General features: G+C 44.7%; 1 protein-coding gene and 1 long non-coding RNA gene across 3 annotated transcripts; one reads left to right on the forward strand and one right to left on the reverse strand.

The window, feature by feature from the left end:
* Positions 1-14,073: 14,073 nt before the first annotated feature.
* Positions 14,074-31,574, reverse strand: slitrk4 (SLIT and NTRK-like family, member 4). 2 transcript variants are annotated; one of them, XM_088991105.1, is made up of 3 exons: positions 30,546-31,574; positions 15,886-18,411; positions 14,074-15,616 (listed from the first exon to the last, which is right to left on the reverse strand). In XM_088991105.1, exons 2-3 carry the CDS (start codon positions 18,365-18,367, stop codon positions 15,537-15,539), a joined length of 2,562 nt encoding a protein of 853 aa, XP_088847231.1. In that variant the 5' UTR covers positions 18,368-18,411; positions 30,546-31,574; the 3' UTR covers positions 14,074-15,536. The 2 variants fall into 2 exon arrangements, with proteins under 2 accessions (XP_088847231.1, XP_088847230.1); XM_088991104.1 differs by having other exon boundaries at positions 14,074-15,620.
* LOC148902504 (uncharacterized) lies at positions 21,476-26,827 on the forward strand. Its single transcript, XR_016118040.1, has 3 exons — positions 21,476-21,727; positions 22,597-25,221; positions 25,741-26,827. It is a non-coding gene; the product is annotated as an uncharacterized LOC148902504 (long non-coding RNA).
* Positions 31,575-72,089: the final 40,515 nt, after the last annotated feature.

Raw genomic sequence — 72,089 nt, forward strand, 5'->3', positions numbered from 1 at the left:
AAATACATTGTGTGTCGCTTTCTCGGTCAGGGGCGGTCCAAACGTGACGTCACATGGGGATCGTCATCAACTCGAAAACAAGACTTCATGAATATTCAGCGCAAGTCTTAAAACATAAACTATAGCTATATGCTGTGGAATCTTTGTAAAATACGCTCAGTCAAAGTCATTTGAAGTGATTTTATAAATTATGGACATAACTTCGGAGGCGTCGGTTGTCCTTTAATGCTTTAGGTTTAGTATTTCCGGCCCAAACACTGCCTCCAAATGCTCCTGGCCCTTCTGTCAAATTTTACAACCCAATGCGGCCCGCGAGTCAAAAAGTTTGCCCACCCCTGTCTTAGATCATTACCACAGAGGCTTAGTAATGCTGATGCTAGGGCAATATATATATATATATATATATATATATATATATATATATATATATATATATATATATATATATATATATATATATATATATATATATATATAGGGCCAGAGCTACCAGAAAAATTTTAGTTGGCTGTCAAAGCTTTTCGGATGAGAAAAGAAACGTCTGACACCTTGAAAGAAGCCCGGATGACGGCTGAAGAAACCTTTTCATCGATGTTTGGTAGTGAATGAGTGAAGGAATAGCAAAGCCAGAACTGTACAAGGTAAATGTCCTGGACTCCAGATAAGACCAACTAAATTGTAAAAGAATGATGGGGAGAGAAATCCACAGATTTAAAAAAAAGCAACAGCTTGTGTATTAGCTGCTTTGCTGTGAACGGGACGGCATCGCTGGCGTTAATTGATGATGTGGCTGCTGATGCAAGCCTGGAAAAGCAACTCCAGGGAGAAGATGAAAAATGGATCATGCGGCAAGTACGTATCACAGTAAAAAAAAGTTAATTCCCAAATCAGCCCTCTCTGTCTGATGTTATTTAAGACCATTGCCCTCTGCACTCTGCCATTTGTACAGCAAACCACAACTTTAAAGGACAACCAACACTATTTTTTGTTTCCTGACATCAGAAAAACGTTTTATAGCATCTAAAATACCCAAAACACACAGACTGATATTTTTAGTCAAATACAAAACATCAATAAAAATAACTTCAAGTGTCCCAAATCTGCCGCAAAATTAGCTCAGAACTGGGCAGATTCAGAAGGTCCCGCCCGCTGTTCGTGACCTCACGTCAGGAAACTTCTTCACAAACTGCCTTGGTCCAGAATCAAAACAATGGCTTCAGACGAAGATTTGGAAAAAAACAGCCTTTCTTGTTACTCACCCAGTTATGAATATGATTCAAATAGTCTGAAGAGGAAAGTATAAATGTTTCCAATCGATTCAAGAAGTCCTTCTGTATCAATTCGAGATGTCTGGACTCCGTTGCAGGGCCCAGAAAATGCAAAAGATGGCGCACAAGCGCCGTTGGAAATGGGTTGATTTGTCCGATGTGAATTTGATGTGAAGTGGCCCCTTCTTGATGCGTGTTACCGCAATTGGCTATATATATATATATATGTATATATATATATATATATATATATATATATATATATATATATATATATATATATATATATATATATATATATATATATATATATATATATATATATATATATATATATATATATATATATATATATATATATATATATATATATATTGGATTGGATTGGATTGGATTTGCCTATTATTACTCTCGCAGTGGAGAAATTTACATTTCACAGCAGCAAAGTTATGAAAGAAATGAAAGTAGAAAAGCAAAACATAGGCGCTGCTGGAAAGGCAGCCACTCTCGCGGCGCCGTCTTGAAGTCAAAAGAACAAAAAAAACTAAATAACAAATAACATGACAACACAAAGACACAGAGAGACATTCATTCTTAAGCACTTTCTGTGCCCTCTTTGTTACATAAAGCACTTCCAGATGAAAGAGGAGAGGATCAAAGCGTCTCTTCACCAGTGGATCAGGGACATCATGGTGGAACGTGCACGTCGACTACAAGCTAAATGTTGAAATGTTGAAAGCATATATATATATATATAAGGCATCGGTTTGGCATGTGGGAGGCGAGGGTTCGCTTGGGGCAGAGAAAAATGAGCATAAAAACATCATCCAGTCTGGGTCCTTGGGCAAGACCCTATATGCTAATGCCTACCTCACACAATGACAGACAACCAATCGAATGACATGCCGGCTCAGACGTCGCCCGGCCAAACAAGGTCTGCGTCAGGTGCTGCGGAATCAGAGCACCTTGATGAAAAATGGGCTACTGGAACAAAGCGGAGATGGACGAGATGTGATAACATGGCTCTGTTGGAATGCTACTACTCAAGCAACCCTAGTCAGAGGGCTTACATGCGGAGAATGGGGGCTGAATGGTTACTTCGAAACCCACAGTCACGGTTGACCACGAAACAACTAGTAGCTCAGTGTTCCAATATCCACAAACGGCAATTGCTATCACAACTTGAGATTGATGAGGTACAACACAAATTCCGAGGTGAAGGACCCCAGGCTGCCACATCAGAGGAAGACGCCAGACCAGAGATTGGAAGGCAAGCCCCAATGAATGATGAGATTGGGAATCCAGTCCCAATAAATGAAATACTGAGCAAAGCAGCAACTGACCTGAGTGATAAGATCATGGCAAGAATGAACACTGGGCAACCAAGAAACCGATTACAACATTGTGAGTCAATTGACGGAGACCCAGAGAGGTGTGAATAAAAGGCCAATACCCAAGAGGTACATGCAGATAACCATACCTGAAGCACTCGAAACTGCCAAACAAGGCTCCAGGCCTTGTCCAATCGCCTAAAGAGGTACACGAAAGAGAATGAGGCCTGACGAATAAACAGGCTGTTCGCAATACAACCTGCGGAAGTGTACGCTCAGTGGCAGGGTTCTAACAGCAGAGCAGGCCCTCCAAGGTTGGAAACTGAAAGATACTGGAAAGGCATATGGGAGAAGAAGGTCGCACATAACAGCAGTGCACAATGGCTGGTGACTCTGAAAGAGGAGCACAGCAACCTCCCTGAACAGAACCCAGTTACCATCACAGCGGCAGATATACAAGAAAGAGTCTCAGGTATAAAAAACTGGACGGCACCAGGTCTGGATATGGTCCACACCTACTGGCTAAAGAAACTCACAACACTCCACGAGCGCCTAGCAGCACAAATGAACCAGTTTCTGATGGATGGGACTCACCCAGGATGGCTAAATGAAGGGCGAACAATCCTGATCATGTAGGATTCCACAAAGGGTGCAGTCCCTTCCAACTATCAGCCAATAACCTGTCTCTCCACAACATGGAAGCTCATGTCAGGCATCATTGCGGCTAAGCTAAGTGGACACATGGGTCAATACATGAGCAAAGCACAGAAAGGCATTGGTAGAGATACTAGAGGTGCCAAACATCAGCTGCTGGTTGACAGAACAGACGCACAAGACTGCAGGTCCCGACATACCAACCTGTGCACAGCCTGGATTGATTACAAGAAAGCATATGACTCGATGCCACACACATGGATCACTGAATGCTTGGAGTTGTATAAGGTCAACAGGACCCTGAGAGCCTTCATTGCAAACTCGATGAGGATGTGGAAAACCACACTTGAAGCCAATGGCAAGCCACTAACGCAAGTGTCCATCAAATGTGGCATATATCAAGGTGATACACTCTCCCCACTGCTGTTCTGCATAGGACTGAACCCCCTCAGCCAGATAATCGCCAAGACAGGCTATGGATACCGCCTCAGAAATGGAGCTACAATCAGTCACCTCCTCTACATGGATGACATAAAGCTGTATGCTACGAACATAGACTCCCTGATCCACACAACCAGGATCTACAGCAGTGACATCAGGATTTCATTCGGGCTGGAGAAATGTAGTCGGATGGTGACTAAGAGGGGCAAGGTAGTCCACACTGAAGGGGTCTCACTCCCTGAAGGAACAATAGCAGACATTGAAAACAGCTACAAGTACCTCGGTATACAACAGGCCAATGGCAACCTCGAACTCGCAACAAGGAAAGCGGCTATGACCAAATACCTCCAGCGGGTGAGGCAATCCCAAGAAGCCAGCTCAATGGCAATAAACAGCTATGCCTTTCCAGTGATCAGATACCCTGCAGGAATAATAAGGTGGCCAAAGGAAGAGATTCAGACCACGGATGTTAAGACCCGAAAACTCCTCACCATGCACGGAGGGTTCCATCCCAAATCCAGCACCCTGAGACCGTACACAAGCCGTAAGGAAGGAGGCCGGGGACTGGTGAGTGTGAGAGCCACTGTCCAGGATGAAACATCCAAGTTCCATGAATACATCAAAGAGAAGGCTCCAACGGATGATGTACTCAAAGAATGTCTCAGGCAATGGGGAGCAGAGGATGAGGTGCTGGAAGAGGGACAATCATGGGAGGAAAAGCCCCTACACGTGATGTACCACCGAACCATAACAGAAGTGGCTGATCTCAAGAAGTCCTATCAGTTGCTAGAGAGGGCAGGCCTAAAGGACAGCACAGAGGCACTCATCCTGGCTGCTCAAGAGCAGGCCCTGAACACCAGAGCCATAGAGGCATGGATGTACCACAACAGCCAAGACCCAAGGTGTAGGTTGTGCAAAGAGGCACCTGAGACAATGCAACACATAACTGCATGGTGTAAGATGCCGACAGGGAAAGCCTACATGGAGCGCCATAACCAGGTGGCTGGCATAGTCTACAGAAACATGGAGTATGCGGAGTATGGACTGGAAACCCTAAGGTCAAAATGGGAAACACCTCCCAAGGTAGTAGAGAATGACCGAGCAAAGATCCTGTGGGACTTCCAGATACAGACTGACAAGATGGTAATGGCAAACGAACCAGATATCGTGCTCATAGATAAAGGGCAAAGGAAAGCCGTTGCCGTGGATGTAGCGGTCCCGAGTGATGGAAACATCAGAAAGAAGGAACATGAGAAAATCGAGTAACATGAATGTTTCAGAGAGGAGCAGGAGAGCGCCTGGAAGGTAAAGGTGACAGTTGTGCCTGTGGTGGTCGGAGCACTCGTGGCAGTGACCCCAAAACTAGACGAGTGGTTGCAACAGATCCCGGGAACAACATCAGATATCTCAGTCCAGAAAAGTGCACTGCTAGGAACAGCACAGATACTACGCAGAACCCTCAAGCTTCCTGGCCTCTGGTAGAGGACCCGAGCTAAAATGGGGGACAGACACCACCCATGGTGGGTGAGACGAGGATTTTTAAAAAAATATATATACAGTAAAGTCTCGTTATATTGATATTGTTTATATTGATAATACTGCTTATTACGACACCATTTTCATTTCCCATGCACATTTCTGGTCTTTTTATGTATAATTAGTTCCGTTTAGTACGATTCGTGGTTTTTACGATAATCCGGTTACTACGTTGCTCTTTTTCATCTCCCGCCGGCCATTTTGCTATGTTTATATCAATATAAAATATATTTAAGATGAATCGATATTTGCTTAGGGGTTTCTATACAGTACCACCATTATCTAAATCTGTATCGGTCGCTGTATCGGTCGCTGTATTGGTCGCGCCATCGGTCGCGCCATTGGTCGACTTGGTCACGTGAGTTTGTTACGTGACCAGCTCCCGTGGAGCAGACGGCATTTTCATTTAGACGGCATTTTCATTTTCAGACGCCAGCTCGTGTGTAGCAGACGAGATTGAAGTGTTTGTGTTAAAAGGTAAAAATGGGAAGCAAAAGAAGATTGATGACTTTTTTAAATTGCATACATAATACAGTAAGATGTAAGCGTTGCACTTTCCCTGTTGTGTTATGTACATGCCCACTGTACTTATATGAATGCAATCGTTTTTTGCAACAATGTTTCTTGTTTTGTCTGCTGAAGCGTGATGATTTTGAAAATTGCTGTACATTCCATACTGTGTATTAAAGGACAACCAATGTCACATTTTATTCAAATGCAAAACACCAATAAAAATGACTTCACACCAAGACGTCTTTCGTTGCTTGTGAATATAAACAAGAGCTTCAGATTCGGATATGTTTTTTTTGTTACACATCCAGTTATGAATATGATTCAATTACACTGTAGTTCTGAAGAGGAAAGCATACATGTTTGCAATCATTAGAGAATTATATGTGCCATTTTGAGGCAACATTGGGGGAACATCTCTCACCCCCCCAAATAAAAAAGAGGCACAAAATGGCGAGCTCATGGCCAGCTCCGTTTCTTATATGACGCTTGGATGCCCTCTTTCTGCGGCTTTTGTTAATGCAGTTTGGCGCAGGACGGATATATCGACAGTACGGTTTTATATCGAAATTTTTTCTAACACCCGAGAATATCGATATAACGAGACTTTACTGTATATTATACAGTGATACCTCGGCTTACGAACGCTTTAGCTTACGAACGTTTCGCCTCACTAACATTAAATTTGCGAGCAGATAATCTTGGAATACAAACGAATATTTGGCGGACGAACCAAACCACACAGCGCCACGGTGGTTGGCGGACTAGTTTTCTTTTAGTCCAAATGTGGTTTGTTATCAACTGGAGCACTTTTGATATTATGGGAGCAAAAAAGACGCCACCACAGGTGAGTGTTAAGCCAAAGAGGACACAAAATAAAATGACGGTCGAGCAAATGAAGGAGATCATGGAAAAACACCGGTGAGATGTGTGTTTGTTTGACTTTGCGTCCCAGTACCAGTATGATACGGCCGTTGCTACGTGTGGCTAAGCGTGTTTCTGTGTTGTCTAACGGTCTCAGGCAATAGAAGAGGTTGAAAAAAAATCTGTTGATTTAGGTGACCAAATAGCAGCTAGGATGGGACGGTGTGAGTGAGGGTGTTATCGCCGAGAAAGCATGGCAACTCTACTCGGATATCATCAAGACATCAACATCTACATCAACGACCATCACAAAGGTCAATAAAACCACTTTGTTATACTGTACAGTTTGTTTCTTTCATTACAATCCAATAGCATATTTATTATACATGAAATGAGGTATAATTTGTGTAGACTTATTTAGTAGAAAATGATGTTCCATGGAGACATGGAAATGGAGTATTCTAATTTTTAATAGTCTCTTTTAAGAAATAAATGTTTGGAAGACGAACTTTTCGCCTTCCACACTTTCTGGGAAAAAAAAATAAATTTGTAAGCTGAGGTATTACTGTACTTGGAAAACTTTTTTCATTCATTGAGTGTGTCTTGTAGTCCGTTGCGCCTTATATGTAAAAAAAGTTTGAAAATCCACCATTCATTGGTGGTGCGCCTTATACTGCGGTGTACCTTATACACTGGAAAATACGATAGCTTAATTTCATCGTTTGTCTCGCTTCTGCAACAAAGCTTTTCTCCTGTCAACCTTTATCCGCATACAAAAGTCAAACATCAGACAAAGATGACATTGGCTTGACACTGGCTTGTCACACTGTGTTCTGGTGAAAGTTACATATTGCCGTCTTACGCCTCAAGGGCTTAATAAACGTGAAATAGTACACGTGCACTTGACTTTTGAAGACATCATGGGACCTATCAAAAAAAGGGTGATTTCTTTTCACAGACATCACAATACGCAGTCAAAATGGCAACCTGTATGGAACCGAACAACAGGAGGTGAAGTATTGCTTCATGTTTATTGCGATGGACCACCTCAACTTTTTATCTCTCCTCCAACATCCATTTGACCACAACAGATGCCAAAACAACCACACGAACATTGCTCGGCAGAAATATCGCACTGCTGTTACTAATGTGTCAACTCCACCGAGCAAGGTGTTAAAGAGAAAATTTCAAATACCACATGAGAACAACAATCTAGTACACAGGCACTACAAACCAAACCACTTAGAAAAAAAAAGAATTTCAATCAGCGTCAGAATCATGTTTATTGGCCAGGAGCGCGGAGAAACCTACTGGACCAAAATTGAGATGAACGTACAATATTTTCTGGTGTATAAGGCGCGCCCGAGTATACGGCGGACCCTCAATGAATGGTGGATTTTAAATTATTTTCCATATACAAGTAGCACCGAACTATAAGCTGCACCTCCAATGAATGAGAAAAGATTTCCATATATAGGTAACATCCGATTTACGACCACCCGTACTTACGACCACGACCTCCAGACTGTATTTTAATTCTGTGGCTATCACCGCAACAAGCTAGCATACCGGCAATGCCTCCGACAATTTTGACCAACCAGCCAGCATCTCACTCTCGCACAGCCATTTCGACTTACGACCGTTTGGTCGGAACGGAACTCGGTCCTAAGTCGGATGTTACCTGTATATTATATAAATCTACTGTTTATTTTTTTTCCAAATACAAGGCACAACACATTATAAGGCGCTACCGTAGAGGCAGTGATTAAGCACTACTTCTTCTACAGGGGGAAATGGAGTCGGTGGCTGCTGACACTTGCTGCGAGACCTGTTGCGGCTCAATATGACTTCACATATAAGGCGCACCTGCGTATAAGGCGTAAGGTCATCCCTTGAAGAAAATCAAGACTTTTGGATGTGCCTTATACACGGGAAAATACGGTATATTTTAAAGTAGAGCAAATAATTGCATAAAACTGACAAGCACATTTTACAGATGACTACTAAAAGTGGCAGGCGATATCACACACTCCGAATATATTAGCCAGTGACAGAACCCCAAAATAGAAGCCTGCACCAGAGTCGAGTCAATGCAGTAAATCTGTGAGGCGAAAAGAAACACACTTCCAGCACGATGCAGTCGATATCAAGTATGGGAGTGCAAGCATTTCATTAGCAAGTGATACGATTGTAAATATGACGGGTGAGGCAACGGGGGCGCAGTGCAGAACAGTGAGCATTCTATAAGGGGAGGACTAAGGGGAGACAAATTCACTCCCATTTCCCCACGTCCTTTTTTAGTTCTGAGCTGCCAATGTATTAATAATGGATCGGGAAAATTCTTCGGCATCTGGATGAGTCATCCTTTCAGCTTGGTTCCCCCAAAAGCCCCATCGGTTGGATTAAGACAGACGGAAATCCGGATTCTTCCACCAACCCTGCGCCCCCCCCCCGAGATGGAACAAGCATGAATGTTTGATTGATTCCTAAAACAGAAGAAAGCTTTCTACCTGTTGGAGTAAGGATTTGCAGCACAAAAAAGCACACGAGTCAGAGGCATTGCAGCTCCAGCTTCCACAAAAAAGGCTCCAGTTATTCCGCACTCGATATGGGAAGTATAATCTTGCGCGTTTTGTTATTTTTTTTGTTGACAAATTGAAATCATCAGCACCCTTTTTAATGTCTCAGACGGACAAGCAGACATTTGTATATGAGGCTATCTGTTAGCTATCTATCCAGCTAGCTAGCTAGCTATTAGCTAGCTGGCTAGCTATCTATTAGCTATCTGGCTAGCTATCTAAGAGCTATCTGGCTAGCTATCTAATAGCTATCTATTGGCTAGCTAGCTCGCTATTTCTATCTATTTTAGTTACTTCCGTGTTGAGTGATCACTGGCGCGTGTGGCTGTCGCTGCTTACCCACAGACAAACTGATCCAGTGACTCTCAAGTGACCTTGAGAGTTTTGAAAGGCGTTTACAAATGAAATGTCTTCTTCTTCTTATTATTATTATTAGTTAGTAGTAGTAGTAGTAGTAGTAGTAGTAGTAGTAGTAGTATTATTGGCTATCAAGCTGGCTGGCTTGCTGGCTATCTGTTAGCTATCTATCCAGCTCGCTAGCTAGCTATTAGCTAGCTGGCTGGTTAACTGGGTATTATTAGCTATCGATTGGCTAGTTAGCTATCTAATAGCTAGCTGTCTCGCTTTCTATCTATTTGAGTGACTTATGGGTTGAGTGAACGCTGGCGCGTGTGGTTATCGCTGCTCACCCACAGAAAAACTGATCCAGTGACTGTAAAGTGACCTTGAGAGTTTTGAAAGGCGCTTAAAAATTAAATTTACTACTACTACTACTACTACTAATATTAATACTAATATTAATACTAATACTAATACCAATACTACTAGTACACTAATATTAATACTAATACTAATACCAATACTACTCGTACTACTACTACTATGACTACTACTACTACTACTACTACTACTACTACTACTACTACTACTACTACTACTAGTATTGTTTGCATGAATCAAACAGAAAAGCTTCATAAACTTTCATAAACTCAACAGGTGCAAAGACCGTGGCACTTTCCGATGTCGTCTTACCAACACGAGCTCTAAAACAATTCAACTTTTCATTTCATTCAACGTGAAAGTTGCAACCTAAATGCTTCGCCCGAAAGACTGGTGCAACATGAAATTAATTGTAAAAACACAATGCAAATGAATGCTCCTTTTAATACCTTCATATTAACAGGATAATACAACAGAAAAAATAACCATTATACAGGAGTTTTATGTCCGGTAGAAATTTCTATTTGTTATACTATCCAAGTTACATTCTATGTGTTTGCAACAAAACAGCTTGAATGTCATCGGTTGAACTTGACAATCCGTTTCGTTATAAATATAGAAAAAAAAAAAATAAACACATGGACTGAAAAGTCTGTGTAGGCTCTCAGTTATACAGGAGTGGTCCATTAAGGAAAAGCTTTCTTCAGATGTCATCTGTACTTCTTTGAAAATGTCAGATGTTTCGTTCCTCATCGGAAAGGCTTCGTCAGCCAACTAAAGTTTTGCTGGTAACTCTGACCTTATATACTGTATATCCCCAATAACAGATATGTTGTAGCAGGGATTATCACGTCGGGGTCACCATTGTAGCAGTAGGAAAGGAGCATGCATTACTGACGATAGACACGTCTTTATTTCAACTGCTAACGAGTGGATCTGAACAAGCATCTGGAAATGTGGCAAAGCATCAAACACGCCCCCTGCTGTATGCCTGCTGGGTGAGAGGCATGGTCCGAGTGCTCGCCACAATATATCCCTTACCCACAGTGGTCTTTTAACAAACGTCAAAAGAAACGAATAGGGAAATAAACCAAAAATCCTGAGAAAAAAAAACTATAAAGGGGCCTTTGGTAGCATAAATTTCCTACCTATTTAAAACCGATGAATACCTTAAGACAAAAATGAGTCCATCCAAAAGATAGGCCTCCAAATAAAAAACATAGTAATGTAGTTTAATCAATACATTGTAAAAATGAAGATTTTAAAGAGCAGTACATTGGGGAAACTAAACAAATGCTCAAAAAAGACTTTGATCAACATCGCAGGGACAATGTTAGCGGGCCGCAATCTGCAGTACTTCTGCACCTACATGCTAGCAACCACTCATTTGACGACAGTGAGGTTCAAATCTTAGCAAAAGAAAACAGATGCTTTGAAAGAGGAGTGAAAGAAGCTATTTTTATAAAACAGCAAAACCCTTCACTAACTCGTCATGGTGGTTTTAGACTGTCCTTTGAAACATAATTCTTAGTTCGTTACTACCTAGGCTTTGTCATGCTAATGAGGTGATACCAGTGCTAACAAGTCCATCAGTGCTAGAGATTCATTCAATTGATGTAATCAGTCAAAACTCCCCCAACCTTAGGGCAGGGACCATAGAAATAGATAGGTAGTAGAAGTAGCGTAGAGACGAGGTTGATTGCAAACCCGGAAGTGACGTCACGAGTTGTAGCGTCCATAGTAACGTGGCTTGGTTTGGCATAGAAATAGGATAGTTTTGAGCGTATTTAGGTCTATTTAACGTATGGATGCTGTAAAAAGGAACAACAGTTGGGGGCCACAATGTTTCGCTTACGGATGCTTCAACTACAAGCTGAAAAACAAAGGAATTTCGTTCTTCAAGTGAGTGAAAATGAAATTTCTATAAAAAGAAAAAAAATAATTCGTTTTGCGATCTTTTAGCGACTAATTTTCGTCCTGTTTTCGATCTTCGACCGTGTATAAGTACGTTCTAGCTGTTCTTCATTTTGGCAATAAAGATGCTTCTGATTCTGATTCTGATTCTGGTGTTGTTGCTGCAGTTGGCCATCTAGCCCTTTTCGATTTGGAACACGAGATCATAACCCGAGATGGTATTGAGAACCATACCATAGACCTCATCAGAACAATCACTAATATCTTCCTACCATATCACTCGCCTACAGAATGATGACTTGATGAAGAGTTTTCTTCGATCAAAACTGAATCGCAGTGTAATTTTTGCAGGTCAATGAGGTTAGAAGTTTCAAAAAATGTTATCTCATTCAAGTCATCATATGGTTGACTAATTAATCAGCTTTCATTGTTTTACTGGCTGTGACAATTGCACACTCAATGTTGCTGTAAAAGTAGTGGAATATCTTGTTCAAATTTCTGTGGTTGTATATTAACTGAAAAATTAGTTTAACAACGCCCCCAAAAAAGGAAATTTTAAATGATGAGAGTGATGAGGACAATTTAAATTTGGCATTATTATTGAAAAATAATTATTAATATAAAAGTGTTGGACTATACACAGTGTTACCTAATCCTCTACAATTTCTGATTTAGTCCAATTCCGATCACCAATTAAGTATGATCATTCTTTATGAATGTTATTTTTTTCACATTTGAAGATTGGTTACAATCACACTCAAAAGATAATTATACTATGTATTTGAATTTTCAATCTTAAAGCGCTGTCATTTCTATCATTCATAACATTTTTAGACTCTGAATAAATATACATCAATAGTGGTGTATTTAATTGCAATTGTATGTTTTGTATTATAAAAAAAAAATAATCCAAAGCATATCTGATCTTGAAAGTTGAGGTTTTTGGACTTCACATGGCGCCGAAAGACGGCGTGAGAGTGAAGTAGTTGTCTTCTAAAACATATTTAGCTACAAAGTATTAGAATTTCGTCAAATACCGGAAGAAAATCGACGAAAAACGAGCAAAAATTATTCATATGGTACGGAACTGTGTCAGAGGCTACAGCTCGTGACGTCATCAGTGACCGCGGGGCGCAATGCTATTGGCTCCTTTGGGCCCTTCTAAATCTAACTATTTCTATGGCAGGGACCAATCAAAGCAGAGGTCTGGCACTGCCACCCCTGTCCATTAGGGATATAGGGTTAACAGCACAACTTTAGTTCGCTGATGAATCTTTTCAGATGAGGAGCGGAATGTCCGACACTTTTAAAGAAGTCGGCTGAAGAAACCTTTTCCTTGGCGTGTAGTGAAACAAATCCATTTCGAACTGTGTGTTCTCTTGCCACACGGCGACCTCAAACATAAATAAAACAAACAACATTTCAAGCCGTTTCCGACTTGAGCGTTCCCGAATATTGCACATGGCCTTTGATATGATTCTGTCCTTCATTTTAAGAGTGTGCACGTTTCCAGATTGACCACTCGCACATCAACAACCCGGAACCTTATGTTAGTTGAATGCACATTTATTTTGGTTGCATAAGTTCATAAGAAACCTTTTACAAGATGCCGTGGGGGGTGGGGGCGGAGTTGTAAAAATAAGGAAGCCGAGTGAGCCTTCGCAGACTTGTCATGCGAAACAACACAGATCACATTTCACCATCATGTTAACTTGTTAAGCAAACAGAAAACAGGAAAAAAAAAACAATGAAGCAAATCCTCTGTCACGTCTACCCGTGACGTGGATTACCTGCCATCAAAGTTACTTCTTCTCAGGGCATTTACGTACTATCCACTTTTTTTTCTTTCATAAGACAATCATCTCTTTAAATAACCCTGCATAGAAAAATAAACTACCTTCACTCTGAAGTGATAACTGAGTCTGGGGTGCAGTCTCCCGGGGGATGATTTTCCGTCATACAGCATCTGTGTGTGTGCGCGTGTGTGTGTGTGTGTTTGGTCATGTGTGTTCATGTGTGTGCGTGCAAATACTTGTCAGTGTATTTTACAAACCAGTCCCACTGATAAAATGATGTAAGACTTACAAAATAAATTCCAAGTTACGCTTACATGGCAAGCAGCTTTGTACTCTTTTATCCTTGGCTTTTCACTTGAACCAACATCCCTACTGGCTTCCACCCCAAAATCACACATTTTGAAATCGTAACACAACTCCATTGGGATACATACTAAACCAGGGTGTCAAACACTGTCCTCGAGGGATGCCGTCCAATATGTTTTCCAAGTCCGATTGCAACGCGCCAGATTCAAGGGACCGGGCTCATGTCAGACTTCTGCAGAGCTTGCTGATGATCTGATCATGAGAATAAGGTGTGTCCATTGAATCAGGTGTGTTGCAACAGGGAGTCTTGAAAAACATGTAGGAAGGCGGCCCTCGAGGATGGGATTCTGACATCCCTGCACTAGACCATGGGTGTCAGAATCCGGTCCTCCGGTCCGACATTTTTTCCAAGTCTCCCTATTGCAACGCACCTGATTCAATGGATACATCTGATTCTCATGATCAGATCATCAGCAAGTTCTGTGGAAGTCTGACATGAGCCCGTTCCCTCCAATCAGGTGCGTTGCAATAGGGAGACTTGGAAAACATGTAGGACGGCGGCCGTCGAGGACCAGAGTTTCATACTCCCGCACTCAATTGTATTTGAACATGGCTCTTTATACAAAAGAAAAAAAGTCATGGGTCAAAGTCTCGAGAGTTTGCGATTGTTGCCTTCCAATGAACACCAAAAAAAAAAAAAAACAGAGTCATTTTGCCTTTCAGCGTAGAATGGCGATTCAGGATTGTGCTATCCTGAAAAAAATAGCATATAGTCTGCAAGCAGCCCCAGAGAGTTTCCCCAAGAACAAAGCAAATTCCAAACAATGCAGAACAAAAAAATACAATACAACTAAAGAAGAGAAGGTAGAATCCACTGAGTGGTTCGTTGTAACTCATCCCAGAAAGTAGTCGTAACAAATTACAGGTAACATTCAATTTACGACCGGCTTGACTTAAGACCAACCATACTTAGGACCATGACCTCCAGACCCCATTTCTTAAAATTTTAATTCTACGCAATGGCACCGCAACGAGCTAGCAGGCCGGCAACGCGTAGGCCAATTTTGGCCAGCCAGCCAGCATATCACTCTCGCACAGCAATCGACCGTGTGATGGCACCAGACGGGGGAGTTTGCCAGTCATTTAGCCTCCAAGTCTCTATTCAACATTTTGAATGGGTTTCAACTGACGACCATTTTGACTTACGACCGTTTGGTCACAACGGAACTCGGTTGTAAGTCAGATGTTACCTGTACCTGTACATTTTGCAGCCAAGGACACGACTGAGGTGCCCTCATTTTTTCTTCTCTGACTGTATATGAACCGGCGAGGTATATTCTCAAGCAGTTTCAGGAAGCGGTGTAAAAAATGAATATGAATATGAAAGAAAATAACACCAGCAACAAAAATGGAGAGGAAAAAATGAAAAGGCGCCATTTCCAGGGCAGCAAAAAAAAAACGACTAAGACCGTCTGGTTGTCTGTAGGCTGTCTTGTGGTGTGGAGATGCCGATCCATACATGCGTCACGGTATGATCCAAGTGTCTTTCACTTCACTTTAACGTGTATCCTCGTTGATCCAAGTAAAAGCTTTGTAGTATGGAGCCATTTTGTCCATCTAAGCCCTGGTCATTAGGATTTCCCAGAAGGCACTTTTTGGCTGAATATGTGTGTGTGCGAGGGAGTGTGTGCGCACAGCTGGCTGCAAAGAGAAAAGGGAAGATAGAAAAGAAAACATTGGGCGGTTACATGACGCGTGCAACTGGAAAGGGGGAGGTGGTGACCCCGACGTGATGACCTCCCCCATCTGTTTTGACCTGCGTCTGACGCTGCCACGTTTGTACGCCGTCACGCCACTGAATGGCACGCATTCGCTTTCTACATTTTGGTCAGTGCGGTCTGCTCCTCAAGCACCTGAAGGTAATCAGGTGTTACTTGGAGTTTGGCTTTCAGCTGGTAATACTCACTTTTTCTTTGCTCCACCACGATCTTACTGTGGTTGCCACCTATCAGCGAGGCTTTCTTCGTCTTTCGATCAAGTGTTTTCTCCGGGTAGCGGATTTCGTAGCCGCCCATTCCGATGCTGCTGAAATCTCTCTTGCCGTCCAGGAAGTTTTGGATAAACATGCCGGGATCTCGATTGGGGAGGAATTCCTCAAGTTCGTCGATCGTACTGAGGCGCTTTTGGCGCTCCAAGGTGGAAAGCGCGTCCTTGTCCTTCTCGGCGCAACTGCGAAGGATAATTTTCTGCCTTTGCGAATCAGCAAACTGAAAGCCGGCGTCCAGGTCGGATGAACGTCCAATACCGCAAGTGTGGCTCTTGCTGATGTGTTCGATGGTTTGGGGGATAAAGGTCTGGGCCCCCAGTTCGTCTCCTGGAACCGAACCTTTTTTGCCCGACTTGTGGCCGTGCCGGTGCAGCTGCAGTGACATGGAAGCGCACTCCTGATTCCCCAGTTCCTGCCGACCGGCTGGCTTTTTATTCCGTCTGAGGACAAAGACTAGAAGGCAGAAGGCCACGAACACTGTGAGGATTAGCACGACCAGGATACTCAGGATCATGATGGAGAGGGGCACGGGTCCTCCCGGCTGGGCTTTGCCGACTCCCGCGGGTGACTGGGAAGTCAGCAGCGGGGTGGCGCTTGTATAAATAAAGGGTGGCCGGGCGATCAGCTTTGGGCACAAGATCTCGTTTTTCAGAAGCCGGAGTTCGATGTTGGAGAACTGAACCGGGGAGGCGCACCTCACCTCTTTGGCGGCCACTCCGTCCCCGAGCTTGTCTAGCCATAGCTTCAGAGCCACCAAATCGCAGGAACACTCCCACGGGTTGCCCTCCAGGTCTATTTGGGTCAAAGAGCGCAGCTGGTCCAGGACGCCACTGACCGGCAGCGTCATGAAGTGGTTGTTCTTCAAATTGAGTTTGGCTAAGGAGACGCCTGCAAACACATAGGCGGGAAGACTCCGGAGCACATTGTTATTCAGATAGAGGAGCTGCAGGTTTGGCATGGAGTCAAACGTGCCGGCTAGGACTTCTTTAATGGCATTGTATTCCAAATACAGGTACTGTAGGTTTGCCAGGCCCAAAAACATCTCGGGGTGTAACTGCTCCAGCTGGTTGCCATTCAGATACAGTCTTCTCAAATTAGTGAGGTTCGCAAAGACTCCCTTCTGGACGCTGACAATTTGGTTGCTGCCAAGATGAAGTAAATCCAGACCTTCAAATCCGTGGAAATCATTCGGGCTGATGTCACTAATGTAATTGCCACTCAGATGAAGTTTCTTGGCGTTTGGCGGTTTTGGAATAAGATCTGCCAGACGTTTGATGTTTCTTTCCTGACAACTGACGCTAATGCCAAAATCCGAGGGGTGGGTTTTGCAGCCGCAAGGCTGCGGGCATAACACCGGGGGGCTCCGTGTCTGAAAGGAAACAATCTGGCTATTTCTTCCAAATGGGGGCAAACCGGCAACAATCCCATTTCCGTACATCTTGGATGAGTCGGTGGCCTTTGGCGATTTGGTGGTCATTGCAGACATGGAGGTCGCTGGGGAGGACTTAGCCGCGTCGGGGAGCGCAGGTGGCATTCGAACGTCAAAGTCACTTCCAGTGCCCATCGGGCAAAGTTCCTGCTTGTTGGTTTCTTTCAGCAGCCTTCCATACAAGTCGCTGGGCGTTTCGCAGATGGCCTCCCCAATAAAAATATTATAAGGCATATTTTCCAGCCAAGCCTTGAGAGGTGCCAAGTCGCAGGTACAATTCCAAGGGTTGTCATCCAACTGCAGCTCCACAATCCGCCCAATGTGCTCCAGAACTCCCAAATAAGGAAGCTTCTGGATCCGGTTTCCTCTGATGTCCAGGTGTGTGAGGGAGGCAAAGCGAAAAATGTTCTCAGGAAGTGCCTGAATCAGGTTGTCGTTCAGAATCAGCACTTTCAACTTGTGCAGTTTGTTGAACGATCCCTTTTCGATGTACTTGATCAAGTTGTAGTCGGCTTGAAGGTATTCCAAGTTTTCGATTCCTTGAAAGGTGTCCGCTTGCAGCGCCTTCAACTCGTTGTTGTTGAGGTGCAGCTGTTTCAAGGCGCTCATCCCCGCAAAGGCGCCACCTTCGATATTCTGCAGCTGATTGTTCCCCAGCTGCAGAGATACGGCATGGCTGAAGTTGAGAAATGAGTTTGGGTACAGGACAATTAAAAGGTTGTTTTGGAAGTTGAGGTGGTACAATGACGACACAGGCGGGATGAGTTGCGTGGGGCGATATACGGCCATCTTTTCACAGTTGACGTACAGCACGTTTTCCAGCGACAGGCAGGAGCAGGCGCTGCAAGTCTCGGACATCAAGTCCGGAGCGGCAGTCTCGGCCATTGGGAGTCCGTCCGACATGGTGGGGGACGAGAGGGAGGAGCTTGAGATTGAACAGGAAACCGTTGCCAGCAGGAGAAGGAGCATCATTTCGCCGATTCGAAATCCTCCCGGAGAAAATCATTTAGTCGCCTCTGGAAAAACAAAAAGAACAAAAGTCAGGTGCGCGCAGAATAACTCTGTGTCTTTGTGTTGTCATGTTATTAGTTATTTAGTTTTTTTTTTTGTTCTTTTGACTTCAAGACGGTGCCACGAGAGTGGTTGCCTTTACAGCAGCTCCTGTATTTTGTTTTTCTGCTTTCATTCCGTTCATAACTTTGCTGTTGTATAATCAGAATCAGAATCAGAATCAGAATTAGAAAACCTTTATTCGTCCCACAATGGGGAAATTTAAATTGTAAATGTAAATTTCTCCAATGCGAGACTAATAAAGGCAAATCCGATCCAATCGCACACGCGTACACATTCACACCACGATCAAACTCGTAGATGTGGTAATCATTAACACTCCTGTTGTCCTCATTTTCTGTATACACCTCGTGTCCTTCGGGTCAAAACGACCCGTCTTCAGTAAACCCCCCAAATAAGCAGCTTAACTGAACGGTTTGCAAGGTGGTCATGGTGGTGGATCCCAAAAAAGCAGGCAGAATGGAGCAGCAGGGTGTATTTGACAAATTGTATTAAAATAAAGTCAGCAGGAACAAACCTGACAGGGTGAAACAAACAATGACCCCAACAATGAATGGTGGTGCCGGGAGTCCTTTTAAGTGCCACTGATTGGAACGAGCAACACCTGTGCAGGTGCAGGCGGTGCCGACAGGTCCAACCGTTGGTCGCCAACCAGATCGTGACCCTCTACGTCATATTTTCAAATTACAAATACATTTGAGAATGGCAGTAAACAAATTAATTTCAACTTGATTTCCCCTCGGGTCATTTTCACTCAAATACTACCTTTGTACAGTGGGTCGGTTTACGAACACCTTGCCTTATTAATTTTTCGGTTTACGAATGTTAAATTTATGAAAATTAAACCTTGGCATAGGCACTACTTTTCGGGATACACACGGAACGCCGCCTCACCACGGCTGGCGGAGTAATCTTCAATCGTCAATCGTCTTCAAGGATTTAAAACAGATCCTTTTGCTGTTATGGGACCGAAAACAAGGCTAGTGTTCAGTCGAAGAAGACACAAAACAAAATTACGGTCGAGGAGAAGAAGTGGATCATTGAGAAACACGAAAGAGGTGTGCGTTTGTCTGATTTAACAGCCCAGTAGCAATATGCTAAGTTCACCATTGCTACCATGCCATTAAAGGTGCGTGTGTTGCTAAAGGTGTTTCTGTGCTGTCAAAGCAACGGTCTCGGGCAACAGAAGAGGTTGAAAAACGTATGTTAATTTGGATTAACGAAAAGCAGCGTGGATAACACATTCTGTCTGGGAAACAATTAAGTGCGTAAGCCTAGATACCACTGTACTTGTTTTTTGAACAGCTTCAATGGAAATTAGAATTTAAAAAAACATTTTTTCTATAGTGAGGGACAATCTATGAACATTAAAAAAGTTAAGTTAAAAAAAAATATGTTTTTTGGGCATTTTTAACAGTTTCTGGTCATTTTTACCCGAAGACCATAGGAGGGTTAAAATACTGGTTCAAAATCCATTACGATCTTGCTACGAATTCTTTCCGGAAAACATCAAATTGAATCACTCGATAATAATAATCAGTTTTTCTTTTTCTTCTTTTGATTTAAGGATGGTGCCGCGAGAGTGGCTGCCTTTCCAGGAGCTCCTGTATTTTGTTTTTCTACTTCTTTCTTTCCTTTCCTCTTCGTTTCATAACTTTGCTGCTGTGAAATGTCAATTTCTCCACTGAGAAACTAAAATCCAATCCAATCCAATGTATTCCCAAGCCTCTGAATGAATCCAACACAAGAGAACAATGGATAGAAAAAAGTGATATTTGGACTTGTTTCAACGGTGTCGTCAAAAGGCAACCTGGAAGTTCGTCATCCATTGATGATTTCAAGGCTAGACACGGATGGTTCGAGAACTTTAAGCGTCGTACAGGGATTCATAGTGTTACTCATCATGGTGAGGCACCAAATTCTGACAATAAAGCTGCCAGAGCTTACAAGGAGTCATTGCTCAAGATGGAGAAAGAAGGAGGCTACATTCCTTATTTGTACTGAAAAATACATTTTACATAAAATAGACTGTTGGGGTAATTCGCTATAAAAACATCTCTAAACATGGCTTTCCTTTACATGATGTCACATCTACATTATGTCACACACCGTGCGCCGTATAAAGCTCTCCCATTCCAGTTTGTCTCTCTCTCTCTCTATGCTTCCTCCTTAGCCGACACCGCGATGTCTCCGCTCTCTTCAATATTAAATCAACTGTCTGTTCAACACCTGGCTTCCTGATGATTTAACCATCGTCTGCCATCAACGCCCGTAGAAGCAATGAATCAGGGATGAACGATCAAAATAAACCAATTATTATTGGTGCCGTGAAAGACCCGGATCCTAGCTGATGGCTTCGAGAGTGGGGGAAGGAGTGGGCCCTCAAGTGAACAAAGCTCTCTTTTTCTTTCGACAGTGTTCGGAAAGAGTGGGCCGTCCCTCCCTTCTGGTGTCCGTCACTCAGGATTTTTTCACGGGTGAGTTGGGACCTCTAGCATGCAGCTATATTGAGTGAATGTATTGTGGAATTCTTCCGGCCAAAAGAATTCTAACTACAGTTAATCTGTGCATCGGTGAGCTTGAGGGCAGGTGAATGTCGTAAGGTAGACCAATTCTACCCGAGCTCTGTGGGTGTAGTCTTACTACGCTAGACTCTTTAATGCTTGTACGGGTTAAGAGTCATATTCCGTGCGCTTGGTGGACTATAGGGCTTAAGACCGAGACCCACGCAAGGGCTGGCGAAAAATGGATTTATTAATTTGGACCCAGACGATAAAGTGTTCTTTTCTCTTTAATTGCAGCTGCAGTAGATCGTGGGGGGGGGGGGCGTTTGGGGGAGCCGTCTGTCCGTTGTCTTTTGTGTGTGTCTTTTGTCTTCCTTTTTGTGCGTTTCATCGTGTGCTTTGCGTGTGTGCGCGCAATGTATTAGTGTATTTCTGTGTATGTGCGTGTGTTGTGTGAGATTCACTGTAACAAAGGGACGGGGGGAGAGGGGGGGTTGACTAGAGAGCGCGGACAGCCCACTCCTCCTCCTTCTTCTTCTCTGCCCGAAAGAGGGGGTGGGGGTAAATTCACAGCCGCATTCCAGGATGAATAAGGTTTGCATTAACATTCACAAACGTATTGTGCAAAAAAAACCTTTGTTTTTGCCGCATGTAATTCTGCCGCCCAGTTCTCTCTTCTTCACAGGACGAGAGATTGCCTTGTTATTACAAGAGGACTCAATGGGGGTCCCGTGCAGAGGACTATCCTGTCTCATTGGTAAACCTGTCCAATCATTACAGCTCGAATTCTTCATGAAAGACATAACACTGTTTTTTTTCCCATAGCTCTTTGATGAATACGTCTATGTAAGCTCTCAGTCGTACAGGAGTGGTCCATCGATGAGAAGGTTTCTTCAGTCTGTCATCTGTACAAATCTGTACAAATACGTCCGAAACCTTCAAATTTGTACAGATTACGGCTGAAAAAAACATTCTCATCGATCTTTGATGAATACTGTCGACTTGAAACAAAAACTACATTAAATAGGCAGGCAAATTAGACTGAGTGAACAAATAAATAACCTAACAAACAGATGAATAAACAGAAGCCGAACTTGAGTGAATTTGAAAGCAAAAGTAAAGTTTTTTTGTTAGATTAAATACATTGTTTTAACTAAGAGAATTGAACACCTTGAAGTCAGGATTCCAATGTTTTTGTCTGCGATCGGGACGAATCATTTTGAAATCGTGATTTGGCCGAATGCAAAATTATATGGAATTTGTCTAAAATGACAGTTCAATTGGAAAAAGTAAATTAGGCTAAATGACAGGAACATTTCTCTCGAATTGGATGGAATTGGCAAGGTAAATGTTGCTTGATTCGCTGGTGATTAATTAATTAAAAGAGATTCACCAGTTGATATCGTGGAACTTTCCGTAAGAGAAGAGTTTTTATAGATTGAGATAACGATTGTGTCATGATCATTACACTTGTTTTGACCTGACAATTGTCATCCCCCTGAAGTCAAAGAACAGATGATTTGATTCACCTTTATTAGTTTCTAAGCGGAGAAATTAATTTGAAGAGGACACGATTGAATTGCAAAATTTGTTGACTAAACTTTTTTTCATTATGCTTTCATGCAGGTGATGTGAACTGCTGGGATGGTGGTTGAGAAATTGTTCAATTTGCAGGAGGAATTGATGAACTGTGAGATGCACAAGCCAATTACATCCACCCATCCTGTGATTTTCCAGGCGCAGACACTGCTGAATCAGAGTTCTCGCATTTTGATTCTGCATTTTGATTCCTGATGTTTTTGGAAACACAATTTAATCTCTGTTTCAATTGTCATAGGAGATCCGACAAAGAGAAGCTGCAACGGCTGGTGTGATGCACCTGCACATCTAGAGTTTGGCACACCCAACTGGTGATTTGGGATCGATGACAGAGCCCTTATTGATAATAGTTTTGATTTCCAAAAGTATGGTGTTTGGCATTTATTAAAATGCATGACAATTTTTATTTTTTGCAAATAGTTCTCATCCAACCATCTAGCGAGCGACAAATTGTGACAATTAGGCTTGATCGAACGAAAGATATCCAACGTTGGAGATGCGATGGCGGAAATCCAACGTTTATTAAGACAGCCGCATATGCTAAATTATCGTCTGGCAGGCTTTGCGTACAGTGATGACATTTGTCAGTTCAAAAGTAGTTTATAGTTACGACTAAAAAGGCAGGGTAACCTGTCGAGATTGATTTGATTACAAATTATCATTATTATGAATTGTGTTGGACTAGTTCGCCATACAAACATCTCTAAACATCGCTCTGTAATCTGCCTTCCTTTACATGATGTCACATTTACATTACGTCACATCCTATCGCGTGACACACTGTGCGCTGCATAAATACTCCCGCAGACTCGCTCTCTCGCCATGCTTCCTGCTTCGCAGACCCCACGATGTCTCCGCTCTCTCCAAGATTAAACCAACTTTCTGTTTTACACCTGGCTCCCTGATGATTGAACCATCCTCTTCCATCAACAACCGTCGAAGCAATGAACCAAGGGCGAACGATCAAAATAATCCAACAAATTGAATGCAGTGCACATCAAAGTAATTTCTCGCCGGTAAGAATGAAATTGACGGATAAGTTGAGTGGGGGTCAGTCAGAGATTCAGGCGCAATCAGATATTATATTGCATAGGGCTTCCACTCCACTTCGGGAGGAATTTTATAAACAAATTCATGGTTGTGCTATGGGCTCATCAGTTTCACCCATAGTGGCTAATCTGTACATGGAAGAGATGGAGAAACAGGCCTTCACATCCTTCCCGGGGACAAAACCTAGACACTGGTTTAGATATGTGGACGACACTTTTGTCATAATTAAAAAATAAGAAATTCAATCTTCCACGGATCACCTCAACTCTGTAGACATCAACATTAAATTTACTCATCAGAACCAACGAGCCTTCTTGGATTGTAAAGTAATTATAAAAGAGGACAGAGGGCTAAAAACAGAAGTCTTTAGGAAGGCTACGCACACTGACCAATACTTACTTTTTGACTCTAACCACCCTTTCCAACACAAACTAGGAGTTATCAGCATAGGGCTAAACTAATACCAACTAGCATTGAAGGTAGAGAAAAGGAGTCAAAACATATCAGGACAGCACTCACTAACTGTGGGTACCCTCAGTGGTCATTCAACGAATGTCAGAAAGAAAGAGTAGGGAATGAAACCAAAAATTTTCAAGATGCAAAAAGGAGAGGAGTAGCAGTACCTTACATTGCAGGAGTTTCTGAAAAATTACAGAGTCCTTTGGCAACACAAAATTCCTACTTATTTTAAACCGATAAACACGTTAAGGCAAAAATTAGTGCATCCAAAAGATAGGCTACCAAATGAAAAAAGAAGTAATGTAGTTTATTCCATACATTGTAAGAATGAAAATTGTAAAGAGCAGTACATTGGGGAGACTCAACAAATTCTCAAAAAAATACTTTATGAACATCGTAGGGATAATACAAGTGGGCCTCAATCGGCAGTACATTTGCACCTAAAAGCTAGCAACCACTCATTTGAAGGCAATGAGGTTAAAATATTAGCGAAAGAACATAGATGGTTTGAAAGGGGGGTAAAAGAAGTGATTCCTATAAAACAACAAAATCCTTCATTAAACCGGTCTGGTGGGGTGAGGTTCAATTTGTATCGTTCATACAATAGCCTGCTTGGGCAAAACAGGGTAGGCAACATTCATAATGCTGATGAGGTGATACCGGTGGGACTGGGGCAAATAGCCCAGTCGTTAGTCAGGAATGTAGGAACAATCAGTGGGGCCACAGGGAGTGGTCCTCTGCTCCCCCCAACCTGAGAGTAGGGACCTATCGTAGCTGTGTCCAGTGACGCCATGTCTGGACATTGGGGATATATAAATAGGGCCGATACGACCAGTTAGACTTTAGTTCGCTGACGAAGCGTCTTGGATAGGAGGCGAAACGTCCGAAACCTTCAAATTTGTCCAGATGACGGCTGAAGAAACCTTCTCATCGATGGACCACTTCTGTACGACTGAGAGCTTACACAGACATAGGGCTTCCATGCTAACCAGCTTCTTTCAGAATTGGGAGAAGGAGATCCTTCAGAAGGGGAGAACTCCTGGTGCATCCGTGCCAGGGTGACCGGAGATGAAGCTGGGTTGCGCGGATGGATGTCCTATGCAGAAGCTAAACTGACTGTGCCCTCCAACTGAATGACAAAAGGCGAGTATGATGACCATTTACGCAGATTGCCATAATGTTGCTGACCATGTCAACTTGTGCTAAAGAATTGTGGAAGGCTGTCCTCCACCCAAGCAATGTGGCGACTTGCCAAAATTTGGCCTCCAAATTTATGGAACAATGATTGACAGATGGTTTTATATAAATTGATAATCTGTGCAATGTCAATGATGGATCGTGTTCCACGCAAACACGTTCCCTCTTGGCAAATTGACAGTTTTCATGTCTCAACAGGGGGGAGTGACGATAGCTCAGATTATCATTGCCAAAATTTTCACTTTTTGTAGTGAGTGATGTTGGCTGCAATCTCATTCCCCAAGAAAGTGGTGCCCTCCAGAAATGCAGACTCACTAACCACTAACATGTACTAACATCTAACAATGACTTACTGCCATTTCTGTGAGAGAATGCATTGCAGAAACGTCAAGAAAGTGTGATGTGTAGAATGAAACCATCCTTTCGACATGTGACCTGGCATGAGTCTTCTTTTGTTCTCCACAGGATGGAGCTGCGGTCTGAAGGGAATGACGTGGACCACACCAACGTGGGATGGACCGGTTGCAGAGCTGCTGGCCGTCTTAGCAGCCACAAGCTTTATCTGGATTCGCGAGGATATCGTTCGTCAAGAAGATTCCCGATGCACGTCACTGAAGCCCCGTCGACAGATCACAACCTCTTTCCCAGTCACCAGCTCATCCGTGCCACACCCTGGGGCCTGTTTGCGACAAATGCTTCAAACAATTTCGTTCCTCCTCGTCGTCTTGGTGATCACCATCCAGGATGCCATGAAGATTTGGCTGTTATAGCGAATGACATGACTTTAATTTGAAATTGTTTCCATTGCGATTGTTCTATTTTGTGATTTTCTTTTCTTTTTTCTTTCTTCTTTCGGTTCACCTGCACCGATGTTAGATATGTTCGTCAGGGGGGAGATGTTGGGGTAATTCGCTATGCAAACATCTCTAAACATCGCTTTCTAATATATGTTTACGTTTTGGACTTCCTGATACGTCATATCTTGCCTTCCTTTACATGGTGTCGCATCTACATTACGTAACATCCTATCGCATCACACACTGCGCGCTGTATAAATGTTCTGCCATTCCAGTTCGTCTCTCTCTCCCTTCATTCTTCCTCTCAGCCAACACCACGATGTCTCCGCTCTCTTCAAGATTAAACCAGCTTTCTGTTCAACACCTGGCTTCCTGATGATTTAACCATCCTCTGCCATCAACGCCCGTGGAAGCAATGAATCAGGGACGAACGATCAAACTAAACCCATTATAGACGCTCTACAAAGACATGTACATGTACAACTGGAGAGAATTCTACAAAGTCTTCGTATGTACGTTATACATACCAATCATGAAACATACAAACGCTCCACAAATTACGAACGAGATGCGCTCCGAACGGTCGCTTGTTTGTAAGCAATCTACGAACAAATTCACCTTACAAATGAACGTTCGGAGCGTCTGTATGTTTAATGCTTAGATAAGTATGTGGAAGTTTTATGTAAATATGTTTCGGATTGTCGAAGTAACCTGTCTTGGACTGTACTGAAAGATAAACATTGAATAAAATTGATGCTCTATAACAGGGGTCTCCACACTTTTTTCCTGTGAGGGCCACATAACTTTTCCCCTCTGTGGTGGGGGGGCCGGTGTCAGTTTGTAACAGAAAAAGTGTGACGATCGTAGGGGAGCTTGAAAAAATGTTTTCCAGAAAGCCACACATAACCAAATAACCCTTTCCAGGTTCTTTACAGAAAAAAGTCAGGAAAAAAAATAATACCACTATTAATGAAATAAATTATAACTAAATAACCCTCTCTGAGTTCTTCACAGAAAAAAATCAGGAGATAAAACTATTTATGATATAAATAATAACTAAATAACTGGGTTCTTCATAGAAAACCAGGAAACAAATAACACTATTTATGAAATAAATAATAACGAAATAACTCTCTCTGTGTTCTTCATGGAAAAAAAGCAATGGAACATTAACTTTCTGTTGTGCCATGAACAATCTTCACAGATAAAAGTTCAGCTCAGTTGTCAGAGCAGAATCTTCTTGTGTTCCTTCCTTATAATCCTTTTGTAGTTTTCAGTAGGCTTGTAGACACCGCTGTTTGCAGCTCTCTCTCATCAACTTCCCTGTGAAAACCACAAAGGAAGCAGGTTGAGAAAGTGAACTAAGTGATACAGCATCTACACAGCACAATACATTTCACTACCAGTATGGCTGTAAAATGGATTTTATCCCAGTAGATTTTATTATGATTATATTTGTTAATGCTCAGAATGACTCATGCAAGTCAGAAAAGTGAGCTTACCTATGTATGTTCATCAGTGTGAACTGGTTGTCTGCATCTGGCTGGTGAGAAGTTGAATATCAGGTTCCATTCTAGTTGCAGTCAGTCTCAAGCACTGATGCAAATGTTCTTCTGTCAATCTTGATCTCATCGGAGATTTCAGCAGTTTCATGCCAGAAAAGCTTTTCTCGCAGATATACGTGCTGCCAAAAACTGTGGACATTTTCATCAGAATCAGAATACCTTTATTCGTCCCACAATGGGGACATTTGCAATAACATTGTGTGTTTTTTGATGTTAGGAAATGTGTCGTTTGGGAGGTCGGCATAGAAGTCAATGAGACTGTTGGGCCTGAATACATCTTTCAGACGATAAACAGTTCTGTAACTCAGGTCCAACTTCTCCATGGTTTGGTACACTTGGTCAAAAATATCATCTTCCGTGGTAGTCCCTTTGAGACTTTGGAGGGCTGCCAGCTCCTCGCATATCTCAAAGTTTGCGCTAACTCCACCAATAAAAATGAGCAGTTGCGCTGTGTCTTGCACGTCCGTGCTCTCATCCAGTGCTAATGAAAAAAGTCAAATTCTTTCGTCTTCTGCTGCAGCTGGGCATATACATTCATCCCGATTTCTTCACCGCATCTGGTGATTGTACTCGACGACAGACTTACGGCATTATATGCATATTTCTTCTCGGGACACAACTCTTCCGCGACAGCATCCATGCATTTCTTAACAAACTCTCCGTCCGTAAAAGGCTTACCGCTGCTTGCTATCAGCTTAGCAACCGAATGCTGGCCCGAACGGATGCCTTCTTCAGCTGAGCTTGGCGTACAAATGTATTCTGCTGATATAGTAGTTCACTTTTTCGCTTTGAGAGTTTGTCTGCTCGTATTTGGCCTTACAAGCTATCGTACTTTGTGACGGGATTCATAGTGTCGGCGAAGATTGTATTCTTTGAATAACGCCACCGCCTCTTGTCACATGAGACAAACAGCCTTTTCTTTGCATTGAACATAAAAATAATCGTTTCTCCACTGCAGGTTAAATACCCTGCATTCTGAATCAATTTTTCTCTTACCTAATCTTTTTGCCATTATTCCGTTGTCTCTTTGACAGGAAGGTTTACAAGAGAAAACGGGTCTGGGACCAAATACAGCGCCAAACTGAGCGCACCTGAATGTCCCACCGGACTCCCCTCCACTTCCTCATACGTCACTTTCTTGTGTCGCGTCCCATTGTGACCGACTCCTTTAGCGTTCAATTGTGAGCAGGCGTGTTGGTATTGGTCAATCACAATTATAAACAACATACATTGATTACATTAATTAAAATAGGAACAGATAATGATTGAAACCCGACTTTTGACTTGTAAAAGGATTTTTTTTTTTTCTGGAGGCCAAATAGGGAAAAAATCTGATAGCATCGCTGGTATTGTTCAGGGGACCGGGCCAAATGTGCTGACGGGCCGAATACGGCCCGCGGCTCGTAGTTTGGTGACCACTGCTCTATAAAGATATGTACATGTACAACTGGAGAGAATTGTACATGTTACTACAAAAATGTTCGTATGTGCTGTTGTTTGTAACTCGAATGTTCGTAAGCAGAGGAGCGTGTGTACATGTACATATCTTTATAGAGCATATATTTTATTAAAGGTTTATTTTTTTAGTACAAACCAATACAGGTTACGTATACAAGCCTCAAACATATGCATACAAGCTTTTAACATACATTTTCTACAAAATATAGGACTGAAGAAATTACGAACAAATTATCCTTACGAACGACCGTTGGAACACATGCATGGCTTGAGGAGGATAAGAAGAAAAGACCGTCTGCGCAGAGCGCCGATGCATATGTGGAACTGTCACTGTTTGGAATTGAAGCGGATTGACGTGGGACAGGAGATGTGAGACAATCTCTTTTGGTCAATGGATGCTACAGCTGCGTGTTTGCTTTCAACATTTAGCTTGTAGTACACATGCACATTCCACCATGACGTCCCTGATCCACTGCTGAAAATGATGCTTTTGTCCTCTCCTCTTTCATTGAGAACTGCTTCATGTCACAAAGAGGGTACCGAAAGTGCTGAAGCATGAATGTGTCTTTGTGTAGTCATGTTATTTGCTATTTTATTATTTTATTTGTTTTACTTCAAAATGGCACCGCAAGAGTGGCTGCCTTTCCAACAGCTCATGTATTGTGTTTTTCTACTTCTTTCTTTCCTTTCCTGTTTCTTTCATGACTAAGCTGCTGTGAAAAGTCAATTTCTCCACTGCGAGAGTAATAAAGGCTCATTCATTCCAATCCAATGTGGGAAGAAAGCAGAGTACACGTATACCTTGGTTTACAAACACTTTAGCTCAAGAACTTTTCACCTGATGAACCTTCATGAGTCGACCATTGCGACGTGTGGCTAAGGGTGTTTCTATGTTGTCTAAGAAACAGTCTCAGGTAATAGAAGAGGTTGAAAACCTTGATTTGGATTAATGAAAAGCAGCTAGCATGTGACAGTGTGAGTGAGGGTATTATCGCCCAGAAAGCACAGCAATTTCACTCGGATATCATCAAGAGGCAACTACATCAACAACTATCACGAAGGTCAATAAAACCACTTTGTTACACAGTACAGTTTGTTTATTTCATTATAACCCAATAGCACATTTAAGACACATAAAATAAGGTATATTTTGTGTAGTTGTAAGGCTTATTTCATAGAAAATTAAGTTTTATGGGGACTTGGGAACAAATTATTCTCATTTTAATGGTTTCTTATGGCGAGATGAATAAGGGTATACATCCAATACAAAATGTAGCACTGAAGCAACTTGTGAACAAATTCAGCTTACGAACGACCATTCGGAACGTATCTCGTTGGTAAATTGGGGAGTGTGTGTTATTGAGGGAATCCTTTGAGAGTACATAGGGAGTTTTTTTTTCAGCTACATTGGAGATTACGCAAAAAGTACATGCAAAAAATGAAATCCTACCTAAAGCTGTTGCAGTTGACTCCTTTTGGAGACTCGGGGCGGCATCGTTGGGAGGCGGATGGGAAGCAACAAGGCTTGCCAGTACCTTCATTTCCATGCACACCAACGGAAAGCGAAGGCGCGCTCGCTGGGCTCCGGGTGGTGGTGGTGGTGGTCGTGAAAAGGGATGAGAGAGAGGGAGGCGACGGGCGAGCAGAGTGGGCTCCTATTTCACGCGATGCGGCTCTTGCTCATGGCTTGGAGAAAAAAAACTAATCAGCCCTGCTCCATGGGAATGGGCGAACACAAGCGCGGCTGTAAAATGAAAAGGAAAGAAGCCGAATTTATTGCAGTTGAAGCACAAGGGAGGGGGGGTAGTGGGTGGAGGGGAGGGGGCTATTCTAGAAATCCCGATCGCTCATCCAAGGCGTGGGAAGGTGCGCAAGGTTGATGATGTGATGCCACAAGTCATCCATTCTTGGAATCGTATCGCCGCGCGTCCACCGATCATACGCTTCATAAACGGCGGCCCGTTTGACAGAATCCAAAGTTTTTTTCACCAATCCAAAGGCAACTCGTTCCCGATCTTATTCGTGTATCGTTCTCCCATGATAGCTTAGTTTTCCATTGGCTGCTGCGGAAATCCCATTTGTATTCATCCTTCAACACCAGTTGCGGCAGAAAGCAAAACAAAAAAAGACAAGGCTGGGTTCTATTGATAATATAACGCCGCGTCAAATGATTTTAAATCAGTCGAATGCAACAAGAGAGGCAGCACAAACTGCTGCGTAAAAAAAAGGAACAATGCAGTTACTCCACTGCTCGTCCGATGCGGTGCAGGTGACCGGCAGCGAGCTCTACGCTTTCCGCCATTTAAACAAATAAATCAATCAATAAATAAAAACAACAACAAAAATCAACCCAGAGCAGGAAACTTGCGATTCAAAGACAAAAAAAAGGAGTCAGAGAGAGTGAGAGAACTGAAGCTTTTGCTTTGCCCTCCTGTAAAAGTGAACAATATCCGCGTCGGGTAGGGCGCCTACTCATTCCACTCGCAGCCGCATTCACTGAACCGCCGACACCGCCGGAGGAGGACGCAGAGACTGGATGGGGGGAGGAGGGAGAGCGAGAGAGAGAGAGAGAGAGAGAGAGAGAGAGAGAGAGAGAGAGAGAGAGAGAGAGAGAGAGAGAGAGAGAGAGAGAGAGAGAGATTAAGGGGGGATAAAGAGAGGGGTGGCGGAGAGAGAGTGAGAGAGGGTGAGAGAGACATAGAGAGGTGGAATGATAGAGAGAGAGAGGGAGAGGCAGAGACAGAGAGAGAGAAAGAGAGAGATATTAAGGGGGAATAAAGAGAGAGGGGTGGCGGAGAGAGAGTGAGAGAGGGTTAAAGCAGGGGTGTCAAACATACGGCCCGCGGGCCGGAACCGTCCCCCAAGGAGGTTCAATCAGGCCCGCAGGATAATTTGAAAGTGGAAAAATGCATAAAAGACATGGAATTGATATTTTTAATTCGCTGCAATTCATGGTTTATCCTCTAAGGGGCACACTCGTTCCATCAGATTAGAAGACACGCCGCATCACTGAGGCAGACTCAAAACAGCAGACGGTGTCAATGCGCCATCTACTGCTTGTTACGACGTTGTTAATACTTTGGTCTCTGCCTTTCCGCTACACCCTCATTAGCCAAAATGTCGTTATCCAAACGGAGAAAAGTAGATAAGGAATGTAGAATTTTCAAAGAAAAATGGACCACATCCTATTTATTTACAGAGATGCACGGAAAACCTTTGTGCTTGGTGTGTTTGCAACAAGTTTCGGTATTGAAGAAATATAATATTCGATGCCACTACAAGACTCATCAGAGCGAAAAATATGACGGGTTTCAAGGACAACTGAGAAGAGAAAAGATGAACGAATTGCTGGCGGGTCTGAGGAAACAGCAGTCAACTTTCATCCGGAGCCGAGAAGTCAGTGAAGCAGCGGTAAAAGCCAGCTACCTAATTTCTAGCGAAACAGCATTAGCATCGAAGCCGTATTTCAACTGTGACTTTGTTAAACGATGCATGATGAAGGCGGCTGAACTTGTATGTTCCGAGAAGCGACAAGCTTTTGCCAATATTAGCCTGACGAGGAATACTATAGCAGAGAGGATTTATTGTATTTTCCGTGGCAATTGACGAGAGCACTGACATCACAGACGTGGCCCAACTGGCCATATTTATTCGAGGAGTTGATGATACATTGACTGTTACTGAAGAGTTTCTTGAGTTGGTGCCAATGATGGACACCACAACAGCCGAGGACATTTTCGGCTCTGTCGTTGCTGTATTGGACAGAGTTGGAGTGGACTGGTCCCTCGCTGTCAGCCTGGCTACAGACGGGGCGTCATCCATGGTCGGAAAGAAAGCAGGTGTCGCGACAAAGTTCAAAGACAAAGTACAAGCCCTTAATGGAGGAGATCGTTTCTGGACATTTCACTGTATTTTGCACCAGGAGGCATTGTGTTGCAAGTCGCTGAAAATGGACCACGTCATGGAGGTGGTTGTTCGCACTGTAAATTTCATCCGGTCCAGAGGTCTGAACCATCGTCAGTTTGACAAACTTCTCAGCGACAGCAACATTACCCACAGCCTGCCATAGAACACTTTAATGTTATTCAGCAGGTTAACAGCAGTACTGTTCATAACACTCCATAAATTTTCAGTATGTATTGTATGTGTATGTATGTTTCATGTATGAAGTTTACAGATTTACAGGACAGGTGAACATTTTCTTCATTACACATTTAAAATCACTCTCCTGAGTGTACGCCGGGATTACATTTAGATTTTATATGCGTATGTGTAAGTGGTTTTAAAAATTCCCTTCCTTTAAAAGTCTCATTTAATCTTAAAGTGCATTACTATATTTTTCAGTACCAATTAAAGTTTTGTGCCTTTGTACAATCAGTGGGATCAGTTGCAATGCATATTTGTGAATGATAAAAGTAAATTGCACATTTGTCTCAGGAAATATGAGGTGTTTCATGAAATGATTTGTAAAAGGATAGTTCATTAAATTTCAATATTTTCCTAATGTTCTTGTGCTTCTTTACACCAAAACAAAGAAAATACATGATATTTTTTCTATTTTTAGCAGAGTATGGTATAATTTTAATGGTCCGGCCCACTTGACATCTCCCTAGGCCGTATGTGGCCCGCGATGCGAAATGAGTTTGACACCCCTGGGTTAGAGAGACAGAGAGAGGGGGAATGATAGAGAGAGAGAGACAGAGAGAGAGAGAGAGGCAAAGACAGAGAGAGAGAAAGAGAGAGAGAGAAAAAGAGAGGGAGAGCTAGAGAGAGAGGAGTAGAAAGAAGACACCCCCAAGATCCTCTTGAGTGGAATAATTGCTCATCAAGTCAAGTCTTTCAAATCGTCTGCCGTGCGTCGTTTCTCTTTTTGCGCCACACAACGTTCAGCTGTTGCTAAACAAAAGATGAAGACATCTCAATTGATTGACCTGCCAAATTGTCCGCTTGGGTTGGAGCGGCTTGGCCCGGCCCCTCCGCTGTCATAGTCCTTTGGCAACACAAAATTCCTACTTATTTCAAACCGATAAACACGTTAAGGCAAAAATTAGTGCATCCAAAAGATAGGTTGCCAAATGAAAAACAAAGTAATGTAGTTTATTCAATACATTGTAAGAATGAAAATTGTAAAGAGCAGTACATTGGGGAGAATCAACAAATTCTCAAAAAAAAGACTTTATCAACATCGCAGGGATAATAATGGTGGGCCTCAATCGGCAGTACACTAAAAGCTAGCAACCACACATTTGACAACAATGAGGTTAAAATCTTAGCGAAAGAACATAGATGGTTTGAAAGGGGGGTAAAAGAAGCGATTCTTATAAAACAACAAAATCCTTCATTGAACCGGTCTGGTGGGGTGAGGTTCAATTTGGATCGTTCATATAATAGCCTGCTTCGGCAAAACAGGTTAGGCAACTTTCGTAATGCTTATGAGGTGATACCGGAGGGAGTGGGGCAAACAGGCCAGTCGTTAGTCAGGAATGTAGGAACAATCAGTGGGGCCACAGGGAGTGGTCCTCTGCTCCCCCAACCTGAGAGTAGGGACCTATCATAGCTGTGTCCAGCGCCACCATGTCTGGACATTAGGGATATATAAATAGGGCCGATACGACCAGTAAGACTTTAGTTCATTGACGAAGCCTCTTGGATAGGAGGCGAAACGTCCGACACCTTCAAAAAAGTACAGATGACGGCTGAAGAAACCTTCTCATCCATTAAAATGGGAATAGTCCATTCCCGGTTTTCCATAAAATATACTTTTAAACTAAATAAGCCATAAAACTACACACAACCTACCTTATCCTATGTATAAAAAAGTCAAAGTCAGCTTTATTGTCAAATATGCTAATATGCATGACATACAGCACAGATGAAATTAATGTCCTCTCGGACCCAGTGTGCAAAACAATCAAAGCACTTATAACATGGCTAAAAAGACATACAATTGACAACAGAAAATACATGTAATTTCTGTATGTAAAGTGAGGTAGTGTCGTCTGGAAAGTGAGGCAGTGACGTATGTAAAGTGAGGTAGTGACATATCTAAAGTGAGGAAGTGACGTACATAAAGTGACGTAATGTAGTATTGCAAAAACAAACAACAAGAAAGGGTTGAAGTGAGGTCTTGCAGAAAAAAATGAGAAGGAACAAAAAAAATAGAGTTCAGGATGATCGTACAGCATGTAGCGTGTACTCAGAGTTCGGTGAGTGTGGCAGTGGTAATGGGCAGGCTGGGCAGGGCTGGGAGGGAGTTGAGTCTCCGGACTGCCTGGTGGCAGAAACTGTCCTTGAGCCTGCTGGTCTTGGCTCGGACTCTGCAGTCTCCTACCCAATGGCAGCAGGCTGAAGAGGCTGTGGGAGGGATGGGTGGGATCGCCAGCGATCCTGATGGCTCTGCGGGTGAGGCGGGTGTTGTACATGTCCTGAAGGGGGGGGGGGGGACACCGATGATCTTCTCAGCTGTCCTCACGATGCGCTGCAGAGTCTTTCGGCAGGACACGGTGCATGCGCTGTACCACACGGTGATACAGCTGGTCAGGATGCTCTCGATGGTACCGCGGTAGAAGTAGGTCGTGATGGGGGTCGGGGCTCCAACTCTTTTGAGCTTGCGGAGGAAGTACAGGCGCTGGTGGGATCTCTTGGCCATTGATGCCATGTTGTGGATCCAGGACAGGTCTTCGGATATGTACACTCCCAGGAACTTGGTGCTGCTCACTCTCTCCACTGCAGCACCGTCGATGGTTAATGGAGCATGGTGGGAGCGCACTCTCCTGAAGTCCACAACAATCTCCTTCGTCTTCTCCACATTCAGACGGAGATTGTTGTCCTTGCACCACGTGGCCAGGCGGCTGACCTCGTCCCTGTAGGCTGTCTCCTTGTCGTTGTTGATGAGGCCCACCACAGTCGTGTCATCCGCAAACTTTATGAAGAGGTTGGAGCTGGGTGATGATGGTGAGCAGTCGTGCGTGAACAGAGTGAAGAGAAGGGGGCTCAGCACACACCCCCGGGGGGTACCTGTGTTCAGCGTGATGGTGCTGGAAGTGTTGTCGCCAACTCTGACTGCCTGTGGTCTCCCCGTCAGGAAGTCCAGCAGCCAGTTGCACAAGGAGGTGCTGATCCCCAGTTTGTTCAGTTTATCGGTGAGTTGTTGGGGGATGATTGTGTTGAATGCTGAGCTGAAGTCGATGAACAGCATTCTGACGTAGGAGTCTCTGGTCTCCAGGTGGGTGAGCGCTGTGTGGAGAGCATTGGAGATGGCATCATCGGTCGAGCGGTTGGGCCGATATGCAAACTGGAAGGGGTCATGGTTGGGGGGGAGGGCAGCCTTGATGTGGTTCATAACTAGCCGCTCGAAGCACTTCATGAGGATGGGAGTGAGTGTGACCGGGCGGTAGTCATTGTGGCAGGTGGGGGACGACTTCTTAGGGACCGGGATAATGGTGGTGGCTTTGAGGCACGTGGGCACAACAGCCTGGCTCAGAGAGGTGTTGAAGATGTCCGTGAAGACATCTGTGAGCTCCACAGCGCAGTCTCTCAGAACACGGCCAGGAATGCCGTTGGGACCCGGGGCTTTTCGTGCGTTGGTCCCTCTGAGGCATCGACTCACGCTGTCCTGGGACAGTGTCAGCACCTGTTCGCCAGGAGGTGGTGGGGTCTTCTGTGCTGGAGTGCTGTTGTCTGCCTCGAAGCGGGCGAAGAAGTCGTTCAGCTGGTTCAGCAGTGTGGTGGAGTTCTCGCAGGTCTGTGGAGGGGGCTTGTAGTCTGTGATGGTCTGTATCCCACGCCACAGGTTCCTGATGTCTCTGCTGTCTCTGAAGTGGTTGGCCATCCTCCTGGAGTGCTGTCGCTTGGCCATCCTGATGCCACGTGACAGGATGGCCCTGGCTGTCCTCAGGCCAGCTCATTGCCAGCTCTGTAGGCAGCGTTCCGAGCCCTAAGGAGCCGGTGGACTTCACCCGTCAGCCATGGCTTCTGGTTGGCCAGGATGGTGACAGATCTGGTGACAGCACGTCATCCATGCACTTTCTCATGTAGTAACAGAGTCTGTGTACTCTTGGAGGTCGGTGGTGTTGTTGTAGGTGGCCGCTTGTCTGAACATGTTCCAGTCAGTGTTGGAGAAGGAGTCTTTGAGTGCCTCTGACGACCCAATAATAAATAAATTATCATTCATCATTTTGATGATTGTCATAGCCTTTTCTGGATGGAACTGTTCAATAAAAGTCTGCACATCAACGGTTGAATGGCCAGCTTCTGCTTGTCCTCTTGAAGGCAAATCAAATTCTCTTTGTCGTTGACCTCATTACGGTCAGCAACAAGCTGCTCGATGTCATCTGCATTCACTTCGAGTCCCGTAGGTGCTGGCAGAGATTTTATGACAACAAAAGGCACGAGTCCGATGATTCCACGGATGCGGAATAAAACGCTACAAAAGAAGGCGGGCGGGGCGAATAAGCCGCTGTTCGGTCGTGTTCTTACGCCAAAGATCACTCCGCCAGATCCGAAGGTCGTGTGCTTGATGGACCGGCCGTGGTGGGTGTGTATTATGAAAATAGTGCTTATTATAAGGCTTAATTTTCATTTGACGTTTGTATGATGAAAAGTTCTTATTATAAGGAGTTCGTAAGTTGAGGTCTCACTGTAGTTGGATTGTCTATGTGAATGTTAAGGTCTCCCAGAATAATTATATTCTGAGAGAGAGAGAGGAGAGATGGGTGAGAATCGTAGAAAATTAGTTTAAAAAGTCACGGTGTGGTGTTGGGGTGTGGTAAATAGCTAAAATCGTGGGAGTTGGACCAGAAATTTGGCATGCAATGCATTCAAATGAACGCATTTCAGGAAGTGAGACATGGACGACGTTCCAAATGTCACGATAAAAATTAGCTAGGCCACCTCCATGGCTAGAATGGCGAGGTTTGGGAATATACACAAATCCGGGAGGAGTAGAGTCATTTAGCTGCGAAGTCACCAGGAATTGGCCATGTTTCATTTAGGCAAAGAAAGTCAAGCGTCCGGTCTTTGAGGATAACCTAGATTAGTTCACGCTTTCCAGTAAGAGAGCGGATGTTTAGTAGGCCGAAGACGACAGTCGGGGATGACCATTGTGGTTGGGAGAATTAACCACCCTAGCAAGGCCAGCTAGCGCGCTGCGATCCACGGAACGGTGGTTATTCCAGTGACGCCGACGGCGGGTTGAGCGCAGGGAGGTGAATTCCTCTGAGTCATCAAGTCGGAGTCTCCGACAAAACCCACGGTAGACGTATATCCGCGGGGGATGACGGGCAATGTCAGCAAAGTGGAGGATCGGCAGGGAGCTTGTCCATTTTAAGTGGATAGCAAGGCGGTCAGCCGCTGAATATTTGAGCTGTCCTTCCGTGGGTCGATGTCCAGGTGGTAGTGAATCGATGACAGCAGTGTCGGTCCGTACATTTCACACCTAGGCCTGCAGTGAAGTCCTGCTTAGTCCGACTTGAACAAATATCCCTCATAATACCATAATTTATGACATAACGGCTGGAGATATTTAAAAAAGCACACGCACGCAGTAGTGGGCGTGGCATCACCTTAATCGTCTACAAAACAGGCTATTTTCCGGAGCAATTACACATCAATAAATCTGCATCAGCAATTAGCAACTTGTCACGATACGTGATACTGCAAACACTTAAAAATAAAAGGAAATTTAAAATCATTTGTCCACAAAGTTTTATGAAGTCCACAAAGAATATGCAATCTTTAACAGGATTTTACGCTAAATTACAAAATGCCAGTTTAATATAAGCAAAACAACAAGACGCTCACAAAACGAACTATTTGTTGAAAATAAAAGGAAACAAATCTTTTTCATTTGTTCTTGAGAATAGGCCTACCTACATGTGACAGCGAGTTGTCCTCTCCTTCAGCCATTGTGGGTTAAAAAAGCGAGTAGATATACTTGGTTTTTCTGTTAAAGTTTCCGGGTCTGATCTGTTGTCAGCTTGGTTGATTTGCATAGCGCTGCATCCGCTGAGGGCTGAGGTAAAGTGAGTATCCAATCACAGGACGCGTACGTCATGTTCAACGCGAAGCCCTCTAGCTGGCCTTACTGTGCCAACTCGTGATCTGATTGGCTATCGCAACTGTATATCAATTACATGTGTATACTGTATATCAATTACATGTTACATATATATATATATATATATATATATATATATATATATATATATATATATATATATATATATATATATATATATATATATATATATATATATATATATATATATACTTTTTTAATGAAATTGACTTTTATTATAATTATGATAATGATGTCTGATTATGTTAGGCCAGCAGAGACGGCCTTGCTAGCGCTGACGGCCCACCACTGGATGACAGGTAGGATGTCGCACCAACTAATAGCAATCAACATCGCTAATAGCAATCAAAACTGTAGAGATGATTGATTGAAGGTTCAAAAATGCCGGAGAGCACAACAACAACACGGGACTCATATTTAGTAAAGCCTCTGCCATGGTATTTTGCTTTTTTCAATGATATGTCATGAAAATAACGTCATGATGTGCGTCTTCCGCCATGTTTACTTTAGCCTGTATAACCTTCTGATACGCAGAGTGAACCAAGTTCATTATTGGAGCCATCTGTTAACCTTGATACACTGCTTACTCAAGACTTTGTGGAGACAGACTGATATGAGGAGCCCATGATACGAAGAAAGGCCCTCCACGGTACTCCTGTTTGCAATTTGGTCCCTGATCCTCCCTGCTTTTTGGAGTCGTCCACGCAAAATGTAAAATGTCACTGATACAGAACCCTGTTGAACACTAAGGGGATCCCCTGATCATCTCATCTCATCTCATCTCATCTCATCTTCCGTACCGCTTATTCCTCATTAGGGTCGCGGGGGTTGCTGGAGCCTATCTCAGCTGTCTTCGGGCACGAGGCGGGGGACACCCTGAATTGGTTGCCAGCCAATCGCAGGGCACACAAAGACATACAACAGTCACTCTCACACTCACACCGAGGGACAATTTGGAGTGGTCAATCTGCCTGCCATGCATGTTTTTGGAGTGTGGGAGGAAACCGGAGGACCCGGAGAAAACCCACGCGGGTCCGGGGAGAACATGCAAACTCCACACAGGGAGGCCGGACCGGGACGCGAACCGGCGACCTCTGCACTGTGAAGCCGGTGTGCTAACCACTCGGCTACCGGGCCGCCCTCCCCTGATCATCACAGTCATAATTACTGACGATAAAATGCTACAAGATGCCGCATGAAGCAGTCCATTTTTTAATCAGTCACCTAGTTCGGTCAAGTAATTAATGTCAAGTTTTTGACGAAAAATGCTTCAAAGAAGTTACCTTGATCTGCCGCTCAAAGCAATAATAGATTAAAGCAAAATAGCTTCATGCCTTTGCATCTGTCTCAGAAACATGATATATATAGTACAAGAGAATGCATGGGAGAAAGTCCAAGAGATATTTGACAGTCTTGGATGTGTTGCTGTTCTCTGGCTGTGAGTCGTAGGAGGATAGCAGGCCTACTAGAAAATGAGCCAGACATTTGTCAGATTGCTTCAACCGCAGTTTGTCGTTGGACAGTCGTTCCATTTGGCCGCAACCACAGAGGAAATCTTTGGACACAATTAATTGCGATCAAACAAAGCATTTTACAAGTACTTCTAACAATTCTAAGAATTTGCTTTGAAGCCAGTGAAAGCCAGTGGATGATACAAGGAGAAGAGATCAAGAAGGTGGAGGATTTGAAGTACAGTGATACCTCGATTTATGAACCCCTTGCTTTACGAACTTTTCAATTTACGAACGTTATGCGCACCAAATCCAGCACACATTTAAACAGCTTCATCCCCCAAGCCATTAACTCTTTGAACTCTTTGAACTCTTTCAACAGTAGCCCAAATGGAACTGTATAATGCCACTTTTTTGCCACAATTTTTTGATGATGATACTAGTGCAGCGTGTTCTACCGGAAACAAATTCCTTGTGTGTTCTACATACTTGGCAATAAAGATGATTCTGATTCTAATTCTGATTCGGTTACATTTAGGAACATTTTACCTTGGCATACGAAATTCACATTCACATATGAACTTTTTTACTACACGGAGCTGCCTCAATGATTGATGTGTCGTTCGCGAACGAGGCCGTTCTAACAACAAAATGGCAGCTGACTGTTTTTGTCCTCTATTCCCCACCCCCAGTCTTCGGTTAAAGCCATGTGATTGGTCAAGAATGCAGCAATGAGGGAGGTGGTTTAAACAAGAGACAGGCAGAAGACAGTGAGAGAGTTTCAACTTTCTTTAAAGGCAGAGTGTAGACTGCAAGGTTAAAATATCCCATCAATCAGGCTCCACAAACAACCCGCACAAGCCATCTGTACACGTGTTGCAAAAAGGTATCAACCGAGGTAAACAGAACACAATTGACGAGGAACTAGATACAATTATCACAGAGAAAGCACCTTCAAGGGATTATTCCTCAAGATGGTGTAAGAAGAAGTTTACGTTCCTCCTCAAGTGTTTGATGCTGATGAAACCAGGCACTCCATTCCATCAAGCCATCAACGACCATCACAAAGGTCAATAAAGCTACTTTATTATATAGTACAGTTTATTTCTTTAATTATAATACCATAGCACATTTATTATACTTAAAATAAGTTATATTTTGTGTAGTTTTAAGGCTTAGAAAATTAGACAGTAGAAAATTTTTATGGGGTCCTGGGAACGGATTATTCTCATTTTAATGGTTTCCTATTCGAAATTCATTTTTGGGATCCACACTTTTCAGCTTACACACTCTGTCTGGGAACCAATTAAGTTCTAAAGCCAAGGTATCACTGTACTTGGGCTCAACTGTCCGGAGCGACGGAGAGAGAATGTATAAAAGAGGTAAATAAGTGTGTCCAGGCAGGCTGGAATAGCTGGAGAAAAAATGCCAGGTATGATGTGTGATGAAAGGCTTTCAGCTAGGAGGACAGTTATGTTGTATAAAACGGTGATGAGAGCAGCCATGTGGTTTGGACTGGAGAAAGTGCCACTGAAGAAAAAGACAGGAAGTAGAGCTGGAGGTAGCAGAGAGAAAGATGGTGAGGTTTTCTTTGGGAGTGAGAGGTTGGATCGGATCAGGAATGAGTACATTATAGGGACAACTCATATTCGAGGCTTTGGAGAGAAAGTCAGAAAGGCCAGACTGAGATGGTTTGGACATATCCAGAGGAGAGAGAGTGACTATGTCTGGAGAAGGCTGCTGAGCCTTGAACTGCCAGGCAGGAAACCGAGAGGAAGACCGAAGAGGTTTATGTACGTTGTCAAAGAGGACATGAAAGTAGCTGGTGTGAGAGAGGATGCACAAAACCGGGTTAGATGGAGGACACCGATTTGCTGTGGCCACCCCTGAAGGGAGAAGACGAAATGAAAAGAAGTAGACGTTGCCCTCATCTTGCTGCACAAGTCTACAAAATGGTATGGATTCATTCAAATTGACCGAAGTGAACTGCCACCATACCACTCTATCTACAACCCTCATCCATGGTCACGAGCTTCGCGTCGTGACCCAAAGAAGGAGATCCCGTACACAAGCGGCCGAAGTGAGCTTTCTCCGGAGGGTGTCCGGGCTCTCCCTTAGAGATGAGGTGAGAAGCTCGCTCATCCGGGAGGGCCTCAGAGTTGAGCAGCTTCTCCTCCATATGGAGAGGAGCCAGATGAGGTGGCTCAGGCATCTGATTAGGATTCTGTTGGATTCGTCTGTGTAAGCTCTCAGTCGTACAGAAGTGGTCCATCGATGAGAAGGTTTCTTCAGCCGTCATCTGTACAAAAGTGAAGGTTTCGGACGTTTCGCCTCCTATCCAAGAGGCTTCGTCAGCGAACTAAAGTCTGACTGGTCGTATCGGCCCCATTTATATATCCCTAATGTCCAGACCTGGTGGCGCCGGACTCAGCTATGATAGGTCCCTACTCTCAGGTTGGCTATTGTATGAAATACAATAGCCAATAAATACAATAGCCTGCTCAAAACAGGTTAGGCAACTTTCGCAATGCTGATGAGGGTCGTTATGCTGATGAGGTGATACCGGGGGGAGTGGGGGTAATAGGCCAATCGTTAGTCAGGAATGTAGGAACAATCAGTGGTGCCACAGGGGGGGGTCCCGCGCCCCCCCCCCCCAACCTGAGAGTAGGGACCTATCATAGCTGAGTCCGGCGCCACCAGGTCTGGACATTAGGGATATATAAATGGGGCCGATACGACCAGTCAGACTTTAGTTCGCTGACGAAGCCTCTTGGATAGGAGGCGAAACGTCCGAAACCTTCACTTTTGTACAGATGACGGCTGAAGAAACCTTCTCATCGATTCTGTTGGATTATTTTGATCGTTCGTCCCTGGTTCATTGCTTCGACGGGTGTTGATGGAAGAGGATGGTTAAATCATCAGGGAGCCAGGTGTCGAACAGAAAGTTGGTTTAATCTTTGAGTGAGCGGATGCATCGCGGTGTCGGCTTAAGGAGAGAGTGTGGCGATATAGAGAACTAGAAGGGAGAACATTTTTATACGATGTATTTTATAGGATGTGACGTAATGTAAATGCGACATAATGTAAAGGAAGGCAGGATATGACGTATCAGGAAGTTCAAAATGTAAACAAAGATTACAGAGCGATGTTTAGAGATGTTTGTATGGCGAATTACCCCAATTGATTCCTCCTCCTGCTTTTGATAACTCTGCCAGTTCATCGGACAATGACTACTTTGCGACAAGTGGGGAGGAGAGCATGAAGAAGCCTCAAGGTCCTTTTATAATAATAATAATAATAATAATAATAATAATAATAATAATAATAATAATAATAATAATAATAATACAGTGCCTTTCAAAGCTCTCAAGGACACTTTACAGTCACAGACAAGCATAGGTACTCTAATAAATAAAATACAATCACAAATATAGTACAATAAATAAAATACAATTATAAATAGAAACAAGAGAGAGAGCTACACAGAAAATGCAATTTTAACTTGGTGGCTTTTTTGATGGGACTTGAGGTGGGAAGAGAATCCATGTTATGAATGTTGGGAGGAAGTGAGTTCCAAAGTTTGGGGGCAGAGCAGCTGAAGGCTGCAGTGAGGGCAAGAAGGACAAGGATAGAGAGTAAACCGGGGTCAGCTGCCAAAAGAATTTGTGACTTTTTTTTACAGGAAATCCTGAAATTAACATTCATGAAAGCCCATCGGAAGTGAGTCCATTTGAATTCTTCAATATTTTAATTGATAAAAGGATTATTGATTCTACACTGGTAGACACGACTTGTTTTGCTGATCATAGTGGGCAGGATTTACAAACTGTTTCCATAACTATAACTATTTATAACTATTTCTATCTATTCCATCAATAATCCAATATCAAACATTAATTAAAAAATAGTCAGAAAAAGGAACATTTTTCACTTGTTGCCTTTTTTTTCCACGTTAACTCTTTGTTCCAGCTTCAGCTGTTGTTATATAAAGCAAGTATGTATTGCATGGTAATTTGGACCACCACCCTCATTTTAAGCTCATATAACACCAGACCCGATATCGTTTAGGAATTAACTGTTTCTGATGAAAGAAGAGAGTCTAAGGTGTCTCCCGCTGTATTCAATGTTGACGTAGTCTTACAAGTCAATATTCTGTGAGTCCTGTAATTCGAGTGACAATGATTAAAAACCCTGGCACTGGAGTGGACGCATTTTTGCACGTTGAGAAGGTTTCTTCAGCCGTCATCTGTACAATTTTGAAGGTTTCGGACGTTTTGCCTCCTATCCAAGAGGCTTCGTCAGCGAACTAAAGTCTTACTGGTCGTATCGGGCCTATTTATATATCCCTAATGTCCAGGCATGGCGGCGCCGGACACAGCTATGATAGGTCACTACTTTCAGGTTGGGGGGAGGAGAGGACCCCTCCCTGTGGCCCCACTGATTGTTCCTACATTCCTGACTAACGACTGGCCTATTTCCCCCACTCCCACCGGTATCACCTCATCAGCATAACCAACGTTGCCTAACCTGTTTTGCCTAAGCAGGCTATTTTATGAACGATCCAAATTGAACCTCACCCCACCAGACCGGTTCAAAGAAGGATTTTGTTGTTTTACAAGAATCGCTTCTTTTACCCCCCTTTCAAACCATCTATGTTCTTTCGCTAAGATTTTAACCTCATTGTCGTCAAATGAGTGGTTGCTAGCTTTTAGGTGCAAATGTACTGCCGATTGAGGCCCACTTGTATTATCCCTGCGACGTATTGCGACGTAATACAGACGTATTTTTGCACGATGTCTGGCAGTGAATATGTTAACTCATCATTTCACAACGAAGTTCCACATTAAGGCCATTTCCTACTTGATCATACTGATTGGCAAATGGAACGCAGGTGGCAAATAAGCAGATTCCCTCCAGCGATGGTTGTCAAGATATCATCTGGAACATGAAATATAAACCCCGGTTTGTGCTCTTCACGCATGAATCTAGTTGTTGGCATAAGGTCCCAATCATAAATGGGATCATTTCAATGTGTGAAATACAGTGTAGCACTTGTTTGGATTATCTGTGCAAGTGATTAACCTTGCAGCCCACCTGCCCAGATTTTCTCATCATGGACTTACACCAGCATTTTTTTCCACTTGAGTCGCTGCGGTTTCTCCAGTTTCCAATGGTATACAACACAATTCTGTTTTCATTCTAACATTTTGTAATAATGAGAAAATACTTTGAGTAAAAAGCGTGACCCAATTTCAGATAGCGCTAGTCTTGGCTGAATGTTTGTCATTATCAGCTCGGTATGACAGCTTTAATCCGGATGGTGACAACTTGTTTGGGGCATAGTGCGGCCCATTCCTCTCTGAAATGCATGATGAAAGGAAAAAATAAACACTTGCATTGCTGGGCGCTTTGACATAAATTGCCACTGTTTAATAACTCATTATTAATTTAGCAGCATGGACCGTAGTGTGAGGTGCTCGCCTATTTATGTAAAGTGTGTTCATGAATGTGCACACAGACACTTGGTGGCTTGCAGAGTGAATGGAGGCAAACATCAGAAAGTCTGGAAGATAGCTTTATCCTTCCACAATGCCAGACCTAGGCAAATTACGGCCCGCGGGCCACATACGGCCCTTTGTACGTCCCTGTCCGGCCCGCGTGAGGCCAATCATAAACGCCATAAATGATAACTAAACAAAAAAAAAATGATTTAACTTTTATTTTGAAACGCGTTAGGTCATTACGTATGCACGACGTAGACTCTACGTCTTACGTGTATATACGCGAGAGTCTTACGTGCATACACGGAAGTGAGTTAAGGCGATTCTGTTCGCCAGGTTACCCTCAAGGCTCAAGATGTCGGCACACCCCAAGAAAATGTATTTTCAACAAGACATGAACTGCCAAATATTTCTTTACAGAAATTAAAGGTAAAGCAGTGTGCTTAGTCTGTGGTACACAGGTTGCTGTGTTTAAAGAATATAATTTGAATCGCCACTACACGACCAAGCATGAAGATAAATACAGAAATCTGTCTGGTGAAGAGCGTGCAAGGGTGTCTGATGCATTGCTTGCAAAACTACAAACCCAACAAGGATGTTTCACTAAACTTCATACTCCCAGAGATGCAGCCGTCAGGACAAGTTATGTCATTTCTCACAAAATCGCCAGAAAAAGTAGGGCATTTTCCGTTGGAGAGTTTATTAAGGAGTGTTTATTGGACTTTGCCTCGCTGATGTGCCCAGAGAAAAAGGGCGCGTTTGAGAACGTTTCACTCTACCGACGCACTGTAACGAGGCGGATTGAGGACATCGCGGGAAACTTAGAGCTTCAGCTGAAGAACAGAGCGGCCGACTTTGACTTTTTTTCTCTGGCTTTGGATGAGAGCTGCGATGTACGTGACACCGCCCAGCTTCTTACGTGGGATAACCGCAGACTTTCAAATCACGGAGGAGTTGGCAGCCATGCAGTCAATAAAAGAGACAACCACTGGTAATGACTTGTTGAAATGGGACAAGCTTGCAGGTGTGACAACAGATGGTTGTCCAAATCTAACCGGGAAAAATGTTGGACTTTTAAAGAGAATGCGGGATAAAGTCACAGAAATGAACCCTGATCAGAAATTGACATTTTTGCATTGTATCATACACCAGGAAGTGTTGTGTAAGACAGTGTTAAAAATCAAACATGTCGTTGATGCTGTCACTAAAATAGTTAATTTCATCAGAGCGAGAGCTTTAAATCACAGACAGTTTGTTGCTTTGTTGGAGGAAAATGAGGCTGAACATGGTGACATAAGCTATCACTGCACTGTTAGGTGGCTCAGCCTTGGAAAGGTTCTGAAAAGTGTCTGGGACCTGAGAGACCAGATTCAGGAGTTCTGTATTCAGAAAGCTCATGACGTCCCAGAACTTTCAGATAACGACTGGTTGGCAGACCTCGGATTCGCTGTGGATGTGACTGCACTAATGAACGAACTAAATGTCAAAATGCAGAGCAAGGGCCTTTTTGTGCATGAGATGTGCAGTGCAGTGAAGGCTTTCATGAGAAAACTGCAGCTTCTCTCAAGCCAAGTGAAGGTCAACATTCTGACCCACTTGCCAACAGTTAAGGAAGCCAAAAGTACTCAACCACGTTAGAAGCATTGCATGCAGAGTTTTCAAGGCGATTTCAAGATTTCAAAACTCTTGATAGTGAAATGCACATTGTTTCTTCTCCCTTCAACTGCAGTGTGGATGATGCACCAAGGGAAGTTCAGATGGAACTCATTGATCTGCAGTCTGACACACTTCTGGCAGATCACTTCAAGTCAGTCTCACTGCTGGACTTTTACTCCGCCCTCAAAGAGGAGAATTGTCCACACCTGAGGAGGCATGCTCAGAGGATCCTAGTCCTCTTTGGATCTACCTATCATTGTGAACATACATTCTCAGTTATGAAGTTCAACAAATCCAAACACAGATCCTCTATGACTGATGACCACCTCTCAGCTGTCCTTCGGATAGCCACTTCAGACAGTCCGCCAGATTTCAATGCCCTTGTTCAAGCCCAGAACAGACCGGATTATTCTCACTGAAGAGGTAACATGAGGTGGAAAACATTACAAGTTATTGTTTGTGGAGATTAACAAGTTAAAAATAAATTGCACTGGTTCAATAATTGTTTTTCTTATTTAACCAATACACCACAATTTCACATAACCTAATATAAATATTTAGAGAGTGCTTTATTCTTCTGATTATCAGTACCAGCTATTCAAAATATTTAATTTGAGAATTTACAATGAAAGAAAGTTGGTGGCCCTCTGACACAATTCAGGTTTCTCATGCGGCCCCTGATAAAAATTAATTGCCCACCCCTGTTCCACATGCTGTTTGCCAGCTGCTACACACATTTTTTGAGAATGGATCAACCATTTAGAGTATCCCTTTGGGGTCCAGAACCACCTTTTCAAGTCAGGGTTCAGGAGTTAAAGGACTAAATAAACCATTATGTATGTATTGCATTGTATTTTGGACATTCGCCTTCAATTCAAGCTCATATAACTCCAGACACATTTAGGAATTAACTCTTTTGCTCTGATGAAAGAAGAGAGTTTAAAGTTTCTTACGTTGCATTGAAGTCATTATAAGTGCCTTGCACGCTGGGTCTGAGAGGACAGCAATTTCGTCTGTGCAGTATATCATGCATATTAGCATTTTTGACAATAAAGCTGACTTTGACTTGACTTTGAATGTTGATGTCGTCCTTAAATTAAATATTCTGCGGGTCCTGCAATTTGAGTGAAAATGACAAAAACCCCGGCACTGGAGCGGACACATTTTTCCACATCGTCTAGCAGTCAATGAGTTCAAGACAAAAACATAAAACCATGTGGCCTGGTGGTGGTTAGCACGCTCGCTGACACAATACAGACGTTGCGAGTTGAAATTCCGCTTTGGCTTCTCTGTGTGGCATTTGCATATTCTCCCCAGACCCGCATGGGTTTTCTCCGGGTCCTCCGGATTCTTCACACATTCCAAAATCATGTGTGGCAGGCTGATTGAACACTATATTGTTCCTAGGTGCGAGTGTGAGAACGAATGGTTGTTTGTCTCCGTGTGCCTTGTGATGGGCTGGCGACCAATTCAGGGTGTTCCCTGCTTTGTGCCCAAAGACGGCAAGGATCTATCTGTCTGTCTGTCTATCTATCTATCTATCTATCTATCTATCTATCTATCTATCTATCTATCTATCTATCTATCTATCTATCTATCTATCTATCTATCTATCTATCTATCTATCTATCTATCTATCTATCTATAATAATAAATTTCATTTATAAGCGCCTTTCAAAACTCTCAAGGATACTTTACAGCAGGTGTGGGCACTCCTGGTCCTGGAGGGCCGCCCTCCTGCATGTTTTCCAAGTCTCCCTGTTACAATACACCTGATTCGAATAATCAGATAATCACCAAGCTCTGCGGTGTCACGGTTTCGCGAGGTGGTGATGGCGGGTTCGGATCCCAAAAAGCAGGCAGGAGGGAGCAGGAGGTTGTGTGACAAATTGTATTAAAATAAAGTCAGCAGGAACAAAATGTAAAACATCCAAATGATCTGAATGAAAAAAAATACAAAGTAGCAAAAGAAGACCAAAAGTAAAAGCCCGCCAAGGTTAAACAAACACGTACACGATGCATGCTGCAACCAAGCAGCAAACAAACAATGAATCGGCACCGGATGGTCGTGCCGGGTGTTCTTTTAAATGTCAATGATTAAACGACCAACACCTGCGAGGCTGCAGGCAGGGCTGACGTCGCTACCCGCTGGTCGCCAATCTGATCGGGACGACCAGCACCTGTGAGGTGTAGGCGGGGGCGACAGCGCCCCCCGTTGGTCGTCAACCAGATCATGACATGCGGAAGCCTTACATTGAACCTGCTCATTTGAATCAGGTGTGTTGCAACAAAGAGACTTGGAAAATATGCAGGAGGGTGGCCCTCCAGGACCAGGAGTGCCCACCCCTGCTTTACAGTCACAGGATATTTTTTCACTCAACCTGGAATTTAATTGCTCCCTAACACTGAGATGAATTTACATCGTAAAGTACCATGCCATGCATTCAGGGTCAAGATCCAGATCCACCTTCAAGCAACAGCCAACGGTCCCGCTGCCTGAAATATAATTATTTTTAATGCAAAACGTAAACATTTTAATGTAATGCAAAACTCACTTCAACACTTTCTTGTTTGTTTTGCATTACTACCTTACGTCACTTTATATACGTCACTTCCTCACTTTACATACGTCACTACCTCACTTTCCATACGACACTACCTCACTTTACATACAGAAATTACATGTATTGTCTGTTGTCAATTGTATGTCTTTTTAGCCACGTTATAAGTGCCTTGCATGCCTTGCACGCTGGGTCCGAGAGGACATTAATTTCATCTGTGCTGTATGTTATGCATATTAGCATATTTGACAATAAAGCTGACTTTGACTTTGACTTATGTAGTTGTTGGTGATAGCAGAAAACAATATCATTCACACAGATGGTGTTTTTTCAGTACTGCAAGGTAGTGGTATGTGGCACAGAATGTATCTATCATGTAATTTTAATTTTAATTTTGAGATTATTATCTCATCTCATCTCATTTTCCGTACCCCTTATTCCTCATTAGGTCGCGGGGGTTGCTGGAGCCTATCCCAGCAGTCTTCAGGCATTAGGCAGGGGACACCCTGAATTGGTTGCCAGCCAATCGCAGGGCACACAAAGACATACAACAGTCACTCTCACACTCACACCTAGGGACAATTTGAAGTGGTCAATCTGCCTGCCATGCATGTTTTTGGAGTGTGGGAGGAAACCGGAGGACCCGAAGAAAACCCACGCGGGCCCGAGGAGAACATGCAAACTCCACACGGGGAGGCCGGACCGGGCCGCGAACCGGCGACCTCTGCACTGTGAAGCCGGTTACTAACCACTCGACTACCGGGCCGCCGAGATTATTATTATTATTATTATTATTATTATTATTATTATTATTATTATTATTGCTTATGTTATTATTATTGATAGCAGAAAACAATATGACACAGAAAAGGGTTGTTTGTTATCATATGTATTCCATGCGTAACCTTGCTTGTCCTGGTGAGTCTAACGATGGTGTCTTATTTGCCCCCCAATGGAAAGAGACCACGGTGCCAAACGACGCAGCAATATTAACAATGTTATCATTGATTTGACTTGGTTATTTTATTATTTCTTTTTTTCCAATGTATCACACCAGCAAAAATGTCAAATCAAAGATTTATGGAAAATGATGAAATGTGGAAGGGATTCTGATACTAGATTTATCCTAACAGAAGGAATTTAAATATGAAAGCAAAGCTGAGTTGCTGACAAATTAGCACTAAAAGGTGAAAGTGTTTTAATTTGCTTTGAACGTGGAAATGACTCATGTTATGTTTTACACAAAGTGCAAAATCATTAGTCCTATTTGCATTTGCGAATTTGACCAAATATTGTTTGTTAAAGGTCAACCGAGAAGTTATTTCAGAAAAAAAACCTCCATCCATTTTCTAATCTGCTCATCCTGATGAGGGTTGTGGATGTGATGAAGCTTTCCAGCCGTTTTCAGCGGACATCCTCAACCAGTTGGCAGCGAATGGCCACGCGCACACCGACAAACAACCGTGCTCACGTTCACACCCAAGGATAATTTACAGTGTTCCATTAACCAGTTCAGGCACTGCTTGGGTTTCATCATTCGACATACTCTTATGTCATAATTAACTCATTGACTGCCAGATGATGTGCAAAAATGTGTCCACGCCAGAGCCAGGGTTTTTGTCATTGCAGGATCCACAGAATATTGACTTTTAGCACCACATAAACATTCAATGGAGCGGAAGAAACCTTAGATTGGATTGGGTTGGATTTGCCTTTATTAGTCTCGCAGTGGATAAATTTAGATTTCACAGCAGCAAAGTTATGAAAGACTCCTTACTTTCATTCGAAAAAAGAGTTCATTCCTAAATGACATGAGTCTGGAGTTATCTGAGCTTGAAATGGGGTCAACTGTACAAAATACAATATATTATCCAGTAACTATTTGTCATGAGTTTCAGACACTGCTATTGCTAAATGTTTCGCCTAGATGAAGAACAAAAGACTGTTCCGATGAACCCGACAGCAACGGCTCATGAAATGAAAAATGAAGTGAACACTGACACACTCTGGTTTGTATTTGATGTCTTGTGATGATTCCAACGAGTGATTGTAAAGCCTTCCAACGTTGCAGTCACCTATTTATTTGTTTCTATCTACCCGTTCCTGCTTGTCAAACTCATGTCACGACTGTCTTTCCTTCATGTGTTTTGATCCCTCGGGAGTTGATAACTAGTCCCAGCCATCAGTGGGCGTCTCGTGGTGTCATATAACTGGAACGCCATCTATTTGCCCCTCTAACAACTATGTTTTCCTTATACCTCCTCCTCAAACGCAACTCTTTCAATACAGATTTCAGTTTTTTTGAACAGTACAGTATTTTAACTGGGCACATGACAGTCAACTTCTTTCAGATTTTGACAATCAAACAATCAACAGATTTACAACTCCCAAAACAAAGGAAAGACGGCAACAGAACAATGAAACAAGTATTTTAAAACAAAGTACCATAATTTCCGGTGTGTAAGGTGCACCTAAAGCCTGTATTTTCTTCAAATTATGAACCTGTGCCTTATACGCGGGTGCACCTTATACATATATATACAGTAAAGTCTCGTTATATCGATATTCAAGGGAGTCCGAAAAAATATCGATATAACCGGGACTATCGATATATCCGACCCTGTTTGCATGTAATTTTCTCCGCGCGTGCATAGAAATAGTATCGATATAACCGAGACTATCGATATATCCGATATAACGAGACTTTACTGTATATTATATATTGGGGCAGAGAAAATGAGCACAAAACATCATCCAGTGTGGGTCCTTGGGCAAGACCCTTCACGCTAATGCCTACCTCATACAATGATGAGAGACAATAAATCGAATGACATGTCGGCTCAGACGTCGCCCGGTCAAACAAGGTGTGCGTCGGGTGCTGGGGAACCTGAGCACCTTGATGAAAAATGGGCTACTGGAACAAAGCGGAGATGGACGAGATGCGATAACATGGCTCTGTTGGAAAGCTACTACTCAAGCAACCCTAGTCAGAGGGCTTACATGCGGAGAATGGGGGCTGAATGGTTACTTTGAAACCCACAGTCACGGTTGACCACGAAACAACTAGTAGATCAGTGTTCCAATATCCACAAACGGCAATTGCTATCACAACTTGAGATTGATGAGGTACAACACAAGGTCCGAGGTGAAGGGCCCCAGGCTGCCACATCAGAGCAAGAGGTTCAACCAGAGATTGGGAGGCAAGCCCCAATGAATGACGAGATTGGGAAGCCAGCCCCAATGAATGAAATGCTGAGCGAAGCAGCAACTGACCTGAGAGATAAGATCATGGCAAGAATGAATACTGGGCAACGAAGGCACCGATTACAACGGCTATGTGAAGTACCACCGGAAAGTCTCATGGAAACTGTGAATGCAGCACTGAGAACGATCCCGACCGGAACGATCATGGAAACCAATGAGCTGAATACACTTCAGCATCAGTGATCCTAGAGATGCTTGGCTACAAGAACAACCATGAGAGCCACGGGATTCATTACCCACCATGGAAAAGACGGTTGGAGGCCAAGATCAAGGCGGCTCGGAAAAATGTGAGTCAATTGACGGAGACCCAGAGAGGTGTGAATAAAAGGCCAATACCCAAGAGGTATATGCAGATAACCATACCTGAAGCACTCGAAACTGCCAAAAAAAGGCTCCAGGGCTTGTCCAGTCGCCTAAAGAGGTACACGAAAGAGAATGAGGCCTGACGAATAAACAGGCTGTTCGCAATACAACCTGCGAAAGTGTACGCTCAGTGGCAGGGTTCTAACAGCAAAGCAGGCCCTCCAAGGCTGGAAACTGAAAGATACTGGAAAGGCATATGGGAGAAGGAGGTCGCACATAACAGCAGTGCACAATGGCTGGTGACTCTGAAAGAGGAGCACAGCAACCTCCCTGAACAGAACCCAGTTACCATCACAGCGGCAGACATACAAGAAAGAATCTGAGGTATGAAAAACTGGACGGCACCAGGTCCACACCTACTGGCTAAAGAAACTCACAGCATTCCACGAGCGCCTAGCAGCACAAATGAACCAGTTGCTGATGGATGGGACTCACCCAGGATGGTTAACCGAAGAGTGAACAGTCCTGATCATGAATGATTCCTCAAAGGGTGCAGTTCCTTCCAACTATCGGCCAATAACCTGTCTTTCCACAACATGGAAGCTCATGTCAGGCATCATTGCGGCTAAGATAAGTTGACACATGGATCAATACATGAGCAAAGCACAGAAAGGCATTGGTAGAGACACTAGAAGTGCCAAACATCAGCTACTGGTTGACAGAACAGTCGCACAAGAATGCAGGTCCCGACATACCAACCTGTGCACAGCCTGTATTGATTACAAGAAAGCATATGACTCGATGCCACACACATGGATCACTGAATGCTTGGAGTTGTATAAGGTCAACAGGACCCTGAGAGCCTTCGTTGCAAACTTGATGAGGATGTGGAAAACCACACTTGAAGCCAATGGCCACTAACGCAAGTGTCCATCAAATGTGGCATATACCAAGGTTATGCACTCTCCCCACTGCTGTTCTGCATAGGACTGAACCCCCTCAGCCAGATAATCGCCAAGACAAGCTGTGGATACCGCCTCAGAAATGGAGCTACGATCAGTCACCTCCTCTACATGGATGACATAAAGCTGTATGCTAAGAGCGAAAGGGACATAGACTCCCTGATCCATACAACCAGGATCTACAGCAGTGATATCGGGATGTCATTCGGGCTCGAGAAATGTAGTCGGATGGTGACTAAGAGGGGCAAGGTAGTCCACACTGAAGGGGTCTCACTCCCTGAAGGAACAATAGCAGACATTTAAAACAGCTACAAGTACCTTGGTATACCACAGGCCAATGCCAACCTCGAACTAGTAACAAGGAAAGCGGCTATGACCAAATACCTCCAGAGGGTGAGGCAAATCCTCAGAAGCCAGCTCAATGGCAAAAACAAGACCCGGGCAATAAACAGCTATGCCCTGCCAGTGATCAAATACCCTGCAGGAATAATAAGGTGGCCAAAGGAAAAGATTCAGACCACGGATGTTAAGACCCGAAAACTCCTCACCTCCTCACATGCTTTGATGGTTCCATCCCAAGTCCAGCACCCTGAGACTGTACACAAGCCGTAAGGAAGGAGGAAGGGGACTGGTGAGTGTGAGAGCCACTGTCCAGGATGAAACATCCAAGCTCCATGAATACATCAACGAGAAGGCTCCAACGGATGATGTACTCAGAGAATGTCTCAGACAATGGGGAACAGAGGATGAGGTGATGGAAGAGGGACAATCATGGGAGGTAAAGCCCCTACATGGGATGTAAAACCGAACCATAACAGAAGTGGTTGATCTCAAGAAGTCCTATCAGTGGCTAGAGAGGGCTGGCCTAAAGGACAGCACAGAGGCACTCATCCTGGCTGCTCAAGAGCAGGCCCTGAACACCAGAGCCATAGAGACAGGGATATACCACACCAGGCAAGACCCAAGGTGTAGGTTGAGCAAAGAGGCACCTGAGACAATCCAACACATCAGAATCAGAATCATCTTTATTGCCAAGTATGTAGAACACACAAGGAAATTGTTTCCGGTAGAACACGTTGCACTAGTATCGTCGTCAAAAAAAAAAACATAACTGCAGGGTGTAAGATGCTGGCAGGTTAAGCCTACATGGCGCACCATAACCAGGTGGCTGGCATAGTCTACCGAAATATATGTGCAGAGTATGGCCTGGAAACACAAGGTCAAAATGGGTAACACCTCCCAAGGTAGTAGAGAATGACAGAGCAAAGATTCTGTGGGACTTCCAGATACAGACTGACAAGATGGTAATGGCCAACCAACTAGATATCGTGCTCATAGATAAAGGGCAAAGGAAAGCCGTTGTCGTGGATGTAGCGGTCCGGAGTGATGGAAATATCAGAAAGAAGGAACATGAGAAAATTGAGAAATACCAAGGGCTCAGAGAAGAGCTGGAGAGAGCCTGGAAGGTAAAGGTGACAGTCGTGCCTGCGGTGGTCGGAGCACTCGGGGCAGTGACCCACAAACTCGACAAGTGGCTGCAACAGATCCCGGGAACAACATCGGATATCTCGGTCCAGAAAAGCGCAATATATATATATATATATATATATAATCCTCGTCTCACCCCTCATGGGTGGTGAGTATGTAACGGAGTTGTGCGCTTAGATTATTAAATTATAAAGGAAGTGACGCAACGGCGCACAGTGTGGCACTATGTCCCGCCCATAGTTTCCAGAACAATCTCGAGGAGATTCAGGGTGAGTCGCAATTTTCTCTTGGTCTTGATTAACGCGCATTTTCATGACAATATCTTATTTTGTTTCCCCTTTTGTACTGTCTAGTGTTATCTAATTACAGTAAAGTCTCATTATATCGATATCGGATATATCGATAGTCCCGGTTATATCGATACTATTTCTATGCACGCACGGAGAAAATTACATGCAAACAGGGTCGGATATATCGATAGTCCCGGTTATATCGATATTTTTTCGGACTCCCTTGAATATCGATATAACGAGACTTTACTGTAGTTCCCCTATTCATTTCAAGTCCAGATTACTTTTTGTGTCATTATTTACTTCACGTTTTGTCGAGTGGAACTTTGGAGCACATATGCTTTTCTATTGCGCAGTTAATCACAAGATGAAACCCATGCGACTTCACCCATCCCTTCTGCCATACTGTGTTGCAGGTAATAATTGTTTCATTTCGTTTTTATTGAACAATATTTAGTTTCTTGTGTCGTGTTTCATTTGCCCGTGAGTGTCCGTGGCGGGTTGAACTGTGCGCCAGCCATTACAAGCGCACCGCGTGTTCTGCCGAGTCTCCGCCCATGATGCGTTCAGGGACATCTTGTAAATAACACTGAACTTGTGTTGTATTCTCTTTTTCTGTAAATAACCACTATACGATCACACGTTGTTAGTTCTGTTTTGTTATCTACAATGTTTTGCATTTGAGAACAATCTCGAGGAGATTCAGGTCAATCACACGACGAAACCCATGCGACTTCACCCATCCCTTCTGCCATACTGTGTTGCAGAAATAAAAGAAATAAAAAGACACATCCACGCGTTTCATCTTCATTAATACGGCAGCATCGTGGAGATGAAGACAGTCACTGTTGTGACACCCGTCACATATATTTATATTAAATATATATATATATATATATATATCAAAATGGCTGACGCGAGGATCACATGATCATAACAAATGACGACACGTTGGCATCTCCTATAGAACCGGATATTATACGATGTCAATCTGTTGTTTTTAAGCAATGTTTTTTATTGAATACTATTATCTACCAAAATGTTGACATTTATCTCATCTCATCTCATTTTCCGTACTGCTTATTCCTCATTAGGGGGTTGCTGGAGCCTATCTCAGCTGTCTTCGGGCACGAGGCGGGGGACACCCTGAATTGGTTGCCAGCCAATCGCAGGCCACACGAAGACATACAACAGTCACTCTCACACTCACACCTAGGGACAATTTAGAGTGGTCAATCTGCCTGCCATGCATGTTTTTGGAGTGTGGGAGGAAACCGGAGGACCCGGAGAAAACCCACGCGGGTCCGGGGAGGACATGCAAACTCTACACAGGGAGGCCGGACCGGGACGCGAACCGGCGACCTCTGCACTGTGAAGCCGGTGTGCTAACCACTCGACTACCGGGCCGCCCCAGTTCATTTATAAATCTGATAATTTTTAGTGTTAATTTTATCATTTTAGATTTTGTATTATCGATCGTTATTACTGTGTCGGCACACACGCTTTCTGCTGACCCAAATACACACGGCTTCCCACGCATGCGAGCTGTCCAAAAATCGCTCTCCCTGCTAACGGAGAAGCCAGAAGAAATCACCTGTCTCAAAGAGGCGGCGGCGCCGACCGTGAGCCCGACACGGCATTTGTATCGCGGTGGAATTTTGAGCGCCTTCCCCCCCCATCCCTCTGATTGCCTCTGCTTACAAACGCTTTAGCTCACAAACCTTTCCCTATACAAACGTTAAATTCGCAAGAATATCATCTTGGCATACAAACTATTTTCGGGAAACGCACGGAGCAACACAATGAGTGATGTGTCGTTTGCGAACGAGCCCGTTCTCCCAACAAGGTAATGGCAGCTACTGTTTTTGTCCTCTATTCCCGGCCCCTAGTGTTTGGTTAAAGCCACATGATTGGTCAAGAACACAGAAGTAAGGGGCTGGGGTTATAGAAAGAGACAGAGTGAGGTCATTTTCCCAAAAACAATTGGCAGACAACTTTTTATTGTCCTCTATTCCCCAACCCCAGTCTTCGGTTAAAGCCACGTGATTGGTCAAGAACGCAGCAATGAGGGGGCAGGGGGTGAAACATTAAATAAACAGGCAGACGACAGAGAGAGGGTGATAATATGGATAGAAAAGAGTGAAATTTGGACTGGTTTCAACTTTGATTGTTCGAAAGCAGAGGGTAGACTGCAAGGTTAAAATACCCCATCGATCAGGCTCCACAAATAAGCCGCACAAGCTATTTGTACACTTGATGCAAAAAGCTCTCAACACAGCTAAACAGAACACAATTGATGAGGAACTGGGTAAAATGATCGCAGATAAAGCACCTACAAGGGGTCATTCCTCAAGAGGGAGAAAGAAGAAGGCCACGTTCCTCATCAGGTGTTTAATGCTGATGAAACCGGCCTCCATTCAATCAAGCCATCAATGACCATCACAAAGGTCAATAAAACGACTTTATTATATATTAGAGTTTATTTCTATTATGATGTTACCATAGGACATTTATTATACATAAAATATGTTATATTTTGTGTAGTTTTAAGGCTTAGAAAATTAGAAAGTAGAACATGATATTTTATGGGGACCTGGGAACGTATTTATCTCATTTTAATGGTTTTCTATGGGAAATTCATTTTTCATCGATGAGGGTGTCTCGTGATGAAAGGCCAAAACACCCAATGATTCTTTGAAGCACTACTGATGATGTGTCCCAAATTCACAACCTTCCCATCCCTGAGGCACAGCTCCCACACCACTCTCAACATCAAGGCTACATCTCATGTAAAGACCATCCATTGTCACAAACGGACAGAATAACATAATGTCCAGTGTTTCATTATTTTGAGTATCTGGATGTCATCCAGTGACTGCTGTGAAAGGACAGCTGACAACATAGGAAAGTCCGTGTGACAACTTGGAGCGACAGCTGATGAGGGAATATACCCCACTGGGACTGTCATGGGCTAGCTACCCATGGTGGCAGTCACCAACGCTGGTTCAGTTTGTTGGAGACACCCGCTAAATGCTACAGAAAGGATACAGAGAAAGATACCGTAAGAACCTGCGAGAGCGGGGGCGCAAGATGGCTCAACGACTGACAACACGGCTACCGACCCAGGAACGAACGTGACTACAAGCAAGAACAGGGCACATGAGACAACGGCAGCTGGACACTCACAAGGTGTGCGTCTGTGGCTGGGCAAAAGTAACATCAGCTATCGGGTTAAAGATCCATCAAGGGAAAAGACAGTGCTTGGGAAAGCCGAGACAAGGGCCTCGCATTGACCAATATTTCTTACGAAGGTGGAAGAGACCGCCCAACCACAGAGACCTCCCAAGGAGAACAAGATCAAAGGGCACAGACCAAGTGTGAAGTGGCCAAGAGCTATTGAAAAAAGAGGGCGGGAAACTGTCAATCAGAATCAGAATCATCCTTATTGCCAAGTATGTAGAACACACAAGAAATTTGTTTCCGGTAGGACACGCTGCACTAGTATAACAATAACGACAATAACGATCTAACCAACATCTTGGAGCATTAAGTGGACACAGCAGGGAAAAAGCAGAAAAATATTGGTGACATCATCATCTATCACTATGGGGAGGAGCGCTTTGGAGTGTACATCCGGAAAACTTCCAATGCAAGACCACCACCAACCAAATCCAGGAGGCAGCAAGAGATAGACAGACTGGTTAGAGAAAGAAGGGACCTGCGAAAACAGTTGAAGAAGGCCACTGATGCAGAGAAAAAAGGTATAATGCTGCTCCAGGGGGACATTAAATGCCGGTTGGCAACCTTACGAGGGGCAGAACACTTGAGGAAACTTCGTAAGAACAAGGAACACACAAGAACACGGTTCTATAAAAACCCCTTCAAGTTTGTCAAAGACCTCTTCGCTAAGGACAAAAGTGGAATCCTGAAAACCTCAAAGCAGGAACTTGAAAAGCATCTGGAAAAGGTCCACCAGGACACAAAAAGGCATGAAAACTACTTATCCCACTTGACATCCCCCCTATTGAACCACCAGAATTCAAATCGAGACTGGCCCTCCAAAATGGAAGGAAGTGGACAACGCAGTACGGCATGCAAGATCAGCATCAGCCCCGGGGCCAAATGGAGTTCCGTACAAGCTCTACAAGAAGACACCAGATGTTCTGCGCTATCTTTAGAGGCTCGTGAGGATTGTTTGGCAGAAGGGGATAATACCAAAGGCATGGCGAAGGGCCGGAGGCGTACTAATTCCCAAGGAGAAGGATGCGGCGGACATTAGTCAATTCCGGCCAATTAGACTTCTCAACGTTGAGGGGAAAATCTTGTTTAGTGTGTTAGCACAGAGACTTTCCACCTACCTGGAGAAGAACAAGTACGTTGAGATAGATCTGTACAGAAGGCTGGCATCCCTGGATTCTCTGGTTGCTTGGAGCACACCAGTATAATCTGGCACCAAATCCAAGCAGCAAAGAAAGACAAGAAAGATCTTCATGTCGTCTTCCTCGACCTGGCCAATGCCTTTGGCTCAGTTCCCCATAACATTCTCTGGGAATCCTTAAACTTCTTCCAGGTTCCATTACCCATTACTACCTTGGTAAAAGCCTACTTCGAAGACCTGCAACTGTGCTTCACAACACCTGACTTCACAACATCCTGGCAGCGTGTAGAAGTTGGGATCATGGCAGGTTGTATGATTTCACCCCTGGCCTTCACAATGGCCATGGAGGTCATCATCAGGGCCTCAAGGTGGGTCGTGGGGGGTGAGCAAACCAGGAATGGGGTCCACCTCCCACCTATCCGGGCATACATGGATGAGATGACCACCTTGACCACTACTGCAGCTTGCACCAGGCAGCTACTTGGAAAACTGCAGGAAAACATCAAATGGGCCCGGACGAAAATAAAGTCGAACAAGTCACGCAGCATCTCAATAGTCAAGGGAGAGCTAAAAAATGTGAAGTTCTGCATTGGTGATGACCCAATACCAACGGTGTCTGAGGAACCGGTCAAAAGCCTAAGAAACAAAGATCAAGTGCAGCAACTAAAGCTGGACATCAAAAAAAGTCTGGAAAACATCAACAAGACTCCAATGCCAGGGAAGCTCAAGCTCTGGTGTCTGCAGTTTGGACTTCTCCCTCGGGTAATGTGGCCACTCACAGTCTATGAGGTCCCACTCTCAATGGTGGAGAAGATGGAGCGAGCCATCACTAGATATGTGAAAAGATGGCTTGGTGTTCCACGCTGTCTGTAAAACATCAGCCTCTATGGAAAAGGAGTCCTTGAGCTTCCAATCAAAAGCCTCACCGAAGAGTACAGTGCTCTAAAGTGAGACTTCAGATGACCCAACAGAAAGTTGGCTTAATCTTGAAGACAGCGGAAACATCGCGGTGGGGAGGGAGCAATGGAGAGAGAGAGAAGAAGAACAGGGAGAGCATTTATATATGGCGCAGAGGGTGTGACGCGATAGGATGTGAGGTAATGTAGATGCGACATCATGTACGGGAAGGCAGGATATGATGTATCAGGAAGTCCAAAACATAAACAAAGATTAGAAAGCGATATTTAAAGATGTTTGTATAGCGAATTACCCCAACATCTCCCCCCTGACAAACATATCTAACATCGGTGGAGGTGAACAGAAAGAAGAAAGAGTCCATCTTTATCATTGCACAGATTATCAATTTGTATAAAACCATTTGTCAATCATTGTGCCAAAAATTTGGAGGCCAAATTTTGGCATGTCGCCACATTGCTTGGGTGGAGGACAGCCTTCCACAATTGTTAACATGGTCAGCAACATTATGGCAATCTGCGTAAATGGTCATCATACTCGCCTTTTGTCATTTAGTTGGAGGGCACCAGTTGACAGTCAGTTTCGCTTCTGCATCGGACATCCATTCGCGCAACCCAGCTTCATCTCCGGTCACCCTGGCACGGATGCACCAGGAGTTCTTCCCTTCTGAAGAATCTCCTTCTCCCAATTCTGAAAGATGATGGTTATGATATACAATATAATATCTAATTCCGCCTGAATCTCTGACTGACATCGGCCCCTACTCAACTTATCAGTCAATTTCATTCTTACCGGCAAGAAATTCCTTTAATGTGCACAGCAGTCAATTACTTTAATGTGCACTGCATCCAATTCATAATAATAATAATAATAATAATAATTCGTAATCAAATCAATCTCAAAGGTTACCCTGCCTTTTTAGTCGTAACTATAAACTACTTTTGAACTGACAAATGTCATCACTGTACGCAAAGGCAGCCAGAAGATGAATTAGCATTTGCGGCTGTCTTAATAAACGTTGGTTTTCCGCCATCGCATCTCCAACGTTGGATATCTTTCGTTCGATCAAGCCTAATTGTCACAATTCGCTGCTTGCTAGATGGTTGGGTGAGAAATATTTGTAAAAAATAAAAATTGTCATGCATTTGAATAAATGCCAAACACTATACTTTTGGAAATCAAAACCATTATCAATAGGGGCTCTGTCATAGATCCCAAGTCATCATTTGGGTGTGCAAAACTCTAGATGTGCAGGTGCATCACAGCCGTTGCAGCTTCTCTTTGACGGATCTCTGATAACAATTGAAACAGGGATTAAATTTTGTTTCCAAAAACATCAAGAATCAAAATGCAGAATCAAAATGCTGCAACTGTGATTCAGCAGCGTCTGTGCCTAGAAAATCACAGGATGGGTGGATGCAAATGGCTTGTGCTTCTCACAGTTCATCAATTCGTCCTGCAACTTGAACAATTTCTCAACCACCATCCCAGCTCTGTTTGCGAATTGTTGCGGTCCACATCATCTGCATGAAATCATGACAAAAATCGTAGTCATCAAATTTTGCAATTCAATCTTGTCCTCTTCAAATTAATTTCTCCGCTTACAAACTAATAAAGGTGAATCCAATCAAATTCAATATGTATATCGTATATATGAATAAAATCATCTGTCCAGTGAATTCAGGGGGATGACAATTGCCAGGTCAAAACAAGTATAATGATCATGTCACAATCATTATCTTAATAAATCTATAAACTTTTATTTTATGAAAAGTCCAAAGATATCAACTGGTGGATCTCTTAAGTACAGTAAAGTCTCGTTATATCGATATCGGTTATATCGATAGTACCGCTTATTATGATACTATTTTCATTTCCCTTGCACATTTCTAGTCTTTTTATGTATAATTAGTACCGTTTAGTACGATACCCGGTTATTACGATAATCCGGTTATTACGGTGCTCCTTTTCATCCCACGTCGGCCATTTTTGTTGTTTATATCGATACATCGGTCGCGCCATTGGTCGACTTGCTCACGGTTCTTGGTTACGTGAGCCGCCATCGGTCACGCCATTGGTCGACTTGGTCAGGTAAGCCGCCATCGGTCGCGCTATTGGTCGACTTGGCCGTGTGACTTTGTCATGTGACACGCCATTGGTCGCGCCATTGGTCAACTTGGTCACGTGTCTTGGTTACGTGACCAGCTCTCACGAGCAGACGCCATTTTCAGATGGCAGCTCGTGTGTATCAGACTGCAGCTCGTGTGTCTTCAACAATGGCGAAACGAAAGAATTGTGATCTCGGAACGAAGCACAGGGCAATCATGGCAGTTGAGGAGAATCCAACACGGAGCAAATCCTCTATTGCAAAGGAATTCGACGTGCCGCAAAATACTTTATCAACATGGTTGAAGAGTAAGGATAAAATAAAGACGGCATACGAAGCGCTGAACTTCGGACCTGGCTGAAACAGGATGAGAAAGGTCGCGCACCCTGATGTTGAGGACGCGGTGGATACCTGGATGAGGCAAGCGAGGAACCAGAACATCCCGGTATCAGGAGCGATGCTGCAGACCAAGGCTAAAGCGTTTTCAAAAGAATTGGGCCATGACGACTTTAAATGCTCCAAAGGCTGGTTCAATCGCTACAAGGAACGAAAGGTACAGCAAGTCCTGAAGAATGAATGAATGACTCTGTATCTTTGTGTTGTCGTACATGTTTGTTTTTCCCAAGACGGCGGCCCGTGAACATGTGGCTCCCCTCTCCTGGCAAATTTGCGTTTTCATGTTTCATGTTTACTGTACTGTATTACTGTTTGTTTGTTAAAGTCATTATAAGTGCCTTGCATGCTGGGTCCGAGAGGACATTACATAATGTCATCTGTGCTGTTGTCACATCTCGTCGCCGTCCTGGGCGCGCCCCGCCCCTCCTGTCATCTCCTCCGCTGCTCCCTGGAGACGGCCCCTCCTATCATCACGCACCTGGGTTCCCACAGCTGTTTGTCATTCCCGTGATTGTGCCTTCTGACTATATCTACCGATTGCGCTATCCAGTCTCCGTCGGAATATTTCGGAAGTCACCCCCACTACTACCTTGCTGTCAGGTTCGCTATTTCTTCCATTGCCTTTACGCACATTCCCCACTTTATGAGTTTGTTGTTTTGCATGCGTGTTCCAGTAAAAGACTTTACCCTGATCTCTGTCTCGCCGTTGCATTTCGGATCCAAGCCTTCCCTCCTTCCCTCGCCACTCGAGCCCGGCGTCCTTGCCTCGAGTATCGTAACATAATATTCCGACCACCCATGGATCCCGCCGGCGAAGACAGATTCCTCACCGCCCTCTCCATGCAAGCGGAGCGTTCGAGCCAGATGGCGCAAGCCATCACGGAACTCCGCCAGATCACCACCTCGCTGGCTCAACGATTCGAGACGGTCGAGGAACGTCTGGCAGCCCTCACAATTCGGTCCTCCCCGTCCGCGGGTGGGCACCCGCTCCCGCTACCCAACCCCTCTCGCTACGCAGGCGAAACCGGGCGTTGCGCGCAATTTCTCATGCAATGCGCGCTCGTGTTTGAACAACTGCCGCAAGCCTACGCTAGCGATGAGGCTAAGGTAGCTTTTATCACCAGCCTGCTCAGGGGAGACGCCGAGACGTGGGTGCTGGCCATCCGGGAGTCTCGACCGGAGCTGTGCACCTCCTACCCGGACTTCGTGGCAGAGATTCGCCGGGTATTCCACCATCCGGTCACGGAAGTTGAGGGAGAAGGAAGACTCCTCGACTGCGTCCAGGGGTCCCGCTCGGCTGCAGAGTACTCCGTCGCCTTCCGGATTCAGGCCGCTGGCAGCGGCTACGACGACCGAGCGTTGAGGGGGGTGTTTCGTCGCGGGCTTAACTCCGATCTCAAGGACGAACTGGCTACACGCGACGCTGGCACCACCTTCGACGACTTGGTCGACATAGTCATCGGCCTTGATCACCGCCTTCAGGAGCGACGGAGGGAGCTGAGCGGTCGGCGGCCCGACGAGCCACGAACCCGGTCGTTGAGAACCAACGCCGGCAGCGAGCGCGTGCGACGTCGGGAGATTTCCCCCGAACCCATGCTGATTGGTGGGGGGAACGACCGCATCGAACCCGGGGCTCGCCGCACCCAAGGCCCCCAACCAAAGACCTCCGGCACATGTAAGTCCCTGTCGAAGAAACGACATAGGCGACCGCGGGAGGCAAAACCCCCTACCCCCGTAACGCGATTGGAGCTGGAAAGTGAATTGACTGGGCCTTCCAGCTCCCAAACAGTGCGGGCATTAGTGGACTCGGGGGCCGACGGGTGCATTATCGATCCCGAGTTGGCAGACTCATTGGGCTGCCAACTTATCGACCTCCTGCCCCCCAAGGAGTTCGTGGACCTGGACGGAGGACTATTAGCGCGAGTCACGCACATCACGGCCCCGCTCAAACTTCGGGTAGCGGGGAACCATGTGGAGCACCGCCAATTTTTAGTCATGCCCTCCCGGAATGCGCCATTGGTATTGGGTCTTCCCTGGCTCAATACCCACGACCCATCCATCTCCTGGGAGGGTCCCACCATTCAGGGCTGGAGCCCCTACTGCTACGCCAACTGCCTACGGTCGGCTACGGCAGGGCAAGATCCCTCCCGCGATGGCCCGCCCGAGGCCATCTGCCTCAAGGGTGTGCCACAATGTTACCATGACCTGCGGGAGGTGTTCAGCAAGGACAGAGCCCAATCCCTGCCACCCCACCGACCGTATGACTGTGCCATTGACTTGCAGCCAGGGGCTCCATTACCGGACTCCAGACTTTACCACATTTCACAACCGGAACGGGAAGCCCTGAGCACTTACATAGACTCCTCTCTAGCGGCGGGACTCATTCGCCCGTCGCGTTCCCCGCTGGGCGCAGGGTTTTTCTTTATCGAGAAGAAGGACGGATCCCTGCGCCCATGCGTTGACTACCGGGGCCTGAACGACATCACCATCCGTAACAGATACCCTCTCCCCCTCATGGATTCGGCCTTCGCGCCCCTTCAGTCCGCCACCATGTTTTCTAAATTAGACCTTCGCAGCGCCTACCATTTGGTCCGTATCCGTGAGGGGGATGAATGGAAAACAGCATTCAAGACACCTTTAGGGCACTTCGAATACCTGGTGATGCCGTTCGGGCTCACGAACGCGCCCGCCGTTTTCCAAAATCTGATAAATGATGTGCTCAGGGACTTCCTCAATGTTTTCGTTTTTGTTTACCTCGATGACATTTTTATTTTTTCCCGCTCTGCAGAAGAACATCGGCAACACGTCCGACGGGTCCTGGCGCGGCTCCTGCAAAACCGGCTCTACGTGAAGGCAGAGAAGTGCGACTTCCATGTCCGCTCTCTGTCGTTCCTGGGGTTTGTCGTGGAGCAGGGGCAGCTCAGGGCCGACCCCGCCAAAACCAAAGCGGTGGTGGAATGGCCGACCCCTAAGACGCGCAAGCAGCTTCAGCGGTTTTTGGGGTTTGCCAACTTCTACCGCCGCTTCATTCGCGGGTATAGTCAGAAGGCACTTCCCCTCACTAACCTCACGTCCACCAAGCTCCCTTTCAGGTGGACTCCCGATGCTGAGGGGGCATTCAACCGCCTCCGTCGTGCCTTCACCAACCCCCCTGTCCTGCGTCATCCCGACCCCGAGCTTCCGTTCACGGTCGAGGTTGACGCATCCGAGTCCGGAGTAGGGGCCGTCCTTTCCCAGCGCTCTCCCACCGACCAGAAGCTACGCCCATGCGCCTTCTTCTCCCGCCGGCTCAGCCCCGCCGAGGCCAATTATGACGTCGGCAATCGGGAACTGCTGGCGGTCGTCCTGGCCCTGCAGGAATGGAGACACTGGCTTGAGGGAGCTAAACACCCCTTCACCGTCTACACGGATCACAAGAACCTGGCGGCCATCCGGTCTGCCAAGAGACTTAACTCGCGACAGGCCCGATGGTCACTCTTCCTCACCCGGTTTAACTTTTCTCTCACCTACTGCCCAGGGTCACAGAACACCAAGCCCGATGCCCTATCCCGCATCCATGAGCCGGCAGAAAGGGAGGAGACCACCACCAACATCCTGCCGGCCCAACGCATCCTGGGTGCCCTGAGGTGGGAGGTTGAGAGAAAAGTTCAGCAAGCCCTGGGGACGACCCCCATCCCCAGGGGCTGTCCTAAGGATCGCCTGTTCGTCCCCGCCCCTCTTCGCACGGAGGTGCTCGTCTGGGGGCACACCTCCAAGATTGCCTGTCACCCGGGGGTCAACAGGACGATCCAACTCATCGCCCAACGGTTCTGGTGGCCGGGGTTCCGAAGGGACATCACCAGCTTCGTGAAAGCCTGCCCGACCTGTGCTTGTGGGAAAGCTTCCCACCAGCCCCCGGCAGGACTCCTCCAACCGCTACCGGTGCCGTCCAGACCCTGGTCTCACATCTCCGTCGACTTCGTGACAGGCCTCCCCCCCTCCCGTGGCAAGACGGTCGTCCTCACCGTGGTGGACCGATTCTCCAAGTCGGCCCACTTCGTCCCGTTAACCAGGTTGCCGTCCGCCATCGAGACGGCTCAACTCCTGGTTAACCACGTCGTCCGTCTCCACGGGATTCCGACGGACATCGTGTCGGACCGGGGACCGCAGTTCGTGTCCAAGGTATGGAAGCGTTTCTGTCGGTCCCTAGGGGCGTCGGCGAGCCTGTCATCTGGATACCATCCCCAGACCAACGGACAGACGGAGAGGAAGAACCAGGACCTGGAGGCGGCCCTCCGGTGCGTGTGCCTCCACAACCCGGCGTCGTGGGCCCTGCACCTACCCTGGGTGGAGTACGCCCACAACTCCCTGGTCTCCGCAGCCACAGGTCGGTCCCCATTCATGTCCGCCTGTGGCTATCAGCCGCCCTTGTTCCCCACACAGGAGGGCCAGGTGGAGGTCCCGTCTATTGAACATCACCTCAGACGGGCCCACCGAGTCTGGAAGGAGACCAGGGACGCCCTGACACGCACCGCATCCCGGAACCAGCGGTTGGCGGACCGTCATCGGAGACAGGCACCCAACTACCAGGTCGGGCAGGAGGTGTGGCTGTCCACGAGGGACCTTCGGCTGGCAGGGTCTTCAGCCAAGCTGGGCCCACGCTTTACGGGTCCCTTCCCCATCGAGGCCATCCTCAGCCCGGTCTCGGTGAGGCTCCGGCTGCCACCCACCATGAGGATCCACCCCGTCTTTCACGTTTCCCTCCTCAAGCCAGTGGAAACCAGCTCCTTAGCCCCCACGCCCACCCCCCCCACCTCCCCCCCGGATGTTGGCCGACGGACCGGTCTACACCGTGCGGGAGATACTGGACTCCAGGCGCATGGGCAGAGGAGTGCAGTACCTGGTCGACTGGGAGGGCTATGGACCGGAGGAACGACAGTGGGTCCCACGTGCCTGGATCCTCGACCCATCTCTCATCCGGGCGTTCCATGCGGCTCACCCTTCCAAACCTGGTGGGCCGCCAAGAGGCGTCCGTTGAGGGGGGGGCACTGTCACATCTCGTCGCCGTCCTGGGCGCGCCCCGCCCCTCCTGTCATCTCCTCCGCTGCTCCCTGGAGACGGCCCCTCCTATCATCACGCACCTGGGTTCCCACAGCTGTTTGTCATTCCCGTGATTGTGCCTTCTGACTATATCTACCGATTGCGCTATCCAGTCTCCGTCGGAATATTTCGGAAGTCACCCCCACTACTACCTTGCTGTCAGGTTCGCTATTTCTTCCATTGCCTTTACGCACATTCCCCACTTTATGAGTTTGTTGTTTTGCATGCGTGTTCCAGTAAAAGACTTTACCCTGATCTCTGTCTCGCCGTTGCATTTCGGATCCAAGCCTTCCCTCCTTCCCTCGCCACTCGAGCCCGGCGTCCTTGCCTCGAGTATCGTAACAGCTGTATGTAATGCATATTAGCATACAGTACTGTATTTGACAATAAAGATGACTTTGTTTTTTGACTTTGGAAGAATCTGAAGCTACGCAAGATTACTGGAGAGGCCAAGAAAGTGGATCAGAACCAAGTTGACGACTGGCACAATGGCAGACTGCAAGAGCTGCTGAGGGATTACCACCCGGACAATATATACAACGCTGATGAAACTGGTTTGTTTTACAAGCTGCAGCCAGAGAAATCCTACGTCTACAAGGATGAGGATTGCCGCGGGGGTAAACGTTAAAAAGAAAGACTTACAATCATTCCGTGCGCTAACATGACGGGTACCGATAAGTTACAATTTATTGTTATCGGGAAATCAAAAAAACCAAGGTGCTTCAGTGACGTCAGACATTTTTAATGAATGGTTGCAAAGCTGGGATAAAAAGCTCAGGCGTGAGAACAAAAAAATATGACAACTGTCCAGCCCATCCCAATCCAGACAGTTATGACCTCCGATGCATCAGGGTGGTGTTTTTGCCACCGAACACCACAAGCCATACGCAGCCCATGGACCAGGGTATCATCCAAAATCTAAAAGTCCACTACAGAACAATTTTTTACAGGAGATCATGAAAGCGATGGTAAAGGGGAAATAGCTGCAATGGACTGTTTTGGATCCCATTAGAGCAATTTCCAAAGTGTGGAGCACGGTTTCCGAAAACACCATCAAGAACTGCTTCCGTCACTGCAAATTTGAACATCCAGGGTGCAGTGACGGAAGCAGTGAGGAAACATCTGCAGCTAACGAAGAGGATGACGACAACATTCCTCTTGCAGTGTTGGCTGAAAAGCTAAAAGTCGCCGACATTGCATCGTATGTTGCAGTCGACAAAGACATTGCGACATTCCCAAGCTCATCAGATGCGGATATCGCAGCAGAGGTCAAAGCCAAGTATGCCACAGGAGATTCCCGTGATGATGATAATGACGATGAAGAAGAACCGACTGAATGCACATTCACACAAGGCATTCTATGCAAGCACTCTCTCGAACTGTCACGTAAGTTATGTAAATGTTGCAGTTTTGGTTTTTCATCGATGTACAGTATTTAATTGTGTTGCATCCACATATCTTTATTGCATGCAAAAATCACTGTTTTTCATATGATTGTACATGCTGGCGTTCGTGGCTTCGTGTGAATAGAACTTGACGATTTAGCATTGGTTGGTTGCATGTTTGAAAGGAAATAGTCATTAAAAAGTGTAAAGACGTTTTTATTTTATGCACAACTTTATTTTTCACTTCACTACTGTACAAAAAAACATGTTAGATACGCAATCCATGAACCCAATGATGAAATTACATGCCATAACAAAGATGCCGCATTTACGCATCCCCCCCCCGCCCCCAGGATCGGATATATCGATAGTCCGGTTACATCGATATTTTTTCAGACTCCCGAGAATATCGATATAACGTGACTTTACTGTAATTAATCACCATCCAATCTGAGATAAATGTTCCTGTCATTTAGCCTAATTTACTGACTATTTTATTCACTTTTTCCAATTGAACTGTCATTTTATACAATTTCCATATCATTGTGCATTCACCCAAATCAGGATTCTAAAATTATTCGTCCCGATCACAGACAAAAACATTGGAATCCTGACTTCAAGGTGTTCAATTCTCTTAGTGAAAACACTTTATCCAATCTAACAAAAAACACTTTACTTTGCCTTCAAATTCACTCAAGTTAGGCCTTTGTTTATTCATTTGTTTGTTGGCTTTATTTGTTCACTCAGTCAAATTTGACTGCCTATTTATTTTTTATTGTTTATATTTTTTTATATTTATTTCAAGTGGATGGTATTCATCAAAGAGCTATGAGGAAAAAACAGTGATATGTCATTCATGAGGACGTCGAGCTGGCATGGTTGGACAGGTTTCCCGATGAGACAGGATAGTCGTGTACATGGCACCCCATCGAGACCTCTTGTAATGACAAGGCTCTTTCCCCAGGGCACATTCTCTCCTGTGAAATGAGAAAAGAGAACTGCGTGGCAGATTTCATGCAGGAAGGAACAATGATTTTGCACAATACGTTTGTGAATGTTAAGAGGATGAAGGGGGAAAGGCACTCGGGCCTGATGATTTACCAATCGAGGTATGGAAGTGTCTTGGAGAGGTGGCGGTGGTGTTCTTGACTGGGTTATTCAACAAGATCTTCGATGGTGA

This window comes from Hippocampus bargibanti, linkage group LG02 (genome assembly GCF_051943395.1).
Source record: "Hippocampus bargibanti isolate YZ-2025 linkage group LG02, ASM5194339v1, whole genome shotgun sequence".
In the NCBI taxonomy this organism is placed as follows: domain Eukaryota; kingdom Metazoa; phylum Chordata; class Actinopteri; order Syngnathiformes; family Syngnathidae; genus Hippocampus; species Hippocampus bargibanti.

What these genes read in the sequence shown, in the direction of transcription:
- slitrk4 (XM_088991104.1), bottom strand. Translation starts at nt 18,367, where the DNA reads ATGATGCTCCTTCTCCTGCTGGCAACGGTTTCCTGTTCAATCTCAAGC. An exon ending in CGTGGTGGAGCAAAGAAAAA is followed by an intron (nt 15,621 to 15,885) that starts GTGAGTATTACC and finishes TTCTCTTTGCAG; the next exon opens with CCAGCTGTGCGCACACACTC.